Below are 63728 nucleotides of genomic sequence, written 5' to 3' on the forward strand. Positions count from 1 at the left end.
CTTCGATCTATCCTTCGGCGGGAGATGCCACAGATGGGGCTGATGCTGTGGATCTTTCCTCGTAATGCGGTAATTTGCTTGCAATGATGCGTCTTAATTGATGGGACTGCATCCACGCAGCGCAACTGCTGACCCCTTACGATGGTACGTGGCCAGCCCTCGTTCAGCAGCTACGGATGGAGTTAGTTCGGCTTGCACAACACGTGATGACAACCCAGCACTGTCATTATCACCGTCTCATGTGTCTACACCAGACTCCGGGAATATCCAAAACCTGCAACGACGTATATCAGTAGTATATCGAATCATCTGTAAGTTTTGTGTATCATAGTAGCTCTATAGGGGTCATGGCTTTGAAGTGTGGCTGTTACGTCCCCCTAGCACGAGCACGATCACAATCACGTGCTATAGATCAGGTGACGCCTGATCACGTGCGCTTCGGGGCCTGCATGGCCCGAGGCTCCGGCCACGCCTGCGCTTCCAATCAGAGCGCAGTCGTTCTGTTCTTTTGGGCTGGCCTGCGGGCAGCCTGGCGTACGTAGTGTCGTAACAGTGGCTGGTGCACGGTCAGCGTCCAATGTGGCACAAGTTCGCTCCGAGGCGGCGTGCGCCCATGCGGATTGCAGCCACTTCGCTAGGAGTGTGCGACGTCGCAGCTGCCTGGCTGAAATGCACGCCGCGTTGGCATGGCACGACTTGCACAGCTCGTTGATGGGGGGTCGGGTCATATGGAGGAGTCTGCTATGGGGTGGGGTGGATCCGGAGTGTCGCGTGCCCCTTTTTCATATGTATATTCGGCAAGCGCAGAAAGTTGATGCTCGGCGGATTCCAGGGAGGCATCCCGGCGCTAGCAAAGCTTGGAGAAGCTTGTGTCGGGTCAAGCTTTGCTCCCGGCTTGGGCATGATCGCTGCGTCGAGCCAGATATAAAGATGCAAGCCGCTGGCAGGACTCTGTAACACACTCCGTAACACACTCTTTGCGACTCGCATCCGCCATCGTCGCGATGGGCTTCGTCGTCGCTAGGAAGCGGGTGTCTGGCCTTGCTGCGGCCCCATGGTCCCGAGTCGCACGTCGGCTCAGATAAGCGGAGGAGGCAGAGTCTCGCCTTGGGCTCCGCTCCATGAGGGCCCTCAAGCACTGTATATAGCAAGCTCGAACAGTCCAATTCCATCATTGCCCCTGGACCGCGTCACTGCCGTGAATAGGCACATGGCGGCAGTCTCGACGGAATGGACGCGTAACGAGCCCTACCAGCTTCCGTCGGCGATTGGGTCAGTGCACTCGCCCATCCTAGCCCGCTGGAGTCGTCCGTCGGTCTTGCACTTCCCCCCCGGCGGCCGCCTGCGCCATAGATATCTCCTGGCTGCTACATATCTCCACGCGAGACCCAATGTCTGCCACGCTGCTCTCTGGCCTCACCGACGACGAGTGAACGAAAAGGACATCGCCCCGCCCCAGCCGCCCACCCGACCCCGTTGCTCGACTTTGCCGCCCACTCCCGCTTTGTACGGTCTCCGCCTTCTGTCGCCGTACATTCCTGCTGCTCGGATCATGCTTCTAGCAAGCTGCCACGTCTGCTGATCATCATGGTAATTCGGACTCCGCTGCTGCTGTCGCTGCTCGTGACCCTCGCTGCGCTGGTGCATGCCATCCCAACCCTGCGGAGACGAGACGCCGATATTGAGAGCCTCTACGGCATCACGGCCCTGAGGCGCGACCACAGCGGCAAGCGTGGCGACAACAAGCAGAAATACTTCCACGAGTCCACCGTGAGTTTCTCCTCACAGTCGCACCAAGCCGTGCCCGTCTGACCGCCGCAGTTCCACCCCCACTACGATGGCCGCTTCGCCGACAAGGTCCTGTCCTACGACGACCGCCGCGCCAACCTGGTCGTGATGATGAAGACCTATCTTTCCGCTATGCACGAAATCGGCACCGAAACGTGGATAATGCATGGCTCGTTGCTGGGCTGGTGGTGGAACCGCAAGATCATGCCGTGGGACTCGGACGTCGACGTGCAGGTCTCAGAGGCCGGCATGGACTTCCTCGCCGCCTACCACAACATGACCATTCACCACTACCAGCTCCCCGGCGAGGCCAAGGGCAGAGATTACATGCTCGAGATCAATCCGCACTACGTCAATGGCTCGACGGCAGACAAGCTGAACGTGATTGACGCCAGGTGGATTGATACGCATACAGGGTTGTTCATTGATATCACCGCGCTAAGACGCGATAAAGAGGCCGAGGCGAAGGGCATGAAGGGCGTCATGATGTGCAAGGACAAGCACCGGTACGAGGAAGCGCAAATCTTCCCGCTCAGGGATAGCTTTTTCGAAGGCATACCGGTCAAGATTCCGTATGCGTATGCGGAGTTGCTGGAGGAAGAGTATGGGACGAAGGCGTTGACGAGGGTCAACTTTGAAAAACATCACTTTGATGAGGAGAAGATGGAGTGGATACCGCTGAAGTAAGATCTACCCTTCACGAATTTGCGAACTTGAAAGATACTAACGTATATACGCAGAGGTGCCAAAGATGAACCAAAGAAAAGACCACGGCCTTTAAAACCGGGGCTTAGAACCAGACCCGGTGGTGGGAGCGGCAGTAGAAACGCAGCTAGAACTCTGTGAGAGTCTCAGAGATCTCAACAGCGCGCGTGATAACCTTGCTACGAACTACGGGCTCATCGTACTGAGGATCTAGTGCCTCACCACCGGAGCTGCCCCATCCCTTCCGAAGCGGATTCGCATGGCCACTTCGATTCTCGCCTGTCCTATCCTTTCAATCTCCGAATCTACTCATTCCTACGTACCTATTACCTCAAGGCATTGACGTCGGCGCACGTCTCATTACTCCTTGTAGATCAGCCGATTGATCTAATACGCCGTCATTCTTATACCCCTACGACATTACACACCTAAATAATCGTGAACTTTCGACAAAGCGAGGCGCTTACCGGAGTTTGTAGACTTTCCCCCCTTCGTTATGCTTACAGGAATTGGGACGATGCTGTTGATGGAGTCTTAAAATCATGTTGGATAGGGGGGTTCGAGCATGTTCATATTCGATCGGCGTGTATTGTATCATGTTTCAGTGGTGTCCTGACAGGGAGGGGCGCTTCCGGAAAGTCAATAGGACTGAGGTTGCGGAGCAGATAGTTTTAATACCGCGGTCCTGTGGAAACTACAATCAGTGATGTTGGCTCATCTATCTATCAATCGTCAGTGAAAGTTGCTGACATGGCAATTGGCCACTACTCGGGATGGTTCAAATGCTTCCCATTCTCTTGGAAATGTAACATATCTATTCAAACAGAACAAAAAGCAGGATGTTGTGCAGCGAACCAGGCAAGTGCCCATTCTACGAGAAAGTGTCATGACATGAGGTCAAGGTGAGTTTTGCTTGGCCGAGCTATCATGCTGCTGCCTGTCACCCCGCCCAGTAAACCCTCGACTATTCTACACACCAAATCGTGCATCTGGACTCTGCCTCTACTAACTAAACCTCAAAACTTCACAAAGATGGAGCAGTGCCGTCTTTTGTCCCTCGCAGATGAGCTTCTCGTCTCCATTGTTGAAACTCTTGCCAACGATAGGCAGTCACTTGCCAGGCTCGCCTCGACATGTGCGCATCTCAAGGAAATCTCAGAGCCGTACATCTACCGCGACATCAAGCTACAGAACACAGTCGAGGCGGATCACATCGCTAGCAGTATCAAGGCTGACGAGGCGAGGGCTCTTGCGGTCCATTCCTTGGACAGTCGTTTGGGGTCTAGTACTCACTATTCCTCCCGATCACCACCAGCCTCAAACACAGCAACAAACTTCAACTTTTTCATGGGAGATTTCAAGAATTTGCGCAACTGGACTCTCGAATCTCCTTACACTAACTATTCTCGATGGATGGGAAGGCCGGGGTCACGGTGGATTGACAATGATATGGAGCGAATCATTGAAGTCTTTCAGCTTGCAGGCCTTGCTTCACCCTTGATCGAGCAGCCGCAACCACTCCCACTGCTCCAGTCATGTTAGTAAATCTGCTATTTCTAAACAATTTCCTTCTGTTCGTTCCCATAGTTCGCCGTCGTGGGGCATTAGTCTGTGCGTATTTTCATTACCTCGGCCTGGGGTGCTCCAAAGAATTTTCAAAAGTCTAGGCAAGATGTAGAACTTGTCATCATACTTCCGGACCGCCTTCTCGAGACCTTGGCCGGTTTGGGCATTGATAGAGTATACACTGGAGATACACCAAAGCGGCAGTGATTTAATGTACCGAAACTGAGGACCTAATTTTCGCTATGTTCTGGAAACTTCAGGAGGACTGCCTCACGACAAATCATGTTGGGTAATTAGCAAGACGGTCACAATTTATGCTAACACCCTAGCAGTCACTCTGCATCCCCACGGAGACAATTCGCGTTATTACCGTCTAGACCGTTTGGGTGCCATATTTCTTCACCCGTCACTTCGCACCATTCATCTCTCCTGCGTCACTATCGACGAAGGCCTTGAATACCTCCAGCAATACCAGCACACAACTCCACTCACCAGTCTCATCTTTGATGAATGCGAAATCTCCGCCCCTGGCCTGGCGTCAGTTCTCTGCGCTCCGAAAGGTCTCACTGACCTTACGCTGGGCGAAAACATGCACCACAGCGACTATACTGATCTCTTTCAAAGAAGGCGCCTACGCGACAGTCAAGATGGTCTTGTTGGCGCTCTATTGCAACAAGCCCATTCGCTCCGATTTTTTAAGCACCTCAGCGAAACATCAAGCCCCATAAGAGGTCTCAACGTGTTTCCAGCGTTACGCAGATTGGAGTTAACTCGCGTTGATATCCGTCAACTTTTCAAATTCGAACACTTCCTCCCCTCTGACCTTGAATCGCTGATCCTGATCGAGCCGCGGGAACACTGGATTGGACAGCTCGACCACGTGCCTAGTGTACTAGCAGCACACTGGCTGAGGAACCTGAAGACGCTGTCCTTCATAGTAACGCTCCATTATCATCTAGGAGTGCTATCCGATAAGCTCTGGGGAGATGCATTGGCACCAAGAATCCACAAACTGGCCTATGAGCTGCGTACTGGTGGTGTCTGCTTTCGAATCCTTGCTCGCAACGACTACACCGGGGCCATGCCTCCATATCTGGACGGCGAAAAGATTCCGGAGCCTGTCGTGGTCTACGACTCGCAGGACTATTCATTCGAGGCGAGACTTGGGGAGGACATCCCGTTAGAGGAGAGGCGGAACAAGGACGAGCTCACAGAGGATGAGCTGAATGTTCTAAAAAGGCACACGGATCGGCAAGTGTTGTAGTCTGTAGGGGAACTACTTGGGACGACGTAGATATAGAGACGCTAGATACCGACGTCGCTATTGACGATTTGGGGTCTTTGCTTGATTTGGATGAGGAGTCTACGTTGGATGAGTGTTGGCAATAAGTAGATAGAGCGCGAAGACCAGCTTGGCTACGGCCAGTTACTCTAAAATACGACAAATGTCATGTGTATGTTATGCTCAGGGTGTACATTAGAAAGTCGAAATCCAAAGCGCTCATTTACCACGTGATTAGTAGCATCAAGGCCCAAGCGCAACCTCGCATCCTTGGAATCCCTCCTCGTTATCTCGTCGAGCCTGGCTTTGCCCTCGAGTTTCCCCATCATCCCTTTCAGCGTGAAATGGCTTAGCTGAAATGCTTTCAAATGCTGCTCCACAGGACCCCTCACTTCCAGCCGCATGGGCTTAAATCGGTCCGCATTATGCACGTTCTCAGCCGTGGATGCGAGGTCAGACACATTTCTGCAGGCCAAGGCTACCGTACACGAGCAATATTGGTATCACAGAACACTTCCGACATCAAAGAACATGATTTTGGCCGCAAAATTGCTCATTCTTCTCGCTCAAATTAGAGCAGTCCGGAAATATAAGATGGGTGTAATTCCCCTTCTTCGATTGCCAATCTGTTGTCTTTTCTATACTCGCAGCTGAAAATTGATATGCCGCATTAGCGTCCCTAATCACGCTGTCGAAAAGGTCTCGAAGTGTGGTCTCAGAGCTGCATCTTCACCGACAATCGCTCCCTCAAGCCACTCCAAATGCAGCTTACGCACTTTGTCACATTTTCCTATGGCGTTTGCTGGCCCGTTCACACACCGAGGGCTACTCAGCTCAACCCGTCTTCCGCTTACGCCGTCAGATGCGGAGTATTCGGGGCCAAGCTCCAAGAGGTCTCATACACTCGTGATCTGGACGCTGAGACGTTCTCTTCGAAACTCGAAGCCAATCATAACTTCCTCCTCACAATAACCAAGCCTCTATCAACACCATTGGCAGCCACTTCTGCACTTGATGGGATCTCTGGGAAAGCTGGGCTGGTCTAGACACGTTCTTTCCCCGCCTCTTTGACTGTCTTGCTGCACGCCTAGATGGCGAAAGCTGAAAATTTGCTTGAAACTACTCTAATCCCACTACAAGGTGCTTCAGCAGTGCTATATCCGGACTTTCTAATGGATCATGGCTTTTTTGGAGGTTGTGGATTTGCTAGATGTTCAGCTGAAGCACACGGGCCCTGTTGCAGAATCACAAGGCTCTGCGACCTGGTTGACATAAAGGACCGCGAGCGCGAGCTTTGAGCTATAGAAATCCTGAACAGCTTCTCCAGACCTCAGAAATAATATAACATAACATTTGGCAATTCTCTTAAGGCTGATCGGTTAGGACCGCAACCATGGCGAGCTCGAACATCGCTGCTACTGGTGTACCTACCACTCCTGACGCCAACGGTATAGTCTCGCAATGAATAAGGCCAGTAGTCATGCTGAATGAATGATAGGTGCGGTCCCCATCAGACGAGAAATTCGCGATCTCCAGGCGAATTACAAAGACCAATGGAACCTCTACCTTCTGGGCCTCGCCGCCTTCCAAAACGTGTCTGAGACAGACCTGCTTTCGTACTACCAATTGGCCGGTACGCCTTTAGAGTGACATGCTCTTCGAATCTTCACTGCTTATCTTTTAATAGGCATTCATGGCGAGCCATACATTCCTTGGAACGATGTCGCCGGTATACAGAATCCAGGGAACGGCGGATACTGCACTCACAGCTCGATCCTTTTCTTGACCTGGCATCGTCCATATCTCGCTCTGTACGAGGTTTGTAGCATCTATCGAATTCCAGAAAAATGCTTGGGTTGCCTCGAGGGGACCAAGGCTGATCGTCTTCATAGCAATCTCTCTATGCCATCATCCAAGGAATTGCGCAAGAGTTTCCCTCTGCAGTCCAAGCCCGCTATGTCGCCGCTGCAAAGGATTTCAGGATGCCATATTGGGATTGGGCCGCGAAGGTCGGCTCTGGAAGCGCATTTCCGTCTGCGATTAGCTCCCAAACCGCCACAGTCATTGATACCGATGGCGCTACGAAGCAGATCAACAACCCGCTTTTCAGTTTCCAGTTTCCCGCGAGTGCTAGCGAAGGAGATCTAGATCAAAACGTAATGTTGTCTTTCAGTGTTACATACATAACTTTGCTTATTATCATTAGTGGAGCAGCTTCCCAGGCACTCTTCGCTACCCAGATAGTAGCGACTCGACTGCGCAATCTAACAATTCTTCAGTGACCCAAATCATTAACCGGGAGAACCCCTCGCTCCGCAACAACGTTTCTTTGATTCTTCTCTCATACACCCAATTCGACGCCTTTAGCAACAATCAATGGCTTCGGAACGGCCGACCAGGAACCTACGGAAGTCTTGAAGACTTGCACAACGAGATCCACGATAAAGTGGGTGGAGGCGGACATATGGGCTCTTTGGAAGTGTCTGCTTTCGATCCTGTATTTTGGCTACATCATTCGTAAGTTACGCCATATGCCTACGAAACGTATCTATCCCGGAGGCTGTATTCAAGTGCTGATCTTCCCAAGCAATGTCGACCGCCTCTGGGCTATATGGCAAACCCTCAACCCAAATAGTTTTGTGACTCCCAAAGCTAGTGAAGGTAACTTTACCACGCAGCAGGGTGCGCGCGAAGATGCGAACAGCCAACTCAAGCCTTTCTGGAACACGACTGGAACCAAATTCTGGGTGTCTACTCAAGTGAAGGACACGAAGACCTTTGGATACGCTTACCCCGAGACCCAGAGCTGGGCGTTCCCAAGCACTCAAGCGTATCAGTCAGCACTTCGGAGCACGGTGACGCAGGAGTACGGTGGGAACGTCCTGTCGAACTTCTTCGCAAATGCGGGCGCTGCAACAGCGCAAATACAGACCGCGGCTCTTCCAGGAGCCGTGCCGAAGCAATTGGCACAGCATTTCGTTCAGAAGGGCACGCAACCAGCAGATGTCGCTGCTCCAAGTCTTGCAGCCCAGGTTGCCATACATCACCCTGCTAAAACGGACAACAAAACGCTCCAATCAGTCGTTAAAACCGCAGAAGTAGCTCCTTCACCCGCAACAACTCCCTCTGAGAAGAAGGCTGAGCCAGCTGCCACACCTGTTGCTCCTCCCAAGGCCTCCGCCATCGTACCGGAGAAATTTGCACACATCGCCCCAGACAACACATACACAGAGTGGATCACCAATCTCCGAGCCCTCAAACACGGCCTGTCGCAGACTTTCCGCGTCTTCATCTTCCTCGGTGACTTTAACCCTGACCCCAAGACCTGGCCACTGGAGGAGAACCTAGTGGGCCGCTTCACAGTCCTCGGGCGCGCCCCAGATACCGGCTGTGCCAAGTGCAAAACAGATCAGGAAGACGAGCTCGTGGTGACGGGGACCGTGCCACTGACGACGGCACTTCTCCGAGAGGTTGTGGCGGGCCGGCTGCACAGCTTGCAAACCGAGGAGGTGGAGCCGTATCTTGTGCGGCATTTGCACTGGCGCGTGACGCTATTCAATGGGGAGGAAAAGGAGAGGAGCGAGGTGCCTGGGTTGAAGGTGGCAGTTGTGAGCACGGAGGTGAGGATCGCAGAGGATGGGACGCCGGTGTTTGGGAGCGAGTATGCGACGCATCCTGCGATTACGGATGGGAGGCCGGCGGGGCTGCTGCCGGATGATGATGTTTAGGAGTGCTTTCTTTTGTGAGGCGTGGCTATAGGTTGGGCTATAGGTTAAATTGTTCTCTATTGAAGAGGAGTACTTGGTTCACGTTTGATTGTCACACTCAAAGAGCCGTAGCACTATCAAGTAACTCCATGTATGTGTCCATGGTCTTCACGCTGAGTCTATCAGAATCAGGGGCTCTTCATCCTCAGTTTCCATTCCCCTGAAAGCTCATCGCCAGCACCTCAGGCATCCTCTCCTCCAAGTCCAGCAGCGTCTGCCCAAACAATCCATTCGCCCAACTGAACCACTGCCGTGTCCAGTCACTCTCATTCCAACTATTCACGCTCTCATGCACCAGCCCAAACCCAGCCGTACTTCCCAGCACCTGACCCAGCTGCTCCACAATCTCGCCCTCATCTGTACTAGTCAGTATCCGCGCAATCGCCGCCATCGGCCACGCGTAGCCAGGTCCCAGGTGCGGCCCGCCAATCGCAGAGAGCACGGGCCCAGCCATGAAGTACGGGTTCTTCTGCGAGAGGAGCAGAGCGCGCGTGTTCTTGTAGATGGTAGAATCCGCCGTCGTATATCCGAGGAATGGCGCCGATAGGAGCGACGGGATGTTGGCGTCGTCCATGACCGTCTGGCCGCCGTAGCCGTCGATCTCGTAGGCGTAGATGCACCCGGCGGTGGGGTGCTCGATGACGCCGTGGGTCTCGATGGCGTCGCGGAGGTTGCCCGAGAGAGTTTCCATGCGGGTTGCGAGATCGGCGCTAGTGGAGGTGTTGAGTTGGGCCATGATTTTCGACGTTGAGAGGAGGTACGTCGCGAACATCATGTTGGAGGGGATGAAGGGCTGGTAGATTGTAGCGTCGTCTGACGGCCGGAAGGCGCTACGGATGAGGCCGGTGCCGTTGGCGGTTGGGTTGCCGAGGCCGTTGTTCTCGAGGGTTTCGGAGGCGCGGGTTGTATCCCGTGTGAAGGTGTAGGGAGATGTGAGAACGGAGCCGTTGGCGGCGTAGGTGGGCGTCATCATGCCTTCGGCTACATCTAAGACTGCAGAGATGGCGGAGACCCAGGAGTACTTTGAGAAGAATGATAGATCGCCGGTGGAGTTGTAGTAATTTGTGGAGACCTCGAGGAAGGCGGCCAATGAATCGAGCTCATATTTGCACTCGAAGACACTAGTGTTGGAGTAAGGAGGAGTCACGATATCGTTGCTCGCGGCGCCATTTACGGCTGGGGGAATCTTGGATTCAACCGGTGGCTGAAAGGAGTTACAGTAGGGTGAAGTGAGGAGATAGCGAGCTTGGAGGTTAATCACGCCTCTGTAGAGCGAGGCTAGTGAGTCCAGTGAGGAATCTGCCTTCAGGAATGGGAGATACGACTGCATCTGGTTCGCCGAGTCTCGAAGCCACATGGCGTTGATGTCGCCGGTGATGACGAAAGTAAGCTCTTCATCGCTGCCAGCGGCATACCCCTTCCATTTGATGGCGGTGTCGAGGGTGTTGGGATAGGCGTTCTGGAAGAGGCGGTATAAGTCCGGGTCTTTAATGACTGATTCCATGCTCTTGATCTTGTCTTCGATATCCTGTAAGACAAAGGTGCGGCATTCAGCCGCAGGCCGCATGTATGAGAGGTGGTATTTGCCGGAGGAGTAGGGCTCATGAAGCTGCTTGGCATAGTCCGAGTAGTCGGGGCACACTGCGTATACCAAGAGAGGAAGATAGAGAGCGGACAGGAGCATGGTGGATAGCCACATTTTGGACTTGGATCGTAAGAGTAGATTGAAAAGAATGAAGTGAAGAAGTGAACAGGTGAGTGGCAGAACTAGCAGTGAGGGTCAAGTTGAGGTCGGGTCAAGGAATACCGAATGTAGCATGGCACATGCAGCACGGCCAAGTGCCTGGATGTGTTACCTGATATTGCCTACCCCGCTGCTGATCTATCCATGCGCCGGCTCTGTGATTTGCATTGAGGCAATCAACTCGGCCTCTTGTCAGCGGATCGTGATTTGATCACGGCTTCTTTCCGAGTGAATATCAGCAACGCTGTCCCGGCACATCGGCAGACAGACCTCGGACGCCACCGAAGCAAAGCACCTCTACACCTTGCCAAGGCCAGCATTTACTGGCAGCTTACATGTTCGCAACCAAAGGGTTGGCGTCGGCTCTGGGAACGACCCGTGGACGGGAAAGGCGTCGTTAATCAATGCGGGGTTGAGCCGCATCCTTCGCTTCGCTAGTGAATGCGACCACAAGATACAACATCATGAGAAACCGGATGAATCGACAGCTCCTTGTAATTCGTAGTTCAATTGCTGCTGCGCTCTTCTGCCGTCACTAACGACCATGTCATCACCTCCACCGCAGTGCTGTCCTCCTCTTGTCCACCTTACCCCCACTCCACACTTCATACATCGTAGTTCTGCAAACAAACGCTTTGCATAGTATCCCACAGAATGGCCCTGCTTTCCAGAAAAGATACAGCCACGTATCGACATTATGTAGCCCCATGTCAAGGTAATAAATTCCCCGTGTGTATGACTCGCATGCGGCTAAACCAATCGAAAAAATCCGGGCATGCGCTAAATGGACTCCTAACAACGCCGATGCTAAATTTCTGAAGAGGTAGGGAAGGATCCGCCCGGAGACGAGACCATCATTGAGAAAGAAGAACAAAACAAATTCGTACACGACGGGTATACAGTGCGAAAACCAAAACTATCATACAAGGTGTAAAGGCCTACATGCGTGTAGGGTATCATAAAAGAAGCTTTCGAAGTCATTCCTGTGAAGAGGCTTCTAAAAAGTGGTAGGAGCGAATGAATCGTAATGTTCAAAGCACGGCTCCGCCGAGGTATCCAAAATCGGTCATGAGTTGCTCGAGCTGAGTCATGGTAGCATCTGACCTTAAGCTCTGTTCAACTCTAGGGGTTGACGAGTCTGCAAATGCCGTTAGGGGAGTCGAAGCTTTGGTGAGAGTGGCTTCTGATGCAGTCTGATAATCTGGGAGTGAGTATCCTTGAAAGCCATCGGCGAGTGCAAAGCATGTGGCGTGCCGACGAGATGCGCTTTCAGGTCGGGCGATATGAAAGTTGAAGGAAGTTCCAAGCGTAGTAGAGTTCCGGAAAGCGGGATCATGAGCGACACGAGTACCATGGCCTACGGGCGATGAGTGGCCAGACTTGGGACTTTCGTCGTTTAACGAAGCTGTTTCGTATAATGCGTTCAGGTCGCCCATGTATTGGCCAGAGAGTCTCTGTGGTGTCTCAATGTCGCTCGAGCTTGTTGTTATCGAGCTCAATGTAGGAGAGTGAACTCCGTCTCCATCCGATGAGAGCGCCGGAAACTCGATGGACGTGGTGCTCCATAGGGAGAAGTGACTGGTCGGTTCCTCGCAAGCCCCTGCCTCTGCAAAGTCTCGGGAGTCATCGCACCCGTCAACATTTCGGTTGTGGAAAAAGAGGGGTTCTGGAACAAGATAAGACGGCAAATTCGGTAGTTCTTTGCCAACGAGTGGCATGCTTCGTAGGAATGGCTCTGGTTCTTCTCCGCGCCGTGATGGCGGACGCGAATCGTTACTTGGCGGCGTTGCGAGGAAAGTCGTCCACATTGCGCCTGGCGTCTGCATGTTGTTGTCGTCCTCGTTCTTCGCCTCCTGTATCTGATCAGGAATCAGAAGAAGCTCGTCATACACAACGGTATTGCGAAGAGGCGACGGCTCTCTGACTTTGCCAACAGACATCGATCGTCGGCGATACAATACTTCGGCCCCTTCCCTCGATTCTCGCACCTGGCGTGGAGACTTTGAACGCCTGTGCTCTGCTGAAAGCGCCCTTCCTCGTAGCGGAGTCCTCTCACCGGGTACCAGAGAAGAATCCTGTGCCTGCGAACAGGCTCTTTTAGGCGGCGGTGGATTTTCTTCTACTAGATGTGGAAAGCGGAGATCGTCACTGGGACCCACCGGGTGGCTTCTCAATGGAGAGAAATTGGCGGATTGAGCATTTGGTGCTACTGGCAACGTAAAAGGTATTTCGGAGACTCCAGTGGAGAATGGGATAAGCTCGCGCCGCTCATCAAGACCGCTAATGAGAACCGGGGACCCAATCTGAAGCTCATGGGTACCCCGTGCATGCCTGCTGCGACCACGTTGCTCTTCAAAAAGTGTGGATTTCCCAAAGTTGACCCTTTCGAAAGTGGCCTTGATTTTGTCACTGGCTTCCTTGAAATCGAATAGAGTCGTTTTCAAGCTTTCGCTTGGTGAGCCAGCGGCTGATTTGGCAAGCCTACGGAAAGGCGATCGGGAGCGAGCTCGAGAGGGGCTGTCGTAACCAGCAGAGCGCGGATAGTCTCCATCATTACTCGCGAGGTACTTCATGTCCAAGTGTGGGCGCTTTCGGTGCTCTGCGAGGCCGTGGGAAGAGGTAATGATCTTCGGCAGCGGAAGTGGCGCAGGTCTTGGGTTAAGATACTTGTCCTCTGGATTGAGTGTATGAACTCCAGATGATGTGGAACTGGCGGAGTTGCTTCTGCTCCTAGAATCGTAGGGTACCTCGAGCACGTTCAGAGGCTGGCCAGGAAGCAGAGGGCACAAAGTGGTCGAGGGTTGTGACGGGTCATGGCACTCGTTGTGGCCGTCTACCCGGTACTAGGTAAGAGATGATGGGTTGGTGATTGATTCTGATATCAAGCGTGGACGATTGCTTACGTAGTACCAATACGTTCCACCCATTTTAAGAGCACCATTACGCCTCAAGCCAGGGGAGCTAAGATCGCCATCACATATGATATCCTCGAAGCTATAGCATCCAGACCAGAAGTTTTTACCTTTTCGGAGATCCAGCTTCATGGCATACGGTTTGTTGAAGTTGTCCCACGAGCCGAGTAGCTCAATAGTCCTCGCAGCCGGTGCGGACTCGCTGAAAGATTGATCAGTATAGCCTAGCGCAAGAAAGAGAAGCGCCTACAATAGAAAGGTTACAAGCGTAGTGGATGGCATGGTGCGAATCGATGTTGAACTGAAGCAAATGCAGCAAGTGTTGGTATGTGACTATCCAGAAAGAAGACGGCAAATCTTCTAGGCCTGCCGGTACTTGATCTCAGAGTCCTCAGCGAATGGGACAAAAGAGCAAAAGCATTAATATGATACTGGGGCTTTCAGTGAGCGTTGTCTATCAAGCGAGCACTAAGACCACCCACCTGATAATATGAAAAGGTAAATAGAGCGAATCCAAGCGTATATCTGAGAGATTGGCGGGTAGTCGACCTGGATTATAGTCCTCCGTGCAGTGCGTTGGTTGATTCTCAATTGGCAGGTCCCGTCAGGGCGCGGTGGAAGCTTGGAACAGCGAGTGTCGGTGCCGAGAAAGTTGGAAACGCTCCTGAAGCCAGTGCGGCGTAGATGCGGATCGAGGGCCAGTGAGAAGAGCAGCAGTAAGCGCCGTGCGGACAGACAGTGGATGAGGCTTCAGTGGCAGAGAGGAAACAGCTGGGGCACGAAATGGGACAGGGGAACAGAGGGTGTAAAGGTAGATGCGGCAGCAGAAGTCGGCATCGCAGGCAAGGCAGGAAGAAAGCAGCAGACGGCGAGACAGCAAGCAGGATGGAGTCTGGCAGCCTTCCACCAAGCAGAAGGAACTGAGGGGCCTCCGGATGTTGAGGCTGGCGTTGGAGGGCCTGGGCGAGAGGTCAGCTCTTGTTCATCAAACAGTGGCTGTGGAGCTGCAACCGGGAGCCACTCACGGGCGCGCACGCGAGGAAGCTTTCAATGGCGACTTGCTGCATCCCGGCGCGTCCAGAGACATGCTGATGCGCGCTGGAGGCGTGTGGAGAGCGGCTGGTCCTTCATCTCGGCGCTGCGTCCGGCGCCCGCCAACCGCCAGCGATGATGCTTGCGGACATCCTCGAGGACCGCGAGCAGCGCCGGGCAGTCACGCAGCCGTGGGCGTGGGCAGACGCCGACGAAGACGAGACTGAGGCCGTGACGGTTCCAGGGCTGCCGGATTCGCCGCCAGGGGCCATGCGGGCTCTTCCAGTGCCATGGACGCATCCCTGCGCGCTGTGGCGCTGACCCCTGTGTCTAGCCCGAAGCGGAGGAGCTGGTAAGTTTGCAGCCAATTGATGCCCCGGCGAGGGTCCGTGGCGCCGAGCGAGTCCCCTTGGGGCCTGGCGCAGCTTCCTCCGGCAACGTGCTTCCAAGGCTCCCCTCAGACGATCGCCCAGCCTTATTGCCAGGTTGCGGATGGAGGCCCGGCACTTGCTGCTCGCTCTGACGTGTCTGCAGCCGTGCCAACCGCATTTCGCCATGGGTTTCCAGTTCCTGTCCACTTCTGCGCCACGGCACCTATCCTCGGCCGTCCCGATGCTCCATTCGATGCCTGCCGATAAGCGCTGCGCGGGCTGCGCGGGCTACGCGGACTGCCTCCACAGCGGCAAGCCGAGACGCTGTCTGTGACCGGCCCCAACCCACCTGAATCGTTCGCCTTGATGCTGAGCCGCCAGACCCTCTTGTCAATCAATGGCCTTTGGCACGCGCGCATGGCACGGCACAGGAGGCGGCGAGGCTGCATCTACCCCCGGCCGCCCCACGATGGATGATCTGCGGCCCTCTTATCGGGATTATTGGAGGGGTCCCAATCCAGCAAGCGTCGGGACGCGAGCGTCCAACTTTCGACAAACGCAGAGCTTGGAAGAGTCGCTTCCGTGTGACGTTTTAACCTTCACTAGTTCAATTGCGTCCGTGTCAGGGTGCGCACCAAGCTCGAGAACGTGCTGGCAAGTGAATGAGCCACATGTTCGCTGCACAGGCCTTCTTGCTCGAGATTGGTATCACAGCACAAGTACGACCCTCCAAGTCTAAACCTCAGGCGGACAGCAGCACCCCTTGAGTTTTTTGGCTTAAAAGTGCTGCACAGCTGCCATCTATCTCGAGAGCCACGGATGGTCCCGAAGCCTCAAGTCCCACAGCAGCTCCGCCATAGTCACCGCGTGCGCCACTGATCTTCAAATCTCCAGCACTCCAGCCAACCTGCTTCCAGGGGCTTTCTCGGAGTCGCTGCAGGGACAAGAGTCTTTTCACCGACAAATCCTTATTGGAATCTATTGTACCCGTGCTCTTTTGACTTGCTTGCCTCGCATTCCGTTGTATTTGTATTCTTCCGCTATGAGGAGACTTTGCTGTCTGTCTACGAATCCCGAGAGATTATACTCGTATTGAGTTCTGACTCTCATTGCTCGGGAAGCAACATGTATCCAGAATCACAAGTATGCCACGCAAATGTGAGACCTGCCAGGGCAGTGCGAAAAATTTCTGGCGTCTTCCAATTGCAGGTATTCATGCAGAGGTATGCCTGAGACAGACGTAATTGCAAACCCTTCGATATATGATTCTTGATAGTTAGTACTTCTATGCATTCGTTTCGATCATTAAGACGACGCTTGACTTCATGCAATGGGTTGTACAAGTAGCCAGGGGGCTAGTCAACCGATATGTCAACACAGTCCTGATGTAGAACCAGCCCGAAATTCTTCTCGAGCCTGATGAAGTTCGAATGTGGAGCTGATAAATGTGGAGGCCCGAGCTTGGCAGCGCATCATCAACTTTCGACTTCATGCGTGAACTTTTGTCGGAGCCAACTCTACTTTAACAGCCATCATGAAAGCCACCCGGTGTTTCCCCACGAGGCCCTTCCAGTGCGCTCTCCGCGCAGACACCTCGAAAGGCTCGCCACTGCGACGCAGCTCAATTGCTTCAAACCAGCATCTCCGACCCCCCGCTCGGTCCACCAAAATACCTCCGCAACACGTCCGCACTCTACACACATCTCGAGCAATGCTCTCACGCCCAAAGTCGACCGATCGTGGCCCCGCCAGCACCGAAGACACTCAAACCGACTTTGGCAATCTCGACGTGCTTGGGAACACGCCGGCCCCGTCTACTAGCATAGACGCTTGCACCAACGATGGATTTCATCTAAACAACGGGCTCAAGATGCATGGCTGCGGCGCGCTCCTCATAGGAGGGGAGGCGTTTCGGTGGCAGCCATGGGCGCAGCAGAACGGAAAGCTGAAGAACGTAAAGGGCCAGTGGGAGGTGGGGAAGGAGGCCTGGGGAGCGTTAGATCTCGTGTGGCCGAAGCCTGGTACGAACAGCTTGAGGCGGAGATAATGTCGCTATCTGCTTCTTCCTGTCAATGCTCGATGCATAGTACTTGCTGAGACTAACTATTGGTCCACAGATTTGCTTATAATTGGCACGGGCCCCCAAGTAATACCAGTATCACCTGCAACCAGGAAACAGATCAATGACTTGGGCATACGGCTTGAGGTCCAGGATACTAGGAATGCCGCCTCACAATTCAACCTGCTCGCAACAGAGAGAGGGGTTCAACAGGTTGCAGCTGCAATGATACCCATCGGGTGGAGAGAAGCTAAATGATTGGAACATTGCCGCTTGTATATCAAAATGTAAAAACAGTAAGTACCAAGTCAGGCATACCTTTAAAAACAATAAGTGTTCGAACGACGGAGAGCTCTATTGTAGGGACCGACATCGACGATAGTGAGAAGCATAGATACATGTATCATGAACGCCCAGGTCGCAAGCCGCTGTATCCTATAAGATCTAAATAATTATCTTAGAATGCTACACAAACTTCGTAGCTGGCCAACCTCAGAATCTTTACCAAATAATAAGTGTCTATATCATCCCATTCTCCTACTTCTGATTTATCTTCTCTATTCCCCCCGCTAGTCTTTTCGAGTAACCTTTCACGGTCCCTCTGCAATACCGCTGGCCTCCCGATCAGTCGAACGCCTCCCGGTGGAGCAAAAAGCTATTGGAATAGCAGAGACTCCGCTAATCACAGCAAGAACGAGAGACATGATTGCCCAGCCATAGGCGTCTTTTAAGGCCCCCGCCATCAAAGGACCAATGAGACAGCCGAGACCCTGGAACGATACAAAGAGGCCGTATGCCTGTCCATAAACGCTCTTCTTGTCGATAAATTTCGGGTCGTCTCGCTCCTTGGTATTTACCACTCGGCTCACTTCCGCCATGAGGGATGAGAGCGTCAATGCTCCTGCAGTCCCATTTAGAATAAGCAGAATGCAGAGGAGGATCACTTGGCCATCTGAATTATGGTTGACGAAGCGCAGGCAGAGCAAAGATGGACAGCCAACGACAAAGCCTGCGGCGGCCAACACTCGAGTCCCCATGCGATCCGAAAGCGAGCCTATTATCGGGCTGAATAGGACGATAGGTCCTAGATACGGCAGGAAAATGAGGCCCGCCCGAGTGGCGGTCCATCCGAAGGTGGCTTTTACGAAGAGCGGAAGGACCTGTCATGTCAGTAAGAATGATTTTGCGGAGTGTAATCGAGTACTGACACTTTGAAAGGAAGTCATGAGTCCTTGCTGGACGGTGGTTCCCCATAGAGCGGCCAGCAGCCTTGGAGATCGGAGGAGAAGTAAGATGCGCGGTATTCGCCGGCCCTGTTCCAACAAGCCAACTTTGTCGATTTCGGATGCCGACTTCGATGGCTGGGTGTCCATTCCTACGGAAGGAGTTCGTACACACAGCTGAACGACCGGCGTAGGTTGTGCCTCCAGATCTCTCATTGATGTCCGATGAGATGCTTCCCGATGTCCTATGATATTTTCTGTTGTTTCCTTTTCCACCATGGTCACGCGTAGAATCCCATCCACGCCGATGACAGAAAACGCCATCGCAAACACCGCATAGTAGCCTGAATGGTCGAACACGAAACCGCCAAGCGCTGGTGCGCATAAAGAGGCAAGGGGACCGGCCACAGACATACAGCCCATAGCTTGTCCGATACGTCCTTGATCCACACTGTCCGAAAGCAGGGCCATGCCGACGGTCCATACAATTGCTCCCGTCAAGCCCTCGAGCACTCCAGCGATGACGAACAGCGATAGACATCTGGAGAGACATAGAAGGAGTGTCGCCACAAGCAAAGATAGCATTCCGGCGAGGAAAGGGATCTTTCTTGAACAGAACTGATCTGTCAGCCATCCAGCGAACGCTAAACTATGTCAGCCGGAAACAAGTGGAAGGCCATATTCCGCCTGGTGGACAGTCCACTTACGAGACCCGACAATAAGACCAGCTCCATAGCCCCCGAGGACAATGGAAATCCAGTACTGCACTAAAGCCTATCAGAACAAGCCGGCCGGAGACAGCAAGTCACTCACCTTGGTCCATTGATATGCTGACCCGTTCGCTCAAGGCAAATGGCAAGACAGGTGCCGCCTTCAACCATCAATGATTATGCCATACACGAGAAGGATGACGACTTACGATTGCGTAACTAAAATTGCTCTGGAATCTCGTTAGCCTCGCCGACTTTGATCATGGTCGGGTCAACTAACAACGAAGCATGCCGAGCAAACAACCACAACTATGAACCATGTCGAGGACCTTCGTCTAAGTAAAAACGGCAGCGAACAGCACGAAGCCCTGGCCGGGGTTGAACAGTCCATAGTTCGAGATCTGATGCTGAAACTGTGGATAAAACCAGCCACAGGATTCCAGCTGTGCAAAAAAACAATACGAAGATTCCCGCTGACTTTTAAACATTCTTCTCCTGCGCATCCCAGGGGGTGACATCAGTCCGGGCGTAGCAATGATATCCCTATCTCGAGGGCACCCATAGCCGGGTTACGTTCTTCCCGTGCGGCTAACAGAGAGCAATCTGTTTCAGTGTGGTTTGCTACTCAGAAACGAGTCACGGTATTGCGGATGTGTGACTATAGCTTCCGTGCTCGCTCTCCTACCGACCACCATTATTTGGGATATCGGGATTTTTCGCGGGAAGACGCAATTGCCAGGCGTTCTAACCGGCTGATAGAGCCGCAATTGTCGTGTGATCTGGGCGTGACGTAGAGCGCATTAGGCGTATGGTGCAACCTACGGCTATCGCAAGCTTTATGAGATTGTAAATGCCGGCACTGTGTGACGAGATATGTATAAACAGGGAGAAACATCGTAGGAATGACGTTTTTTTCGAGGGAGATTGAGCCTTCGCTGTCGTTGCCGCTTGGCCAGAAATGTGTTGCACCAAGGCTACTTGCACTTTACATACACGTAAAGTTCCTCCGAAATAGAGTGAGGTCCAGTACCCATAGTCTCGATGGGAAAGTGGGCTACTGCACCCGGAAAGATAGGCCCCAACTTTCAACCTCAGAGGCTACCATGCAAAGAGCACTAAGAGAAGAAGACGAGACCTTGAATCAATGGGCTTGGACAAAGATCCAGCCTTTCGGAACCCGCACCATCTTATCTTATCAGCGTAAGCATTTACACTGGCGCTTTTACCACTGTAGTAGTACGGATAGGTACTTGTAGCGGAGCCTGCAGGATCCGTGCACCAGAGTTCAGCAGCTTTCCCTCCAGAATTCAACACCCAAACCCAATAACTCTTGGGAACGTTTTACCGAGTCGTGTGCATGACGACACGCAGTACTTCTTGGGTTGAATTCATGGTGTTTTGGTGGTATTCTCGCTAATCTCGCCGAGATAGGTCTCGACCACCCTGGCTACTACTGCAAGACATTGATTGGACGACTTCATGGCTTGGAAACAATGGAACTCTGCGCGCACGCCGGCTGGAGATAACTTAACACCGTACAGACAGCGGTCGATGATGCGTCAGTTGTGCCTGTTGCTTAGCAGAGCCCGCGATATGGCCAGTTCGGTTGGGGACTGCGGACGCCGGCGCAAGACGCCTACATGCAGACTCAATCCCACAGCCAATCAGAGCATCGACTGGCTACTGCTCCGGCCTAGTCGCAGCAGTTAAATCCGACCTGCATACTGCCCTCCACCAACAGGACCGTGTATAAGAGTAGGTAGCCTTCTTCCTGTTCTATTCCGTTCCCATTCATACCAAGCTCGTTCTTCTTCTCTCTGTCTTCTCCCATTCCAATCATCCTCTGCGAAAATAGAGGCCTACCACAACCTTGCAATTTCGCTCTACACACATCACACTTCCACCATGTCGACACCACTTGCAGGAAAGGTTGCCATCGTCACTGGCGGTTCCAAGGGCATAGGCGCCGCCACCGTTGTCGAGCTTGCCAAGCAAGGCGCCAAAGTCGTTATCAATTTCTCGTCCGACGCCACACCCGCCGAGGAGCTCGTTAAGCAGATTGGGCCCGATAATGCCCTTACCGTCAAAGCTGACGCAGCGAGTGTGGCTGGCATCGAAGAATTGGTAAAGCAAACCGTTGCCAAATTTGGCAGAATCGACATCTTGATTCCGAATGCCGGTGTCCTCCCGATGAAAGACCTGGAGAGCACCACTGAGGCGGACTTCGACAGGACATTCGCAATCAATGTCAAGGGTCCCTACTTCTTGGCCCAGGTGAGTGTTCATCTTATGAGGCTTGGAAGATTATGGATCACGCTTACTAAAACCCATCCCAGAAAGCCGCCCCCCACATGTCGGAAGGCGGTCACATCGTCTTCCTCTCTACAAGTCTTTGCGCAGCGTCAACCGTCGCGCCCAACTACCTTCTTTACAACAGCACCAAGGGCGCGATTGAACAGATGACACGAGTCATGGCGAAAGACCTTGGCCGGAAAGGCATTTCGGTGAACGCGGTTGCCCCCGGACCAACAGCTACAGAGCTGTTTATGAGAGGCAAGCCTGAGCAAGTGATAAAAACCATAGCGGGCCTCAATCCATTCAACAGGATTGGCACGCCAGAGGAGGTTGCTCAGGTTATCGTCATGCTGAGCTCGGGAGCTAGCCAATGGGTCAATGGTCAGGTGCTTCGAGCGAACGGCGGGTTTGCGTAGGCAGACAACGCCTTCGTATCTTGTAATTAGATGGACAAGTGAACGAATATTTCTTGAAACTGGAGTGACACGTTACAAGCTCTCTATAGGGCACCAGCGACGACAATGAAGTGAACATCACATGATGAACTCGAATGAAGCCAAAACTAGTTTCTCTGAGACTTCAACAATGTGGCTAACGCAAGAGAATCCTACCAGTGATTCATTGTCGATTTTTGCCCCAAGTCCGACTCAGACTCCGCAAAATCAATAAAAGCTAGCATCAATGTCAAAGCGTTTTTCGGTTCTGTGAATTCAAATTTAGCATGAGCATACAGTTCGAGTAAAAGGTCGGGGGTCGAATGGTTGTACTGACGATAACGGAGGGTGGGATCAGGTATGAGCATTTCTCCCTTGCTGCCTCCAGTCCATAGCATTCTTGTAATGTAACGCTATGTAAATGAGGCTCAAATCCTAATTACTGGGCGCCTTAACAGCAATCCGTCGTCGCATGAAACCCGACAAGAGGGGAATGGAATGGAATAACTTGGCATTGAGTTGCTCGTTCAACTCACAGCGTACCATATAGTCAGAATTCTCGCCGCCAACCCAATAGCTTCTCGTTATATTCTTACCCCCTATATCTTGACCAGCATATCACCAAATGCGGCATTTCGGCTTTCTTCTCTCGTTGGCAACGTTGAGCTATCTATCAACCTCCACACCAACGCCTCAAGATCTCCAAACATTGGATAGAAACTCCCACGGAAGCCTAGATGTGCTTTGGAGTTTTACGCTCATCGATACGCCGAAAGAGCTGTGTGCGCTCGTCAACTGCCTGGACCATTACATCCCAAAGGCCACAATTGCCATCCTCTACGAGTCGACTGATCCTGCCAACCAAGGTTCATCCTTCCCCTGGACTCTAAGCAGCGCAGAAGCTTAATAGCTATCTAGGCTGCCATCAAAATCTAGATGTTTCGAATGATCTGTTGAGCGGTGACTTGAAATCGAAGCCGTATGTTTTTTGCGACAATGCCGTAGCCATCGCCTTTAACGGGCTCGGAGGCGAGGAGACAATGCCAACGTATGTAGAAGCACGAGCAGCGCCTTGGTGCAATGGCTGGGTCGACAGTCCTCGAATTGATACGACACCGGCTGGGGGAATCATAGAGCGTTCGTATAACCATACATGTGTATGGTAATGGGTTGTCCATTGGGGGAAATAGCCACCAAGTCAATGCATGACGAACAGATAGGGCCATGTGGCTAATTTCTCCGTACCTGGCGACGAAATTTGCGACCGTTGATAGTTGAATACTCAATCTGATCTTTCCGCATACTAGTGCAATGAATTGTGACATGGCCCTACCCCACCTTTCAAGCACGAACCCATCGTAGGTCTATCATAACGAGGAATTGCACTATTATGCGAAGCTCAGCATCGCAGTTCTGTAGAGCGAATTGGAGTGCGTCGGGATGACAGGAGCTTCAGCGTCAGAGGAAAAGAAGGCATCGGGCCGGCATGGGAGTCGTCTAGCCAAATGAGGCTGGCAGCAATTGCGGGTCCACGGCGCAGAGACCAAAATTGTGCGGCGACCGCAAACGACATCACACCACTACATCAACTGGAGATATCATCTTCTCAGGCTCGACCACCCTCGCATTCAAGCGGACCCTGTCTGTACGTGATGATCGATATACCCATACAAAGCCAGCTGCCCGTCTCACCCAGGACAAGCCAGAAATCGCAATGTCTCTCCCGACACGGCCATCCAGCCATCAGCAGCCGCTCAGCCCTGCTCCCCCTCGAATGTAGACCAAGCCAAGCGCCCCCGGAGTCTTCGGGCTCCTCGACCGAATTTCATCGTCGACCTTCGAATAGCAAGCAACAGTTATGATAAGGAGTGTGGACCGGTGGATGTGGGGCGAGTCATTCATTACTCGTCACCGCCCTTCTTCTTCGACTTCTTCGAGGGTTGAGCAGCGCCCGCCTTCTTCTGGTGCACGACGAAGCGGGTGTAGCACTCTTCTGGGTCCCACTCGAAGCCGGCAAGGATGGGGTTCTCGAGTTCGTCGTCCGCCTGGTAGCAAAGTTAGAACGAGTACGTCAAGGTCCTACAGCAAAGCGGCGATGGACGACGGCTACAGTGACGAAAGGAACAGTCTCAGGCTCCTGATTCGTCTCTTGCGGCCGGGGCTGGGGTAGATGGCACTACTTACCTTCTTCTTGAACTGCTTGTGGATGGCATCTAGAGCGTCCTTGATGGTCACGCCCTTGAGGTTCCGCGCAGTCACCTCGAGTCCCAGAGGAAAGTGTAGGTCGATCTTCTTCAGCTTCGGCTCACAAAGTGGCTTCTTCAGCACCTCCTTCTCATCCAGCGAGGCTGGCGAGGTGTTCAGTTTCCTTTGATAGCATCCTCAGTATTGACTCAATCTTCCGACAAGCAAAGCTCGTAGAGGAGTGCGGGCAAGAGCGGCAACAGCAGAGGAGCAGGTGTGTAGGACGAGTGAGAGGGACGAGAATTGGTGCACATAGTGGACGAAGTGTGCAATCTGCAGCAAGCACTCACCAGTTCAGCTTCTGGGTCTCGGGAGCAATCTTGATTTGCTTGCCCTCCTTCTCTGTAAGACACGTCAGCTTCAGCAACGACCATGACGCCGATAGCAGGTAGCCTCACCGAGATCAGCAATGTTGTAGACATCAGCAGCAGTGCTGCTCATCCGACGATGGCCCTTCTTGATGGGGTGCTCTTCGACGGCCGAGTCGACCTTGGTGAGCGGGGTGTGGGTCTCAGCTGACATGATGATGCTGGAGTGAGGGTTTGCAGCTACGAGTGGTGGTGATGCAACGGAGACAGGTAGGCTTGTCAATGAAGACAATGAAGTTGATGAGCTGTGATTGAGTGTGATGGAGCAAGGTGCAGCAGATTCAGGCACAGCAGCGGTTGTGGTAGAAGGAGACAGACTGGACAGGAGATGAGATGAGGGGTCGATGATGGCGTTACAATCACGAGACCTGGTCTGAGGGCACCTGAGCATCCGCAGAGCCCGGCCGAATCGGTCTTGAAGCATGGACGGGGCCCGTGCGTCATTTGGAACAAAGAATGCGGGGGAGGAGCGATCGACCGCTGGCCGCATTAGGGGCCGAGAGTTTGCATGCCCGCGCTGCCACTAAGCCTTGGTTTAGACTGCTGACTTCCCTTGATAAAGTGGCAGTCCACAGAAGCCGGCCAAGTTCTGCTCCACAACTTCAAATACACTGTCTCTAGGCTTCCGTACGGCCGCCTAACACTTCTTGAGGTTCTCTGATACATGAGTAAAATTGCAAAGTGACAGTGCTGGCGGAGTGGCGGAGTGTTGATAACATGCCAGACGGGGTTGAACTGCCACTTTTCGTTCAACGGACCTGCCTCCCAACGACAAGAGAAGGCCAGCTCGAACTTCGTATCTTCGTAAGAACGCTGTTCTAATCGTGCAGTAAAATTATATTTTGTTGCCATGCAGCAAACACTGTCTCATCCCTTCGGAAACGCCTTTTCCCCGCATCCGACCACCGGCACCCGGCTCTATATCTGCCTCTCTTGTCCAAAGGTCGTTCACTGAAGTCTCTACCCTTCCCTGCGTTGGATGCTAACGTATATCAGCAGCCATGGCCGGACGTCCCTTTTATCGCCTGCTCCAACCCTCTTGAAGTCTTCGAAATCTCACTGTCACCAATCCACTATGACAGACTCTTACAGAGGCAAAACAGTCATTGTGACGGGTGCTGCAGGTGGCCTGGGCCGCGCAATTGCGCAGGCCTTCCTGTCAGCCTCTGCAAACGTTGTCCTTGTCGACGTCAACCCAGCCCGACTTGCCGCCTGTTCCTCTGAGCTCAGTACCTCATATCCAGGCCATGTACTCGCCCTCCAAGTCAACATCACCGACGAAAGTGCCGTAGAAGAGATGATCAACACCACCACTAGCAAGTTCTCGACTTTGGATGTGCTAGTGAACAACGCCGGCATCATGGACCACTATGACCCCGTGGGCGGCCTGGAAAAGGCCATGTGGGACAGGGTTATAGCCGTGAATCTTACAGCACCAATGCTCACAAGCAAGTATGCGGTGAAGCAATTCCTTGAACAGGAGCAAGGGGGCGCAATCTTGAACGTGTCAAGCACATCTGCGTTGAAGGGTTTCATTGCAGGTGCGTACTCGACCTTCCCAATCAACGTTGTAATAGCCTCACAAAAGCACAGGCGCAGCATATACAGCAAGTAAGCACGGTATTATAGGTCTCACCAAAAACACTGCAGTTTTTTATGCCAAGAAAAACATCCGATGTATTGCCATACTCCCTGGCCCTATGCAGACAAACGTTGGAGACGCTTGGGCGGATGGGATGAACGAAGAAGGTTACGAGACGATGGACAAAGCAAGGGCCTTTGACCCAGAACTATGCGAGCTGAGCAAGGTGGCCGAAACTGTGCTTCACTTATGCTCACAAGCTGGGAGCGTGTGCAATGGAGCTTGTGTGACCGTTGATAATGCATGGGGCGCGTGGTAGCACTAAAAGAACAATACATTCTTAAACTGTATTAACTGCATAACCTGATTCTACGTACGCCCAGGGTTAATATCACTACGTACACCCCCTATATCGCCGGAGCGAAGTACCTTAATAACACCACTGCAAGTGCAGGTAGTATAGCTCTGCCCGGTCCGCAGTAGACGCTGAGGCTAGCTGTCCTAGGCAAAGGCAGTGCAAAATTTGTCCTGATATGCTTTGCGCTATTTGTCCTATTGCAGAGCGCTCTGTAAATAGCGTAGCACCTATGCACAATACATCTAATAACAACAGACCAGCATGTATACACATATAGGCTTGTGTTAGTGTTAAAGCTACTATTAGGGTGTGTTGCCTAGTACCTGTAGCCATTTAGACCCGGCGGATAAGATAGCATACTTATAGTAACGTACTCCACAAGCGAGCGGTCCAGCACCAGAAAATAAATATTTCATAGCAAAATATCTCAACAACCACAAGATAATAACTTATAAAAACTTAAATATAAGCTATGTTATACATAATCTATGTTATACATAATCTATGTTATATTAAGATTTTAAAGCTATTTATTTAGTAGTTGTAAGGATTATAATAGCATAAGCGTTATATCCCTATGCATAAAGCTCTCAAAACAACTTAAACTATGCACGTTTGAACGTGATACAGTAAACGTTTAGAACAGGAAAAGTGAGATAACGTTACAGAAGCGTTAGAGGACGTTTCACAATGCTATACGTATGTATATATGTGCAACTCCGCTGCCGTCGATGTAAAAAAGAACTCAAGCAATACAATTCTATTTATCTATCCATACAACTCTGTTCTATCTCTCTCTGCATCGACTCTATACCTTTGACAGAAAACTCTAATTTTCTAGCAAAATTACCATTTTCAGATCTATAATTAAAAGGGGGCCACTAATCGCACACCCCCTTTTCACTAATCGCACACCCCCTTCTCACTAATCGCACACCCCCTCCCCCCCTGTCGCTTCACCACGTTCTGATTGGCCCGGAGGGGTGCTCCGAGGCCTCCGATTCGCTCGCCTAAGTCGCTCACTAATTCCAAATGCTCTCTCCAAATGCGGCCTTGATCGCAATCAATTACATCCTCTTCCTCTCCTTCTACAATACACTCACTATGGCCCTCCACCCGCCACGGCTGGCGTACTACGCTACAGCAGAGGTAGCGCATATTGCTCTACAAGCGCACGCATCAGCGCAGGGCTACGGCCTAGCAAAATACCGTAGTAAACCAGACAGAGTGGACATACGAGCATACCTCCAGGACGCATGCCGACAGCTCCGCCGCCAGCACCGCCTATTTCTGTAGTCCCTCGTCCAGCTCCTGTCGCTCGGAATGCCTATCAGTCGACAGCTACACCGGCTGATCTTTCTTGTATTGATCCAGCCCTTCTTAGGCCTACAGCTGCATCTACGGCAGCATCTACGGCAGCGCATACAGCAGCGCATACAGCAGCGCATACAGCAACACCTGCAGCTAAGAAGCGCGGCCGGCCGCCTGGTGCGAAGGATAAGGTACCACGGAAAAAGAGGCAGGAGCTCGGAGGCAAGACAGTGCTCAGCCTCAACCTCAGGTGGAACAAGAGGATGACCGTGCAGACATCCTACGACAGATTGCAGCTCTACAAGCACGTCTAGAAGGGTCTCAGCGTCCAGCAGGTGTCGAGGGGGGCACTGCTGAGTTATCAAGCCGGCCGCCAAGCCGTAGGAACGTTGTGGCGCCTGCAGAGTATAACTATAAGGAGGCTAAGGAGTATATGGATTAGTATATAGAGTAGGTGCAGGTGGTGATGCAGGGGGGCCAGGCTCGATGCAAAGGAGCCGTAATAAGGTGAGGTTTTAACAGGTTTAGCATGCTTGTAGGCACATAGGCACTTCTAGAATAGAACTTCTATTCTATACTTAGACTTAGGCTTGTACATAAGGCTATACAAATCGGTATACATCCTTTCCGATTCGTGTAGCCATATATATAGCCGTACGTAAGGCCGTACGGCCTCGCGTATAGCATCACGTGTAGATAGACGTATAGGTGAATGCCCGGAGGAAGCTCCGCGTTAATCCGAGCCAATTATAAGGTGGTGAAGCGACAGGGGGGGAGGGGGTGTGCGATTAGTGAAAAGAGGGTGTGCGATTAGTAGCCCCCAATTAAAATTCTATAAATTATAAATTTAAGGGGACAGATAATCGTACACCCCCTTTCGAGTAATCATACACCCCCTCCACCCCTGTCGTTTCACCGCCTTCTAATTGGCTCGGAGCAGCGCGGAGCTTCCTCCGGGCATTCACCTTTACGTCTCTATACACGTGATGCTATACGCGAGGCCGTATGTGAGCTCGTACGTGAGACTATACGTGAGGCTATACGAATCGACATGGCTATACAGTCTCTCCGTTTTACGGCGCATCCTTTCCGATTTGTATAGCCTCACGTACGGCCTTACGTACGGCTATATAGCCTTTCCAATTTGTATAGCCTTACGTACAGCCTCACGTACGAGCTGTATATACAGTTGCATAAATCGGGCAGGATGCACTGTAAAATGGAAGGCTGTATAGCTATGCTGATTTGTATAGCCTCGCGTACGAGCTTATGTACGAGCTCATGTACGGCCGTATATACAGCTACACAAATCAGATAGGCTGCATTGGAGGCTACGTGGCCGCATTTGGAGACAGCATTCGGAATTAGTGAGCAAGTGAAGCAAGCCAATCGGAAGCTCTGGAGCAACCCTCCGAGCCAATTAGAAGGCGGTGAAACAACAGGGGTGGAGGGGGTGTATGATTACTCGAAAGGGGGTGTACGATTACTTATTAGGGGGTGTACGATTATCTGTCCCCAAATTTAAATACTTGAATATAAATTTTTATAGTTTTATATCAAGTGGTGGTGGAGTATAAGTGTGCAAAGCTAGCAGTTTTGGCGGTAATTTTTGGGTGGCTCGACCGGGGGGCTGGCTCGACCGGGGGACTAAGACGTTACTATTGCAGCGAAGGACACGGGTGTTGAAAACGATATGCTGATTCGTCTTGTCATCCAAACTGACTATCTCGACGCTCCCGCCAACAGATCAGTCTCTATGTTCTCCCAGAGGGTTGATGCCTTTGCTTCGTATTCAAACAGCTTCTTCGCCCTTTCAGCCGTTGATCTTGAATTAGCAGCGAACATATACGTTGCAATTCCCGGATAGTTAAAGCGTTCCATCATTGTGTTGACCTGTCCAGAAGTCACTCTTTGGGGATCCTCGGTTTTAAGAATCCCATGCTTGTGAAGAATGCTGCCAGCAGCCTTGGCGATGTCTAATTGCGAAGCTTCATGAGTAGCCGCAAAGTAGTAGCCCTTCGTAGTCAGCTTCGGGTCTTATTTGGGATCCAATTTACATTACCTGAAGTCCCCAGTCGGCGTTGCCTCCCCCAGTAAGCGCAGCTTCTACCAATTTCAAGTAGATAATCATGAGGTCCTCGATGTGTACCCAGCTCCTTGTATTTGTTCCGTCCCCGGCATAGAACGTCGCGCCTAGCTTCACGGATTCCTCTAAGAAAACGGGCATGTAAACACTGCGCGTTCGCACCAATCCTCTCCCAGTGCCATATATGTCGGGCGGACAAACAATTGCGGTTTTCAGAATATCTCCATGAGCGACAGCCGCACTTTGTATGATTTTGTCCACGTTGCGGTGCAGGGCACTGTCAGGAAGAGACGTGATCGCGTCTATGTCAGAGACATCAGACCAGACCTTGGGGTTCAATCTACCCATATACGTAGGATCCCGCCAGTCTGATATAATGCCAGTGCCGCTTAGGTGGATCAAGAAAGATTTTGAAGAGCGGCGAAGAAGTCCGGCGATGATTGCCTTGATACTGCCTTCGTGGTCCGAGTCTCCGCTATCTTTTGGAGAAAGTTATTATCCTGTTCAAGCTATGGCATCAATGCAAACCTACGAACAACAACATTGCTTTGAGAGACAGCATTCGCAATTATATCGAAATTGTCATAGCCGCCCCTCACAATCTTGACGCCTGGATATCGTTCCTGGAATCCGTTTGGTACAGTGCGAAGCAACACCGTGAGGTTGTACTCGGGGTGTGTCGTTGCTAAAGTGTCGAGGACGGTGCCTCCAATATAGCCCGTGCCACCCGTACTTGATGGGGAGGGTAAGCTTGGTCGCGATCAACGATTCAAGGAAAACACATACAGGAGTACGTTTGAACCCATCTTTGTCCTGTGTCAGTGGAAAATGTTTGCAAAACATGAAGCGGTGGTATGACAGCTTCCTACTTTAAAGCGGTTGCAAAGAGTTTGATTTATCGCACCTATGCCAGACAAGACCCAAGTGGGTATCGGAATAGGGAGAGCCGAAGCTGACCCTGTATTGCCTTATGTTTATCAGCACACAACGCTGCCTGCAACGAAGTGTCTGCGTTCTGTATCAGCGCTGAGACTTGACAGCAAGAGCTGTTTGGCATTCGGGTCCAGGACCGGCAATGAAGACGCCAATTACATACTGTACAGTACTTCGGCAACAAAAAGGGTAACTGTCGTGTGGATGTTTAGACCTACGACTTGGTCTCATGTTGATGGTATGACGGTAAGGGAATGTTGTATTTGGATGTCGTGAGGAAGCTCCAGCCTATCCCAGAGCCCTTGTATGGTGTGGCTGATGTTGTGGCTGATGATGCCTAGGTACGTATCACGTGGTACCTAACTTCCGGTGGATCCCCGCCAAAATTATTTTCTTCGCGACGGAACTTCGTGCTCCAACCACCAGAGGCGGCCGCAACGACACAAACCTCGCCATGGCAGCTTCCGAGATAGACACGAAGAAACGGAAGCGCAAGCACCGAGGCAGCAAGCACGAAGCCACGGAGAAGTCGACGCTGGATGAAGCAGTCTCCGATTCAACCCCGACCACTACCGCGGCACCACCAAGAGAGAAGCCGCGCAAGAAGGTAAAGAAGCAGGCCACGCCACGATCAGAGCCAGAGCAAGATTTTCAAATTCGCAAAGAGCTGGAAGATAGTGAACTGCTTCGTGCCCTCCCAGGCGACGAATCAAACAACGAAGCTGCGGAGACCAAATCGTCCCAGATACTTCGCAACGCCCCTTTGGAACAAGGCGAGCATGAAACTGCCCCTGCTGTCGACTCTCTAGCTGAAGAGCAAGGTGCCTTGCCTACTCTTGCCGCCGACCCCGAGCACTTTTCAGAGCTTCATCTTAACGACAAAACAATGCAGGCGATCAATGACATGGGCTTCAAGACTATGACGGAGGTATAAAACCCGACGAAACACAATGGATACAAGCTGATCCATAGCAGATACAGAGACGTGGAATACCTCCGTTAATGGCTGGCAAAGATGTTCTGGGCGCGGCGAAAACGGGGTCCGGAAAAACGCTTGCTTTTCTCATTGTGAGCGTTCTTCATGTCGCAAAGTTGCAAATAATGGCTAACATGGCTCCCCTGTTCCAGCCGGCTGTGGAGATGCTAAGCGCTCTGAGATTCAAACCAAGAAATGGCACAGGGGTCATTATCGTTTCGCCGACAAGAGAGCTTGCCCTTCAGATATTTGGCGTTGCCAGAGAAATACTTGCACATCACTCTCAGACGTACGGTATCGTGATTGGAGGAGCCAATAGGCGTGCTGAAGCTGAGAAGCTAGCGAAAGGTGCCAACTCCTCGAAGTGGATAGATGTTAGCATAATCTAACAGCCTATAGGTGTAAATCTTCTCGTTGCTACTCCTGGGGTAATGTCGCGCCAACCATTTTTCTCCATTTCCATACTGACCAAAATTAGCGCCTGCTCGACCATCTACTGAACACCCCTGGATTCGTATACAAAAATCTCAAGTCTCTGGTGTAGGTTTCACTTCCCACTTACTTTTTGCCAGAGTCTCGCTCACAATAGCAGAATTGATGAAGCCGACCGGATCCTGGAAGTAGGCTTTGAGGACGAAATGAGGTAGGCTTTTGATGCTTTCCTGCCTTGGCAACGAAGATTTCTAACTCAAACTAGACAGATCGTAAAGATCTTGCCGAAAAACGATCGTCAGACGATGCTTTTCTCCGCGACGCAGACGACGAAGGTTGAGGATTTGGCAAGGATCTCGCTGAGACCAGGTCCAATATTGATTGATGTAGGATATCAACCAAGGGAGAAGCGGCGTACGATTTGGAGGCTGACCGGAGACAGGTCGATTATCGAAAAGAGCACAGTACTGTCGAGGGCCTTGAGCAAGGCTACGTTATCTGCGACTCCGACATCAGATTCCGCCTGCTTTTCTCGTTCCTCAAGAAGCACCAAAAGAAAAAGGTCATAGTATTCTTCAGCTCTTGCAACAGTGTCAAATTCTACGCAGAGTTGCTGAACTACATTGACCTCCCTGTCTTGGAACTTCACGGCAATATGAAGCAGCAGGCGAGAACTAACCGGTTTTTCGAGTTCTGCAATGCGTCATCAGGTATTCTCATCTGCACTGACGTCGCGGCTCGAGGACTCGATATCCCGGAGGTCCATTGGATTCTTCAGTTTGACCCTCCGGATGACCCACGAGATTATATTCACCGAGTTCGTTCTTTTCGTCCCTTTTGAAAGTTGACTTACTTACATGTCGTAGGTCGGGCGTACTGCGCGGGGTGCCAATGGGAAAGGACGCTCCCTCATGTTCCTGCTCCCCTCCGAGGTGGGTTTCCTGAAGCTGTTGAAGGAAGCAAGGGTGCCGCTCGTCGAGTTTGAGCTTCCAGCAAGCAAAATTCTCAACATTCAGTCGCAGCTTGAGACACTAATCGGAAAGAACTACTATCTCAACAAGGTATGAAAGCTCATGGTAAAAATGAAGATATGTACTGACTGACATGATATACTAGTCTGCTAAAGATGCCTTTCGTTCATACCTGAATGCGTATGCCTCGCACAGCCTCCGGTCTGTGTTCGACGTCAGCAAACTAGATCTTGTCAAGCTTGCGAAATCGTTCGGCTTCCAGACTCCGCCCAGGGTGGATATTACCTTGGGTGCAAGCTTAGGTAGAGATAAGAAAACAGAGAGCAGACGGGCGTATGGGAGTCAACCGAAGCAAGGCAAACGGCCAATGTACCAGAAGTTAGAGAGGTGAGGAAAGAGCTAGTGTACTAGCACCAAACGAGGAAAGACACAGGACCAGGAAACTTACCAGCGGTGTGTCTCGAATGTTGATATCTAAAGACAACGGCGGAGCTGGTTCTTACATCTTGGGCTGCTCTTCAAGTACGCGGAATCAGATTCTGGTACTCATATTACATGTATACATTACACGCAGACCAGTAGATTCTTACCTGCTATTCGCCCCATTTCTATCTTGTGAAATTTCATGAGTGGAGCTACGTAAAAGGAGTGATTTTTATATATACGTAAATAAAGTGAAAGCGGAGATATCCCTATACTACTATTATTTTGCCATTGCTAAATGTGACAATCCTTTCTACTACACGTTGCATCGCTCTATTCAATCAATATACACAACTGCCTCCATAAAACAAAGGTAACTACTGTGGCTTAATTTATCGAGGTTTCATTCGATCTTCCGTAGCGAGCTAACCTTTACCAGCTGCCGTGAATTCATTTAGTTAAAGTTATACATAGAGCCGCTTACTAGGCTGTCTGTTGAGCTAATTAAACTACAGAGTACAGCTTTATGTAAGATGTGTAAAGGTATATGAGGCATGTGGTGAAATGGTAAAGGTTTAAATAGCTGTTGTATTACTGATCAGTATATTAACTGGTTAAGATTATCGAGTTTACGGAGCGAGGCAGCGGTCTTAATATACCTCAGTCGTTCTTTATTAGAACGTAGTCTTTGTTGTAATAAAGAGTTAACGTCTCTTTATTAAGACAAAGCCTCTTTATATACAACAAGTCCTTTATTAGGACAAAGAGTCCTTTATTAGAACAAAAAACAACAAAGGGTTCTTTGTTAGAACAAAGGAACAAAGGATCTATAAATAGATTTGTATCTATGTATATACATAGATAATAGAACAAAGAAATATATCGCTTATTCTTGTTCTAATAAGATGTATATACACTATAAAGATGCTGTATACATAATATTATATAAACCAACAAATATAGCTACAAAAATGCAGCCGCTTATACAGGTGCATAATATTAAGACACGCATATAAGAATAAAGCTCTAGGAAAACGGATAGCCTGCTCCAAGCAATTAGGACCAAGGAATTAGAAGAGATGGGAGCGGGTTATAGTGTCTATAAAATGAGATTTTAATATTTAGTAACAGCTAAAATCTACAGAAAGATTAGAATAGTAATAGGGTCAATAGTAGGTTCTATTCAGACTTGGTTTATAGAGAAGCACTATATGCTAGGCAAGCAGAGCCTAGTAAACATTAGATAAAAACCTTATTCTTATTTATAATATATGCAATATATTCATAAATCTACTATATATGTTTAGGCACTGCTAATAGTCTCGATAAAAACACTGTAAAATAAACTATTGTAATGCGTTAATTAGGCTATACTAGTATACTAGTTCTAGAAGTATATTAATCCTAGGTATTATTAGAAGTGTAGGATAGGTGTATAATGTTTGACTATAATATAAAAAATATTAGAAAATAGTGTAGAAGTGTTGCAGGACGTTTTATAAGCACTATATAATGCTATACTTATATATATAGGTGTGCTTGTCAAAGGTATATAGTCGATGCAGAGAGAGATAGAACAGAGTTGTATGGATAGATAGATAGAATTGTATTGCTTGAGTTCTTCTTTACATCGACGGCAGCGGAGTTGCACATATATACATACGTATAGCATTGTGAAACGTCCTCTAACGCTTCTGTAACGTTATCTCACTTTTCCTGTTCAAAACGTTTACTGTATCACGTTCAAATGTGCATAGTTTTAGTTGTTTTGAGAGCTTTATGCATAGGGATATAACGCTTATGCTATTATAATCCTTACAGTGCTGCTGTTAATATAGAATAGATCTTAAGTTATAAAACTTCTTTCTATCTATTTAAATATTAACTTTATATCTTTAACAATTACTTTACAAAAGCTACCTAGTAACTCGGTTCCTATACCGCTTCTATATTAAGCTTATATCTAAATATCTATAAGTGGTAATATATATAAAAGAATGCCTTATTTACTAGCTTCTACTTTATAGAGGTCGCCTTTATTAGGCATAGCATGTAAGCACGTATATAAGACTAACTCCTCTTTAGAATTATAGAAAGTTGCATAAAGAATACTATACATATATCTAGCTTAACATAGAAAAGTTATTAAATACATATCCTCTTAAAGCTTCATTAATATTTACACTTTAACAGATAATACATACTGCCTTTTATAGTTAGAAGGCCCTATAAAGCCTTTAGAAATGGCGGGTTCTCTCTAATATTTCTGTTAAAGGTATAGATTTAATGAATAGATAGATAGATATAAAAGAGTTATATTGCTTAAGTTCTATTCTATATTAACGGCAGCAGACTTGTGTATTATAACATATAGCACTATAAAGTATATGGGAAACTTCCTCTAATGCTTCTATAACATTATCTAACGTTTCTTTTATATCACACTTAAACGAATATAGTTTCCAGGTATAGTGTTTAATAGTGTTGAGCGTATTATGCATAGCATATAACGCTTATACTATTACGGATCTTACAATTTCCCTTAGTATTTCTCTAACCCATGCTATGCAATGTCCTGCAAGACAGACCATAAAGAATAGACAGCATTGTTATCTACAAACAGGGTGATGTCTTCATTTGCTATAACATACTAGATTTGGGTCTATCTGTGATGTTTATAACAGGATAAAAACTTGGGTGAGTAACGGCTGCAAGTGCCTGTCCCATTTCAATGACACATCATCAACAAGGCAGTCGGCAGGAACACGGGAATCAAAATCGATAAATAGAATTAGAAATGACCACATCCGTGAGTCCGCCCAAGAAGAGCCTTCTTCCTCCCGGGTGATGTACTCTCCATAGGCCAAATATCTGCTGCAGTTGGGTCCACCCATCTATCTTTCTCAGTTTTGGCGCAATCCGGTCGTTGTTCCTTTTACCGGGCTCTATTTTGGACGAGAGGTCCAGCCGATGCCATGAAAACCCTGTCTGGCACGAGGTTCCTCTTCTGACATAGGCGCCTTCCGTTAAGGAAGCAAATGTTCGCAGTTTCCCCTCGCATCTCATAGGTTGAGATAGCCGCCTTTACGCGTGTCATCTCATCGGAGTGGGGCAAGCAGAGCTGTCAGAATTTGTTATGGCCAGAGCAGACTGAAGTTATTGAAAAGCATACCCTAAAATTCAACGTCTGCACAGATTCGCCCATCGCCCATACTTTCCCCCACTGCTGTGAGTGCAGCTAGTGGGTTATGATACTACTTTCACTCTCATTGGCCTCCTCCTCCATTGCGGCGTTCTGGAGGTTGATTTTCAGATTTATTGATCCTGGCGTCGAGAGATGTTGAGATGTTGAGATGTGATCGAAGCCCGAGGCGTATCTCGCACCCTCCGTCATCAGATTCCAATTCAACGTGGAAAAGGCTGCGTCGGGCGTGTATTTTTGTCTGATAGAATGTACAGCATCGTGTTTATTTAAAGCTAGTTTCTAATCATTAATCTGGTTTTGCAACTATTTAGATACATTGCTGGCAATCTATATAGATTTGAATAGTCCGGCCAACCGCAAGTCCCGGTATTATTAGTATAACTGGAGTCTAGAGCCGTAGAAGCGTTCATATTAATTAGTAAGTTAGACAGTCCGTCTAGAACCCTTGCTTGAACGCGTTAGATTTTTTTTTAATAATAGGGCGGTCATGGCCGTAACGTAGTTCACAAGCAAGTGACCACCCCAAGCATGTGGCCACCCCAACTTTTAGTGCGATTTAGACGTTTTAGCACTCCGGCAATCTCAACAACCACAGAATATTATATAAAATTATACAGGTAGTTATACCGTTTATCCGACGGATATTTATTAGCATGCTTCTAAAAAAAGGTTTATCCCTTAACCCGCTGACATAGGCTCAACGTTATTGATAAGGATGCGACCAATAACAGTTCGGCGTGATGAGAAATGCTGTGAATTTCGCCTTCTTCCTTTCCACTTAATGATGTCGATCTATGAAGGGTGCGAGGGCACTGCGTAAAGATAGATGGTGATGGCGAGCAGTGAGGATTGAGGATTGAGCGAGGGATGCGTAGTCAGGATCAAAGGAACCAGGAGAACTAGCCAAAAGTGGTATCAAAATAGTTATGGCAAAACGCGTCTAAAAGTGCAGCGACTATCGAAAAGCGGATAACAGGAAAGCTACGTTAGTTAAAGATAAGTGCTGAATGCATCTAGGCACGAAACTTCTCTTAACTGCCCTTGCACGTCTCTACACAACGCCAGCGGAGCACGTGTTGTTGAGGTGCTTGTCGAAGATGCGGAGATGGTGAAAAAATTGACGTGGAGCCCATGCTTTTATTTGCTGTAATATTCATTCCACCGATAGGATTCAACCTAGGATATGAATTGCGGCGTGAGTTCAACGTCGTTAGTGGAACCCGTGTACACCTAGGTATAGCGGCAAATGCACCTGCTATGTGCCACGGAGGTGATGTAACGGATCCTGTTGGAGCACAGCACCACGACGCAGGATGGACTTGCCAGACCATTGGCTCTTGCTATGCGTTGATCTAGTCGTAACATGCCGAAAATAGATCGTCCATGCATATCTGGGGTGCCAGCTTCTCACGACTAGGCAGCTGTGTAGTCCACCGCGCGGCGCTGAGGCGTACTATCGCTGCCTCCAGGCGTGCCTCTACATGGATGTGTTACCTGTCGGCGTGTTATTTAACCCAGGGGCCGTTGTATTCGCCCCTATTGGAGAGTCGATAATGTCGTGTTCCGGCTCTTGACCAAGCGAAAGAAAGAAGGTGTCCTAAAAGATTGATTCTTGAAGCTAGTAGAGGCCCAATGTCCCCAAACGCCGGCCCCGTTCCCTCCGTAGTCAGAAGTTACCTACACCGCGTACGCAACAAGCAAAATAAGACTGTCGTCTTTGCTAGGGGTTAAGTCTAAATGATCGTTAGTCATATTTTCCTCACGAGTTTTCGGCACAATTACCTATAGCTGACTAGTGTATCCACGCGATGATTACTCGTGCTGAAACTCCGCAGCTGTACCTTCTCGCCATTCTTGATTTCCTTGGCATCGCTGTCACCCCATTCCAGTGGCACGTCTGAGTCTGCATCTGCATAGACAAGCACATTGAATGTGCAATTGCCATCCAGCATTGGCAGAAATGTGACCGAGGCAGTGATTTGGCGGAAGATAGACTGTATCTCAGCTTGAATCTCCTGCTCGGTCTTCTCAGGAACTGGCTCTCCCGCACTAGGGCGTCGTTAGAGTCATCGCACGCAGCCTATTTTAGGGATCTGTAACTCACTCTGGACCGGTGTTCTCTTTGTTCGCTGTCTTTTTGGAAGATTTTGCCTTCGATGGCTTTCCGAATAATTGAACCTTGCAAAGATCAGAATTTGGCATCGAAAAGGGCGTGTGAGCTAACATCGAACTGCCACCGCTCCACGTGTTCTCCAGTCTCCTTACTCGTGATGACAATGACAAGTTTTGAGATTTTTCCACCGTACATCCAATCTTTCAACTGGGACATTATCTTCTTGATGTAGGCTTTGACTTGATCGTCTGCGGTCACTTTTGAGGACTTAGAAGGGTATCCCCTATCGCGACATGTGAGACTTACCCATCATCGTCAAGCCATATTTTTTGACACTGTGCATGGTTTAGTACGTCATCTATCGGCTAAGAAATGGGGACTTACGCAGTGAAGTCTTCCGCAGGATACACGCCGCGCTGGAATCTGGGCAACCGGTCAGCACACGCGCAATCAAATCGCGGACGCTAAGCTCACAAGATAGTGTTGATTGAATACTCAAACTGGATATGGTTAGTATATTGGATGTGGAGGACGGTTGAGCATAATGGCCACATACAAACTCGGACACCACCTTGGAAGACCCTAGAATGCGTCAGTCAATCTACTCCTTCACGATGTAAGGAGTGGGGTACCTTTGAGCGCAAGCTTGTGCACCTTGGAAGACTCTTTCTTTGAGGAAACCTTTGGCTGCGACATGATTGCTGTACGGCTCTTGTTGCGGTGCTTGTGTGTTGGGGAGAAGGAGGCTGATGATGTTCTGGGACCGTGTTGGCGCGGCAACGAGGTCAGAGGCCGCACCTCGCTCGACTCGCCGGCGGGCGTTCTGCGTGGCGGTATGCTTGCTCTCAGATTATTATCGCACTTACTGAAGTCAGGGCCGCAGCTCTGGAGTAAGGTCTTTCACTTTCAACGATGCCAGTGTGCGGGCCTTGGCTTTCTCTCACGTGAACACCGATTATCTAGATAAGATGTCCGTGGATTCCAACCAGACCAGCAAAACTTCGAAGCTCCAGGGTATACACGTCGTCGACACGCTGAGACTCGGCCGCCTCACCACTAATTTACCTGGGCATGCGACCATGCTTCCGCACTGCGACTAGCCTCCTGCAGGCCTGGCAGGCGCCTTCGCTAGCTCTTCGCGCCTCAGTTGGCATCCGGACTTTTACCTCGTCCGCCCCTAGACATGCCCAAGCCCACAAAGTCCAGTCCCCGCTGGAAGCTAGGATTGCAGCCATTCCAATAGACCGATTTCGAAACTTCTGCATTGTCGCCCATGTTGACCACGGCAAGAGCACACTCAGCGACCGCCTCCTGGAGCTCACAGGCACAATTGAAGCCGGGGGGAAGAAGCAGTTTCTGGACAAGCTTGACGTCGAGCGCGAACGCGGCATAACTGTGAAGGCGCAGACATGCACCATGGTCTACAATCACAATGGGCTGGATTATCTGCTGCACCTGGTGGATACGCCTGGCCATGTAGACTTCCGGGCCGAAGTCTCGAGGAGCTATGCTAGTTGTGGAGGAGGTACCATTTGCTACCCTTATAGAGTCTCCTCGAAAGCAAGCTGACCGGACAAAGCTCTATTGCTTGTTGATGCCAGCCAGGGCGTCCAGGCGCAGACCGTTGCAAACTTCTACCTCGCGTTCTCCCAAGGTCTTCGACTGGTACCCGTCATCAACAAAGTCGATCTTCCCAGCGCGGATCCCCAGCGAGCGCTCGAGCAGATGGAAACCACATTTGAGCTTGATCCCAGTCGTGCGGTACTGGTCTCCGCGAAGACTGGACTAAACGTAGAAGCTCTCTTGCCCAACGTTATCGATCAGATCCCAGCGCCAGTGGGTGATCACACGAAGCCCCTGCGCTTGTTACTCGTCGACTCGTGGTACGATGTCTACAAAGGCGTGATTCTTCTAGTTCGTATATTTGACGGGCAGGTAAAGCCCGGAGATCACATTCGCTCCTTTGCAACTGGTCTCAAGTATATAGTAGGAGAAGTCGGGATCATGTACCCTGACCAAACCGCACAGACTGTCCTCCGAGCAGGCCAGGTCGGATATATACATTTCAACCCGGGCATGAAGCGCTCCCAGGAGGCTAAAGTAGGCGACACATACACTACGATAGGCTCGGAGAAGCTCGTCGAGCCTTATCCAGGCTTCGAGGAGCCTAAATCTATGGTGTTTGTTGCTGCGTATCCTGTCGACCAAGACAAGTACGAGCACCTCGAGGAGAGCATAAATCAAATCGTTCTCAACGACCGTAGTGTCACCGTGCAGAAAGAGTCGTCTGACGCTCTCGGTGCCGGCTGGCGTCTCGGCTTCCTTGGAACCTTGCACTGCTCAGTCTTTGAAGATCGGCTTCGCCAGGAACATGGTGCCAGTATTATCATCACACCTCCCTCCGTGCCGTTCAAAGTTGTCTGGCGCGACGGCACCGAAATAGTCATCTCCAACCCCGCCGACTTCCCGGACCAAGATACACATCACCAGCGAGTTTCCGAATTACAAGAGCCTTATGTGTCTGTTACCATCACTCTCCCAGAAGAGTACATAGGCAAAGTGATTGAGCTTTGTGAGGCAAATCGCGGTGAACAGAAGGAACTTACATTTTTCACGGCTACCCAGGTCATCTTGAAGTACGACCTCCCACTCGCTCATCTGGTCGACGACTTCTTCGGTAGATTGAAGGGGGCAACCAAGGGCTACGCGACTCTGGACTACGAAGACGCAGGTTTTCGGCGATCCAACATCGTCAAGCTCCAGCTATTGGTTAACGGCGCTCCTGTCGATGCCGTGGCGCGAGTACTGCACACTACCCAGGTCGATCGTCTCGGTAGACAGTGGGTCGATAAATTCAAGGAACATGTCGATCGTCAAATGTTCGAGGTGGTCATCCAAGCGGCCGTGGGGAGAAGAATTGTGGCTCGAGGGTCGATTAAGCCTTTTAGAAAGGACGTATTAGCGAAGCTTCATGCTAGTGATCTCAGCAGGAGGAGGAAACTACTCGAAAAGCAAAAGGATGGCAGGAAGAAATTGAGAGCGGTGGGAAATGTCGCAATCGACCAACAGGCGTTTCAAAAATTCTTAGCCAAGGGCTGAAATTTTACACTAATAAGCTATATAATCTTTGCCCACCTGGGTGTTACCCTTTACATTGATCTAACAAAGCTCTGCGTGAGATGTAAAAAAATTGTCTTGACCGACCTGGGAACTCGCCAGACCCTCTCTAATCACGGTATGCACATCGACCTTGAAAGGACGTGGCTATATTTGAATGGCTTGTTATACATTCATAACATACTACATGGCTCTGAGTGCATGAGATAGAGGAGCCCTGGAGCACCGGTCAACGTGCTGCCTCTATTGCAGGGGGTTCCTGGATCAAAGAGCACGGGCGTTTCTTTGTTGATGGACCCCTGGGACGCTCTTCGTTCTTCTTTCAACCACCACGCTGAGAGGAAACAAGACAAACCAACTCTGCAAACAATACAAAGGTGCGTCTCTGGACCCCCTTCAGCATCATCTAGGAGTTTGTCTCATCCAAGTAGTCCATATCAAAACCTATCTATGCAGTAGAACACCGACCCACATTCTGGACTATCACTACTTCTGATGGCTGAAGGCATCACCGTCTCATCAAGCGTGCCCCTTCCTAAGGGCTACGGATTTCTTCCCAAGGGATCGGTCTATCGCACCATCCACGGCCAGCGTCTGACACGTGAGGCCGGAGAAACCCTTTTTATCGTGCTCCATCCCAAGACGAAGCTTCGAATCGGCATTCGGATCCCGAGTAGAATCTTGCGTGAAGTACAGCGTCAAGATGCATTGACCAAAGCGGCGCGACTTGCTGCAACCCACAGGCGTGACGAGAATATCGAACGCCAGGCGCGCGACGTGTTGCGGAAGTTGTATCCCAAGATACCCAGCTCTGTCCTGGAGCAGTGCCTGCACCGTGCCTTCAAGAAACGAGCAGGTAGAATCGGAAGATGTGTTAGTCCACCCTAATGTTCCCCCAAAAGCCCCAAGTAACCACCAACAGTTCACTGTCGATATGACGAAGCGCGCCCACCTAGCCCTGGCTGCTCACGTGAGGCACACTTTAACAAACTATGACAAGCTCCTAAATGCCGGTTCCACGAAGGAAAGTGCGAGAAAGGCGATCAACCCAAAAGTGTGCAAGATTTTGGCAGGTTGGAAATGACTTATTGGCTTCGGGTATTAGCAGCAGGCTAAGAAAAAGGTACGTCTGGCCTTCCTTTGACCTGTGTAAGCGATCACGATATGTACGTAGAAGATAGAACGAGACGGGCGCTTATATCTTGTAGTTCATCCTTACGTGAAGCGGTATACCACTAGTTGGCGTAAAACTTAAGCCCAGGCTCTCGTCAAAGTGCCACTGAGGTAGTGCGTAGGCAACCACGTCTATTTCACGGAGCATTACGATGGATGCTCCAGGTAGTTGTGTAGGAGCAAGCACAAGGTCAAGAGAACGACGGCAGACCCCCGGCAGAGGTTTGAATGCGGCGGAAGCAACCTTGGAAGGCACTGACCCATGGCTGGCCCATCGGTATTTGCGTATGTCATTGCAAATGACAGGGCAAAGGGCAGCAACGCTACATGTACACTCTAACTGTGGTCTAAGAAGGAGTAACGGGTTCAACACAAGCTTTCAGTAGAATGAAGGAAATGGACCGAGGGCGAAGTTTCTAGTTAGGTAGGCTGGAGCTACAAAGGTTTAATATTGCTCAATGAGCAATTAGACACGTGATTCTTCATCACGTGATGTGTCATCAATTTCCTGCTCTAGTTGGGTCGAACCAAATAGGTGAGGACAAGATATGCCGTACCTAGAAACCACCTAACAGCGAAACAACGAGCAAGTGGGGCTGGGCGTGAGTTCGTAGCTGAGGTCGGTGACAACTCATAGCGCGAGGGGAGTCCACCCAATAGACGGGGCTCAGCCTGCGGACGCCAGGATCGTCCCGGAAACCTGACCAAGGGAAGTCGGGGCGCTCTAAGCTCGACCGGGGCGGGAGTGGATGACGACGGAGCATCAAAGCATAGAGTATGTAGAGGCTGAGAGAGCGTGTGTGCGCTACAACCTTGGAAATGTGCAAACTGAACCTGGAAGCCTGCGTGCTCTCAACGTAGCATCCCAGTCCGAGCGAGACGTGGTTCTCCCCAGCCACCTCTGCGCACCGATAGGGACGCTTTCGAGGGTATACAAGTCGGCACAGTTAAGCGGAGGGCTGAAGACTTGAGGCCCAAACCAGCGCACTGTTGGCGCCTGCAGCCACCGTACATTCAAAATAGCAGCAGTGCAATATTGTGGAGGCCGAGCGTTTGTTGATGCTGCCCGGGTGACAGCGAGCGCCGCCAATCACGACGCCGCGTCCACCTGCCCATCTCGACCCACGCCTGCCATCTTTCTTTTGCTCAACCTCACCTCCAGCGCTCCTGGCTCCTCTCCCCGGCGCTTTCTCCAACCTCCCACCAGCCACCATCGCGGCCTCACCTGCACCTTCGAGCCGTGCTCCTTGTGGAGCTTGCCCCGACGCACCTGCGCCACGCGCCTTACGACCATCCTGCCCAGGTACCTAGGTAGTGCCGCCGGCCCCCTTCAGCCTTCAGCTCTCACCACACTCCGTGCCACCCACTTCGGCACCCACTTCGGCCCTCCACGACGGTCAAGTCGTCGAGCGCCCGGCTCCATTGTCGACACTGCTGGCCATGCGCTGAGTGCGTCTCGACACGACTTCCTATCGTCGGGACAGGTGCGTCAATTCATTGGCTGGCTCCGAGGCCGTTGCAGCGCCTGCACCACCCGGCAGAGACAGTCCACGCACTGCTCGCCTCGACCCACCAAGCCGCTTTGCGAAGACCTTACGCCCTCGAATCCGACCCACGCACCACCAACCGCTTCCATGAATTCGTGAGCTGCACCTCACCATGGGTATAGGGAAGCCTCCTCTGCCAGCGCCGACAGAAGCTTCCTCCATCGATAACGACACCACCCTCGGAGACGATTTCGCCACAGACGTATCTCGTCGCACGGACAAAACTTCGTACTCAATCCCTGAAGACGGAAGCCCAGTCACCATATCTACATCCAAAAACCAGCCAACTCTGCGAGGTGCTCATCCCTCGCAGACGTCGCTGCTGATCGAGTACTTTGAAGCCGGAAAGGGAGAAGGAAAGGTCCACTCGCGGCCCAGTGTCCGAGTACGTGTGACGCCGTCCTCCCACCGCAAGAGCAGATCCGCAAACGACCACATTCAGATCACCCAGACCTCGCGGAGTTCGCGCAAGCCCTCCTACACCCGACGTATCTCGCTTGGAGCTAAATCTCGCGACGAACCTGTATCTCAAGCGACTGAAGTGTCCTTATCCGAGGATTCCAACCTCTCTGCGCGCCCACCTGTGGAGGTTGAGGTCCTGGAGAACGTCAGCGACTTGTCAAGGTCCGACCTTTCCCACGGCCGATATATCCCGGCAACGTCTGACATCTCCTCCATGCCGCCGGACAGTCTGCTTGAAGGCGAACCTATTATTCGAGCTCCAGAAATACGCTCCAGTCGAAGCACTGAGAGAGAGGAGGTCATAGACAACCAAAACACATTGAGCGCGCCATCCGGGGGACGCGGCCGAAGCCTCAGCAAAGAGCGAATTACGCAAAGAGTTATGGAAAAACTCACCAGTAAACAGGCCGAGACCAAGCTGGTTTCAGGTCGTGAAGGAAGAGCCAGCAAGGAAGAGCTCTCCGACAGTGGCAGATCAGCTCGGCGGCGGAACAGCAAGACACACCACGACGAAGATGTCGTCAGCGCCACCGATTCAATGCTTTCCTCAAACTTGAATCGCCGATCCGGAGATACTCACTCTATGCGCTCGGGGGTTTCTGCGGCGTCTTCGTCCATCAACAACCCTCGCTTGCTCCAAACCGTCGAGGATGCAATAAAACGTCTTATACTTCCGGAGTTGAACGCCTTGAAAGAAGAGAAACGAACCCAGCAAAATCGGAGCAAATTCGACCACAACTCACGGGAGAGTGCGTACGAGAGTATTCCCTCTACGAGCTCTCGTGAAACGTCTAGTAGACGTGTTTCCAAGTCCTCCAGTGCTCCGAATGTCGCCGCTTTGAAACCCAAAGTTGTCTTGAACCAAGACGAAGACCATCCTGGAGTGGTCTTGTCCGGCAACTCCACCAGAAAGGAGGGACGATCAAGGCGCGGGTCGACTTCAAGCCGAAGTCATGACAGACGCGACTCGACTGATTCAATAGGACGTGGGGAGGAAAAAGCGCATAGTCGCAGAACTAAGGATCGTCATCGTTCAAGAGACGCTGCTGCAGCAGGGCTAGTAGGCGTAGCGCTCACGGCGAATGCACTTCGGCATCATGACTCCAGGGAATCAACAGAAGAGAAAAGTGAGAGAAGAAGGCGTCGCAAGAGCAGCCGGAGCCGGTCCACCAGTGTCTCTGAGACGGTTGATGGGAAGCGTCACCTCGAGGCGGAGATTCCACCCATGCCCCTGTTGCAGAGCGAACTACAGGGATCAGAGCTTACCAGAGAATCCATCATCTCAGCTAGTACTGAACGGCCGGTCTCGAGGTCTTCGGTCGATGTCAGTACGCCTGTGCAAGAGGTTGCTCGCGGATCTGGTCGTCAAATTTTTTCGTCTACTCCAAGCACGCCAACCCGCACCCCCGTAGCCCTTCAACGAGGCCTTAACAACTACCACAGCAACCTCTCTCAAGGGGACATTAGCCTCACCAAAGTAAAGAGCGACCGAAGTCTTGCTTCAACTGGCAGGGTTGCTGTCCCTGGTGCCATAAGACTGGGTGCAAGTGGGACGTCGGTCAAGGAGCGTGCTCTGACACAGGAGCCTGTTTCTCAGTATGAATATGCTGAGAAAACCCCACCACGCGAATTTAGCCCGGTGCAGAGCATTGCTAGCTATCAAGACGGCGATGATCGAGAGCTCAGGCATTTGCCATCTACTCATAGTCCCGTATCCCTTTCCTCCACAGGTCGCCGGGCTCATAGGCAAAGATCGACTCTGTCTATCGGCTCCATGGAATCTTCTCCCAGTACTAAGATGGCGCATACTCGAAAGCGCCCTCAAGGCGTGAATCTTGAGAAAAGCCATGACGCCTTGGATGAAGATATGCGGAACAAAACCCAGCAGCCGCAGACGCCTAGAGATGTTGACGACTTCTTTGCTGAAAATCACGAGCAAAATGAGGCCTATAGAAGGGAACTTGAGAACAACAGTCCACAAGGATCACCAGTAATCGATTACAAGCACATGACCAACTACACGGATGACAGCGGAGAAGGCCAATATCTCGATAAAGTCGCACTCGGTCAAGACATTCGTGGAGTAGGAGCTAATCCAGAGTATGTACACACGCCCCTTGCTGTGGAGTCTGCGGTAGCGTCACTTCACGAACCATCCACTCTCAGCGTGCGGTCGTCACAACCCAGTCCCTTGAAAGGCGCTGCGTTGTCTCCGGTGAGCTCTTTCCATCACGAGGGCCCCTCGCAAGAGCAGCAATCCGGTCGTTTCCAAGAGGAATCAGACGCAGCATATCCAGATAACGGGAGTCGAGAACGATGGGGCTCTCTCAAGGACCAGGCTCATACATTGAGCCAGACCCAAAGTCGAGAACGCAGTGCTAGGAACTCACCTCAACACAGCATCTCTCGCTCTATCGACGAGCCTGTGCAGCTGGGCGCAAGCGCGTTCCCGGTCCAGGATGACATGCTCCCCGAATTTGGGTACGGCATGGACGACGAGTCTGTAACAACTAATCCCTCAATTATCAAAGGTCCAATTGGGGGCGGGGATTATCACGATCAACATTGGCACACCGAGCCAACACCTCCAATGTCCTCTGTTGACGTTCGCGGACACGATGATCAAGAGGGGACTGCATCCCGTGGAGCTGTAGCCACCGCAGGGCTTGGTGCAGGCGCTGTTGCCATTGCTGCTGCGGCTGCAGCACGAATCCAACGTGAAAAGGGTGATTCGAGTACTAGGCTCGATCGAGGTTACCAGCCTTCTGTGGAAGATGAATACGACCTGCAAAATGCCTATCAACCGAAAGGTGTAGTAACACCTGGGAGCCCCACGTTATGGAAGGACGAAGGCTACATGTCCGCCAATCAGCCTGGAGCTATCACGCCCGACTATCAGAATAGGTCAAGACATTTCGAAGACGACGTAGAAGAAGACCCGTTCACAACCAGCAACAAACACATTCGCCATTTTAGCGGGAATTCTCATGGAATGTCGTCGCCTCTATATGACGGCGCCACTGGTCGAGGGATCGACAAAATTCAATCCAAAGATGTCGTCGCCCTCATGGATCATCTCACCGTACGTGATGGGCAGCGGAATGCTCGAGATACCGAGATCTTGGTTACTCTTGTGAGGAGTGCCGCGGAAATGCGAAATTCGTTTGAGGAGATGAAGAGATATATAGCCGACCAGGACCGGCTGATCATGGCAAATACAGACAAGAGAGTCGATGTTGCCGAGCAACGAATCCTCCAGGGACCTCGACCACAGCCTCTGGGGTCACCCCGAGTTCCGAGGCAGTCCTCGGAAGGCATGAGTGATATTCAAGCTCAAAAGAAGAACATCCTCAAGCGAGCTCTGAGGGGTCTGAGCATGAAAGGCAACACCGATCTGTCAAAGATAGAGGATATGCTTACTCATCTGCTTAGCGAAGTTGAAGTCCTGAAGGATAACCAAGCATTCCAACTACGCCAACCAATGACGCAATCGAATAGTCTTAATTCGTACGAAAATCTGAGGGCTGGCGGCGACCCTGGTTATGAACCGGAAGGCCAGGCTGGAACATCGTCTTCGCCAAATCATTCTGGATATCTATCCAATCCGTCGTCGAGGAAAATTGATGGCATGCACTCCGGCTACGACGGCCGCCGCGGTTCTGAGCACCGCATTAGCACAGTTCTAGAAGGAGACGAAGACTTAGATGGCCATGAGCCCCATCTGATGAACAGCCAGGATGAAAACGATGAGCGGCTCCTTACACCAACTCAAGAGGTCCGCCGCAAAGTATCTTTGCCACTAGGAACACCACCACAGCCTACACAGCCGCTCCAAGGGCAGCATAGTCAAGAGAATACGCCCAAACGCAAGCACAAGTCGAACAGTTCTTCCATTTTCGGTTTTCCTAAAAACCTTTCGCGCTGGTCGAAGACAACGACATCCACCGTACCGGACAGTGCAGGTCGCAATAGCGGCTCGCGGGATAAGCGCCCTTACTCCGACGCGTCTCGTTCTGGATCGAATTTGAACGTGAACTATTACGACGATAACCAATATGAGTTACGCAATGACGACCGCCTGCGTTCCTCGCATTCGCTTGACGGAGCCCCTGCGGCCCGAGATCTTCGATCCCCATCACCCTTAATTCCCGAAGATGAGCATGGCCAACGTGGCCTAGTACCTGAGCTGGACGACCCAAAGTATCAAGCTCATCGCAATTCTTTGAATCTACAACATCCTCAACCTAGGCCTGGGCCCACGCATCGACACCAATCCCACCTTGAGTCCCAAGCTCAGGTCTTTGAGCCAGTCGCCTCTCCAGATTTCGATCAATGGGGCTCCAATCCATCCTTGGCACGGAATAGACTCAGTGGCGGGAATGCCAGTACTGGCGCAGGCAATTTGTCTCCTATTTCATCGGACGGTGGATACTCCCAACATAGTGCTGCTGAACAGGCAGCGCCTCCTCGACCACCCAAGATCAGAGACGATGGCCCGCTGGTCCCGCAGCAGCAACCCCTAGCAGGGCATGGGCAGACTCGGCAAATGTACAGCAGCCCTGGTGGAATGGGTAGTCAAGGCCAACTTACACCCCTCGCGCCCATACAGGAAGTTAGATACAGCCTAGAAACGGATACCGGGCATCACGTAAGCTGAATACCACGCTGTTTGTGCGCCCCATTACTAAACAATTGCCAGTACTCCCCGACGCCTTCCCCGCGCCCCACAAACGCAACTTTGAATGCCTCCAATGCGATGCAAAATCCCCAGCGTAAGATCACTGGACCTCGTCCGATGGGAAGCAGAAGCCCAAGCGGTCAACCTCAGCAACAAGAAGTCCTCTTTGACAATTCGGGAACTGTGCGCAGAAAGCCTGTTGCGAGGCCTATGGGTACGTAACGACATCCTAGTCCACGAATATCTCTCTACGAACGACTCGAAAGGGAAACCCTTAACTGACACCGCTCTTGTATAACAGATACAGAAAGCCTTGAGAGCTACCGAAGTAGCCTAGATAGCGAAACTTTCTGATAGTGAAACCTATTAAGTCGAGCTTTCTTCTTGCCGCATAAAGCTACAATCATGTCATTTTCATGGAAAGTCCGTCCTGTTTTCTGCTTTTACTTTCTGGGTCTGCCCTGGACTGCTTCTCTTTACCAAAGGAGCGCCTCATCATCGTTGATATCGCATCATGGTTGTTCATAGCATGAATGGCTCTTTATGACCTCCTGATGATCTGCATACCTGGGAAGCTAGTTGAGTTTGGAGTTAAATGATTTTGGATTGGTCCGCGATCGATAGTAGATGAGTGTGAGTGGTGCCTACTTTACGTACGTACCTTTGACGAAGAAATGATTGGTGCAGTAAAATCAAGCGGGCATTGGCATACATTATCCTGTACGTAGTTAATGGAGAAACGAGTGTAAATGGCTGTTTGAATATGCCCTATGGCGAAATAGAATTTTGGCATACTAGTTTTTATCTAATTTAGCTACTTTCTATGCCGCCAGCGTTAAACAAACTATGCCCTCTTTTTACAAGACGTCCCTCCTAATTGAATCTTGTAGTTGGCTGGAGTGGATAGAGTGGAGGCTCTTCCTCCTGAGCTTCAACCCTTCTGTTACATGCAGCCGCACGTGAAGTTATACGTGCAGCCTCTCTGATTTATATTAGCCGTATATAAAGCATATATAAAGCAGTATATATAGCTATATAGTAGCGGGTAAAGAGTGGTATAGTTATAACTTTAGGTACAAATAAAACGTAGTAGATTAAGTTACAGAAGTTATATTTCCAACTTAAAAGTTCATCTTAAGGCAAAATAGTATATATAGCAAAAAAAGTATATATATAGAAAATATTAAAGTTATTAATCTAATGCTCTTAGGTATATAACTTATAGAATATACTAGTTATATACAGACCTCTTCTATAGCATATATAGGCTTAACCCCTTAAGTTAAATATAATTAAAGATTTGCTTTAATTAAAAAAAGGGGTAATAGTATATTTTCTACTCTTTTTACTTTAAATCTAATCTAAACTTAGATAAATAGATAGATAAATAGATAGAACTATATTTAGAACTATATTTAAGTTAGGTGCTAAATATACTATTTTATCTATATAATATTGCCCTCCCGCAACCTATGGTACTAGCTATACAAGAACCGTGGAGGAACCCTCGCGGGCAGGGGCATACAGTGCATACAACAAAGTTATACCACCTGCTGCACGCAGGAGAGGAATATACAAGAGCCTGCATATACGTTAATAAGCAACTAGACATTAACGAGTGGTCGGTTGTACACCACTTACCAGATCTTAACACCATCTCCCTCTGCGCAGGGGGAGAGAGGATCCATATTCATAATATCTACAACCCGAGCCCCAACAGTATTATACAGGAACTACCCCCACTGCTGAACAATACCGAAGCGGAACATATTCTTGTTGGAGACATGAATGTAAAGGTATATGAGGCACGTGGTGAAATGGTAAAGGTTTAAATAGGTGTTGTATTACTGATTAGTATATAGACTTGTTAAGATTAAGTTTAAGGAGCGAGGCAGCGGTCTTAATATACCTCAGTCGTTCTTTATTAGAACGTAGTCTTTGTTGTAATAAAGAGTTAACGTCTCTTTAATAAGACAAAGCCTCTTTATATACAACAAGTCCTTTATTAGGACAAAGAGTTCTTTGTTAGAACAAAGAACAATAAAGGGTTCTTTATTAGAACAAAGGAACAAAGAATCTATAAATAGATTTGTATCTATGTATATACATAGATAATAGAACAAAGAAATATATCGCTTATTCTTGTTCTAATAATAAACCTACACCATCCGCTATAGGGAGGAGTTCAAGTAGTGCAAATTAAGAAGCAAGCGGAAGAGCTCCTCCGCATCACGCGCGAAGCAGGCATGGACCTAGCCACAGAAGAAGGGCTAGAAACATGGGCAAGAGGAACATCGTGGTCTACAATTGACCTCACGTTCACAACAGAGTGGCTAACAGAACGAACAATTTCCTCCACGGTACGAGAGGAATAGAACTACGACTCCGATCACCGGCCTATATACACAGAGTTTGACGTCTCACCACCAAAGGCAGCCGAACCCCCGCAGCGTAGGCTGTGGAAGGATATAGCATGGAAAGAAGTATAAGAAAACCTTGCAGTGCAGCTAGACAAGCTGGAAACTTGGAACAGCCTGCAGGAGACGGAGGATAACCTTAATAACTTTACACACCGCCTATATAAGTGTATATAGGCCATAATAGACAACACTATACCACTTGCAAAGCTGTTAAAACAAGCATTACCTGCGTGGTTAACAGAGTGCACTAAAGAAGTGCGGGAAATAAGGCGGGCCTATAGAACCTAGCGCTTGTTAAGAACAGTAGAAGACTGTATTTTGTACAGAGTATAGTGCAATAGGAAGAAAAGGGCTATACGCAAAGAGAGTATAAAAGCATAGTGTTGCGCAGTAGATAAGATTATATCGGATCTAAAAGGCGTATAGAAGCTAGCCAAATAGGGCAGAACTATTAGAAAGGAACTACGGCCACCGCCTTAATTCCCCTCTTTTTTCATAGCCTAACAACGCAACGCTCTATACAGATAATAAAACTAAGGCCTAAATACTTATAGAACAGTTCTTTCCACCCTCTATAAAGGTAGACCTTTCTAACCTTAAAAAATACTAATACCTAAAGCTGTATAAGTCCTTATAAAATATTATAGTGGAAAATATCCTCTCCGCGCTAATAGGAATAGCCCTGGATAAGGCCCCGGGTATTATAAAGATAACTAACAGAATCCTTAAGAAATGCAAGATATAGCTAGTACTAATACTAGCTAGGTTCTTTACTAGGTGCGTGTGTATAGGGCACTACCTATAGCTGTATAAGAAATTAATTACTATAGTGCTATATAAGCCTTAGAAAGCGTTCTATAATATAGTAAAGTTATATAGGCCAATTATATTACTAGAAATAGTAGATAAGTTGCTTAAATATAATAGCATAAAAACTATTTAAAATAGCAGAGAAGAAAGGTATACTTTTACTAAGCTAAGTAGGTGTAAGGCCTAAATAATCTATATAGACAGTACTAGAGCTTTTTATAGAATAAATATAAACTATATAAAAGGGTAACTTTTACCTTATAGCCTTCCTCCTTAGCCTAGATATTTTAGGGGCATTTAATAGAGTATTTTATAAAAGAATAATATATAACTTCTAGGTCTAATATATACCGGAATAGATAGTCTAATTTATAAAGTTGTTCCTATAGAACTAAACTATAAAACTCTTTATTAGAAAATATATTGCTAAGACTATTCCTGTTAATATAGGTATACTATAAAATTTTTTACTTTTACTAATCCTCTTTTTATTCTTTATAAGCATGCTTCTACTAATACTATAAAAAGATAATATAATAACCTATAGGCTTATAGATAATACTAATATCCTTATATTTAGCAGAAGTATAGAAGAAAACTATAGGGTAATTAAAAGTACGTATATACAGTGTATAAAGTGGGCGAAAAAGTATAGTATAGTATTTACCCTAGATAAGTACTACTTTATACACTTTATAAGGCGCTGTTTAAACGCAGTAAGTATAAAAGCTATAGTAAATATTTAGAGCTTTATAGAGGGTCTAATTATAAAGCTTTATATACTTAGAGTCTACCTAGACTCTAAACTTAAATAGGGCCCGTGTATATATATTATAAAGGAAAAGGTTATAGTATAGATAGGGGCTTTTATATAGCTAATAGTATTAATATAGGGCGTAAGCTTCTAAAAAGCATAGTATATATATTTAGCAGTTATTAGGCCGGTTCTTATATATAGGTGTACTACCTGGTTTCTAATACTAGGTATAAAGGAATAAATTAGTAAAGTAAAAATTAAATAACTTAAAATAGCCTAGAACTACTACCTTTATACTATTATAGAGGTGTATAAACTAATAAATATTAAAATACTTAAGTATAAAACCTTTTACCTTTTTCTAAGGCTTAAGCTAGAAGAACTTATAGTAGTATATATAGACTGTATATATATAGGCCAGGCTAAAAAATATATTAAAACTATATACTATACTATTAGAAATACTATTAGAAAATACTATAAGCCTAGGAAAATACCTAAATATAAGCTTTTAAAATAAAAGTAATATAAAAAGTATATAAAAAAAGGTAGAGAAATAAATAGAAGGCCTATAGAAAGAAATAAAGGGGCTTTTCTATACTAGCTCTTAATATAAAATAGAATAAAAATTAGGTACCTAAATACTATAAGCTTACTAAAGCTAAAAGCTTAATTATTATACTTTTATAAATAGAATATATAGGGCTTAATATATACCTGCACTATATAAAAGTACCTAATTACCCTATACTAGTATACTTTTATAAATATATACTATAAATAATACTATAATAGTAGAGGTAATATATTTTTAAAAGCTAGAATAAGAATATATATATAGCTATATAAAAACTATAAGGGAAATAAGGCTGTTTTATAATAGTTCCTGTACTAAATAGACCTTCTACTCTACCTTTCTATAGCTAAAGAAATAGCAATAGAAAAGCTAGCTATATAGCCTAACTAATTTAAATAGCTATACCCTAAAAATAGAATAAGCCTAAATTATTTATTTCTATTCTTTTTTTTAAAGTATAGCTATATATAATACCTACCCTATATCTATACACCTATATATATATATATATACTACCTAATCCCTAAAAAACCTACCTAAGTTATATAGCTACTAGGCACGCGTATAATAGGGCAACCTTTTCTAATTTCCTATTATTTTTTAATTTAGTGTCTTTTCTTTTAGAAAAAGGGTATATAGGTATAGTAATAGCACGCGTGCTCTAAAGTAAACCTTAGACCTTACTAATATATTTAGATACTATATAACCCTAAAACCTAGGCCCTATAAATACCGGATTAATCCTAGAAAATATATTAAAATAGCTTACTCTATAGTAATACTTATAGAGCTGCTACGTGTTTCCTATAGCTATATAGGAATAAGAAGAAATATAAGGCGTTATATACTATAGAAAATAAGGTTTTTACCTAACTACTATAAAGTAAACGGTTTCCCCTTATAAATAAACCTATATAGCACTGCTGTATAAACCTTAATAGGAGCTAAATTAGACTAATAGAACCTAATAATAATAATAATAATATAGTAATATTAAGTTAAAATTTATAAAAGTAGGTAATAGTAAAGAAAAACTCTTATTTTAGTTATTAATCTAATATTTAGTATTGCTATATTTAAAGATATATATAGTTAATAGTTTATACTATTAAAATTATATCTTTTTATTTTTCTATAGAAAGAATAAGTAAATACTAGTATATATAGCATATATTTATAGAGCTGCTAAGTTTAAACTTCTAGGTATTAATAGTAAGTCTTTTCTATAATAGTAGCCCTTTATTCTAATATAGAGCTTATATACTAATACTTCTTTTACTAGCCTTTATTAACTAGAACTATATTATAGCTAGGTGCTGGCAAGCTCCTAGTAAGTAGCTGGAAATGTGGCTGGTTGATTATACTAAACACAGGAAATGTCTCTAGCAACATCTACATAGGAAAGGGCACTGGTTAGATTCGTAAGGGGCCCAGCAGCGTGTCAGGATGCGGGGAGCAGTCTATTATGCAAGCACGGATCGAGGCGGCGTGTTCAGGCATTCTTTATGTATCAGCATGCCTTAGCCTCAGCTCGCTGGCAAGGCCCGTTTCATGAGGCGGAATTCTTCGAGGAGAAGCTGCCCAGATGGCGTAGCACCCGTTGGGCTAGTTTTGAGATTTCCATCTGTCGATAGGCCGAGCGCCGTTGCATCGCTCGCGGAACGCGCACCCCGTCTTTCGCTTCCATCCAGGCACCATAGCCTGCGAGCCATTTTAAATCCTTAGGGTTTTGTGGGTGGTTTTTCCTCTTCTTCTGCGTTAAAGGACGCTCGCAATAGGTCTTGCTGCCTTTATCATAGAGTTCCCCTTCGACACCAAACAGCAGGCGTCGCGGATCTTTTTTCTGCCTTTCGGCGCCAAGCTGGCAAAGTCGATGTCTGGCACGAGCAATCATCGAGGCTCCCCCATACTGCTAGCATAGACCCATGCGTATGTACATACATACCGCACTGCCAGAATAATGCTCGTCTCGCCAAAGCGTGCGCTCGCAGCCTCGCCCAGCCCCTGTGATTGACCATGGCCGACCTGATCGATATCCTCGAGCGCCTGGGGCTCCAGCATTACTACAACGCGATGCATGAGAACGGCTTCGAGACGCGGGAGAGAGTGCTAGACATTTCAGAAAAGGACCTGCAGCAACTCGCTTTCAAGCTTTGCCACAGACGTGCCTTGCAGCGCGAGATCGCTACCTTTGTACCTTCACACGTCGCTCCCTTTGGAGCCCAAACTCGTCACTGGAAGCGACACCTCGTCCGCCCTGGAGTCTGGCCCCGCGCAGAGATCCACCGCGAGAGCGCGAGAAGGCAAACGTAAATATCGCAGGCCTCCTAGGCCGGACAGCAAGGCACCGAAAAAGCCCAAGACGGCTTGTTAGTTCCTCACTGAGTCTTACTACCTACCCATTAACTTACCTCTACAGACGTTGATTTACAGACTATCTGCGGACAGACTTGGTAGTCAGCTCTCTCTCTTTCGTCAACATTGCCAAGGAAGTTGGAAGACAGTGGCAGAATCTCTCTCCAGACAGCAAACGCAAGTGGGGGGAGAGGCTGCACGTGTAATCTAGGAGTACGAGGCACAGATGGACCATTACAAAGAAGACCAACTCTTACCGCAACTATCAAGCCTATCTAGAAGACTTCAAAGCGCAACAAGTCCGAGCAAACGCCAGAGAAAGGAAGGGGCGGTGGCGTACGGCTCGAGACTTCTAGCCGTTCGGACCATCACCAAGGAAGTCCATTGAGCTTGTCCGGCAGCCCAGTATCTCTGGCGTCGTCAGTGTGACCATATATCAATCATGAGAAGAACTGCCACGATTCCCTTACCATTGCTTTGAGCGAGGTTGCGTCGTTGAGCGGAGAGATGTTGGCCGCGGGGGCCCAACCATACCATGCAAGGAACCTTCCATCAGAAGACATAATGCGGCGAGCCATGTATGCCTTCATCACCGGCACCGGCTCACTCCTACACATGTGGTCCTTCACTCAGGCGGATGAGCTACTAGATCGCCTGTACAGGCCTATGTTGGAACCGGACCCCATGACTATCGCAGATTGTTTCATAATAGTTGCCATGGGCTCTCATTGTGATCTGGACTACTTTCCAGACGAGCTTCGGCAAGTATTAGACGTATCCAGTACGATACAATTGGAGGAGGTAGTTGCCAAAGTCGATTACCTTCGCACGATGCGGCTCCTTTTGTCCATGTGATTCTACTCGCTGCTGGAAAAGCATATGAGCGCAAGATATCTCGTTGGTGAGTCTTCCGGGTTTTGATGTTCATGGACTGGTAACTCCACATCGCGTCTTACTTCTCGCAGAGGACTAATCTGAAATAGCTGGCTGTCCTACACGCTGGGATATATGTTTGAAATTACTCATGATGATGTCACTACAAGTGTTCCGAACGCACGGCTAAGCGCCCTCGCTAACCAGGCTTAGATTTCGAGCGTCTTTTGTGTCGACCCCATTAATGTAGATAAGGCTATCCACATACAGGCCAGCGGGATTGGACTGATCGCAGCTGAAGTGACAAAGATTATGGCCCGCCTCAGTACAATACTCGTGGAAACGTTATGACATTGGCTGAGAAGCTTGGTGTCTAGCGCTCGGAAGTACCTTTGATGTTACAGCTCTCTACCTTGACATCGCGTGGCTCATCCGAGCCGACTCTACACCAGCGGAGAGCAATCCTAATGGTTCACGTACATGCAATTGACACGGCCGGCAGTGCGTCGTTCTTGTGCTCACAAACCCTGTAGATCATATACCTTGGTGCCCTCGTCCTTCTGTACAGGCAGTTGCTTGCTGCAGCTGCTCAGGCGCAGCCATGCACAGACAACCACTGCTGGACCTTGGACCTATCGCTAGACGAAACGCAGAAATATAGAGAAGAATGTGGCATAGCAGCACAGCAGATAGCTCGAATCATGGGCCTTATTAATGTCGATGGTACGTTCACAAAGCGATGTTGGTTAATGATGCAAGTCTGGAACCTAAATATCTCACCTTTGCGCTAACCAGGCCAATTAAATATTGGTCTTTTAGTGCTTGCATCGTGCTTCTTCTCGGCGCCGTGTCAAAAATGTTGGATGGGACCCAAGAGAGCATAGAGGAGGATCTTACCTATGCCAAAGGCTGCCTAGAAACCCTCCAACAATGCCGCGGCTACGAACCAGGTGCGGAAAGATACATCAAAACCCTACTCCCAATCTATGACTCGCTCCGCAGCGTCCATAATCGCACTATTGGTAGTGTAAAAACCAGCATATTTTCCCTGTTACAGCCTGCAGATCCGGCTCTACTGAACCCCCCAATTCCGATATGTAGGGCAAAGGTTGGCGTCTTTTCAGAACAGCTTTCCAGCTTATTGGTGGATCCATTCGGTCGGAAACAGAGACCCGAAGATGAACGCATGAGGAGAATACTGAGCCCAGATGGCTCTTGCACTGTATTCTGGTGGAGGTGAAATGCTTGTGCGTCTTTACTTTTCGTGTTGAGAAAGATCGCAGAAGAGAAAAGGTTGTTGCTGTGTGCCTAAGGAACGCTGGCGTGAAGTAAGTAGCACGCTCATCAAGCACTGTCTTTTGTAGACCTGTCTGCCATTGCTTAAGGCGCTTCGACGAGTTTCCACACAGCGCAACCCAACGTAAAAGGTTTCTATCTCATTCAAATTCCTAGAATTGCAGTCGCAAACTATCTGCAGTGGCAGATTGGTGTACACACGAGACAGCTTGTTCTAGAATCAGAGTGCCACCATTTCCATACCTTGCGTGGCACAGCTCTTAGGACCTACGTCTCTCGCGCCATGAGTCACTTTATATCAACTAATACGACCAATGCTTGGGGATCTAGTTCACTATACACCGGCGCCGGCTTACTGACAGCTGCATGATGAGTGTTGCTGTATCTGTTTGGCCATAAGCACTTGCTCAGTCGACGCATCTACCTAGGTAGGTAGCCAGCCGTTTTCCCGTTAATGCCAACTGGAAACGTTGGGTTCTGGAGACGCAAGAGCAATGTGTAAAAAGGAAAAGGTTAAGAGAGACGTATTGAAAGCCCGTTGAGAGTTGTCACTCAGTTAAAGAAGACGTGGAAAGAAGAGTATATGAGTCGTCAGACGAATGGCATTACTTGTGTAAAATATGGCACTTGAATTGAAACGGCCCGATCGAGTGACTAAATTTGAAATCTAAACCTTACCCGCAGTCTGACCATCGCGTATGCAAAGAGATTAGAGAACGACTTGAATTTGAATCGTATTGACGTTGATATGAGAAGCGTAACGTACAGGTATAATATAACATAACTGTAAATTGAGCTTGCTTAGTGAATGTTTCTAATAGAAGTAGAAATCATAGTGACACTCAAATATCCAACCCATCACAACGAATGGAAGCAGTCGTAGGCCTTTGATGCCTCTGGAGTTCTTGTCCACGGTTGGCAAAACGTGGGACCGTCAATCGTCGGTGGCATCCTCAAGATGTGCTCGCTCAGCTACATACCGCAAGTCTGAACCAGAACGCGGTTGAGGAGGTAGCATAAGTGACTGGCGGGGAGGTTCCCACTGAGCATGCCTATGCTCCTGCGGTAGGTACAGGTGAGGATGGATGCCTTGGCTGTCCCCAAAGTTAGGATCATCGAACGACGATGATGCCACGGGCCTTGTGACCAAGGACTGAATCTTCAGCATAGTACGCTGGGCTTGAAGGAGCGCATTCGGGTATTGGAAGGCAATCATGATGCTGCACTTTGTAGCGTGTGACGCAAACGCCTTTCTTTGCCATTCGCGGGCGGACGGGTTTACTGTGGGGAGGTCATGAGCGGCTGGTATCCATGCTGCAGCCCCTCCAACAAGGCAAATCCAGAGGAATACCCCCGGCATGGTTCTCCAGCAGTTGGTCGTATCGGTCATTTCGAAGGCACTGACAAGAGCATCGAGGACAGTACCCGCAGAGTACGTAGGCGTCAGCTCGCGAGCTACATTTGCGTCTAGTCCCGGACTGTGAGCATGCATCGCCTTGGCGGATTCCGAGATTGTTACACAGTGAACAATCGCGCGACAGTAGATGAGTGAAGCCAAGCGACAAGTCTCATATATCCAGTCTTGTGATGTCTCAAGGTTTTCGTCTCTTGCTGAAGGCCTTAGCAGGAGCCGAGTATAAATTTGGTGTATGCTAGTTTCATAAGAAGCCATGTCACTTCCCTGGAAGGGTGTACTGTTGGAGCTTGTACACATTATCGCCAAGTTCGTAAGGTTGACCATGTCGCACAAAATGCCGTATGTGTGGTCGGAGCATTCAGGACTTCGTGAGTTGGTAAATAAGTGACTGGTGGGACAATAGATAGGTGATTCAGGCAGCGGTATTGCTCGTGATGCGGGCTCAGAGCGAGTTGACATATACTGCAAGTACATGCCGTTTGGCACTCTTGCTCTGAATATCGACAGATTCATAACAATGCTGCAAACATATAAGTTTCTGGGCGAAATTGGTAATAAGGAGCGATAGTGCCGGAGTTTCTTACGCAGTAAGCAAGAGTGCAGTTAGCCCATCGAGGCCAAGTCTGTGTAAGCCACCCCTTTGCTCGACAATTCGTATGGTCCCATCGAGGTGTACATCGAACGCTTCCTCAGCGCCAGCGCCCATTTCGCTCACTAACAGATGGATTATAGTGATGATTGTAGAGTCGTCTGTCTGCGTTGAATGGTTCTGGAGCCTCTCGTTGATCTCTCGAATGACTCTGGTTTTAGTGTATGCTGTGATAGGGCTGTCATCAAGACAGTGGTTTGACACGTCTTGGTATACTGAGACCACGCAGGCGTGGCTCAGGAAAGCGAGATACGAGTTGAAGATGGATTCCATCCAGGATGGCCCAGCTGTACGAATAACAAAGTCTCTACAGGCTTTAAAGAAGTCAGCTAAGCATGATATCGGAGTATAGTCATTCCTTACGGCCCAGGATAGCAGCTATGAGTCTCTGGTGGAGATCTACTGCGGAAGGATTATCGTTGTTGACATACATGTGCACGAACTGAGATCCGTCTCGGCCCCATTCGAAAGCAAATAGCTCCATGGGGTCAATAGACTGTGACGATTGAGGTTTCTTGGCCCAGTCCGAGGATTCGCTCTTGCTGTCATTTGATGGCGTCGATGATTTCCTTCTTGTGCTTGATGGTGTCGATGGTCTCGACTTAGGTGTTTGTTGTGCGTCATGAGAATGGTGCTTGTACATGACGTGAGACCGAATGTTTCTCATTGTAGAATCCGCCTTGAAGTCGTCCGGATGGGTTGCTGTAACGAACTGGAGAGGAGGCCCTGGCGCGACTGGCGGCAGTCGTTTTCTGCCCGACCTCTTCCTGCGCTGATCGGGATCACTACCGGAAGCCATGGTGTTGAAAATATTCAAGTGTTGTTACACTCGAGGAAAGATCCGATAGTGGTGTAATAAAGTGGGCAACCTCTGGGCAGGGTTGAAGGGTGATCAACAGTCTCGTCGCTAACGGTCGGTGGTCTTGTGCGGCTATATACTGTTAGCCGCTTCAGCCTTTCGAGGGGCACAACAGATCAGATTCGACGAGAGCTTACCTAAAAGTATGAATGCAGTCCTTCTAGGTGCGGATTTGAGATGGAAAAAAATTCCTACTCCGAGCAATGACTTGAAAACTAGTAGGAAGACCAGAGCACAGAGAAGAGGAAACGGTCTGGCTTCAATCACGCAAGGTCGACTGGTTATTTATACCCGGAGACAGTAGACACGGAGACAAACGTCAAAGAGGTGCTTCAGGGCCATTACGGAGTGCGCATCTCTACAAATATGTATACTCGCCACATCAGCCACGGAGTGGCGCCACAGTGCTGACAGGTGACTGGGCCGAGTGGAACTAGGTTGCGATGTGCATTTTTGATACAGCTGCTGTGGGGTGAGAGGGGGCAGACTCATGGGGGAGATACCAAAGCCAATGGGTATGCAGCGTGCAATGGAGTAGTTTCGCAACATGGTCGAATTTGCCGGCCAACCACCAAAACAGTGGAGCATCTAAGAATAAAAGTCGCCAACAGACAGCTGGAAACACCCGTGTCCATGGGGAGGGGAGCCTGCGAGCCAAGATCGGCACCTCCCACGCGGTGTTGGTGTGGTCCCAGCGAGGTTGAGGGTGAACGTGCTCGAGGCTGAAGTCAGTTAGCAACACCCTCTCCAAACTCAACATCATGACTCCGAGTCGCAAGCATTCAACAGACGGGATCCATTGGACGGCGGCATGAGCGAGCAATTACTCAAGTTCGGGGCGCGGTCGGACGACGTGAACAAACCCAGCTCGAATGGTGCAAATGCAAAGGCAGCAGCTTCAGTTCCCGTTCGCAAGTGCTCGTTGAGTTTCGCTCAAACGCTCCAGACGACGACGGGAACAGGCACAGGGCATGGGGCCCTTCGCACAGACGGCGTTTGCTGGAGATGGGACTGCATGCCGTGGGGCACTGGTGGCCTTCATTGCCGCGGCCATCCAACCAGCGGCGGCGCTGGCGGGTTTCCGCAAATAGGGCTCCATATGCCAGCTGAGCAGCAGGGCTGCAAGGCTGCTCTGGAGTCCGCGGGCAGGTGGAGGGGAGTGCAAGGGGATTGCACTATGGCTTCAGGATGCCCGGGTGGTGTTGTTGTACCATTGTCCTGATTTCGTTTAGCTGTATCCTCATACGAAGTAAAGCCACCCCTGTCGCACCCACTGGCAAAGCGAAGAGACGGGACAGGAGCAGTCCGGAACCGTCAGCCACAGACTCGACTGGGAGCGAGAGAGCAACGCTGATGCCGAGTGCGCGTGTGCGTCATGTCCCGAGTGTTTTTTAAGCTTCTTCTCTGGCCGACCGAGCGATCAGTCATCCCGCAGGAGACTCACCCGCCATATCGGATTCGGCGCCCACCATATCGAGCTCCCACCATATCGAGCTCCCACTATATCTGGCGCCCACCATATGTGCACGTTTGGGACGTCGGGGGACGCGACGGTGAGTGCGCCTGAATGGCCTCTCTTCTCCGCTCGCTCTGGACCCCAACAGGAGCTTATAGTCCAGTGCAGCACCTGCTGCTGCTCTGGGGCCAGAGACCCGCTATCTGAACCGGCACCAAAGACTGTTTTCAGGATTGTGGGATGCTTGCTGTCTGGCGAGGCTGCGACAGGGTACTGAGGGTGACGTCCAAAGATGCAGGTGGAGAGAACTGCAGGCCCCTGGTGGGACGTCAGGGGATGAAATGTGGCTGGTGAGATTGCACAGCCACGCACGACTCCACCGGGCACCTCCA

At 49.4% G+C, this 63728-nt stretch overlaps 22 protein-coding genes across 22 annotated transcripts; 13 read left to right on the top strand and 9 right to left on the bottom strand.

Annotated features, from left to right (window-relative positions):
- Window positions 1-1587: 1587 nt before the first annotated feature.
- Window positions 1588-2475, top strand: BDZ99DRAFT_471131 (putative mannosylphosphorylation protein; the record flags this gene model as incomplete). The annotated part of the gene is made up of 2 exons (XM_033721707.1): window positions 1588-1770; window positions 1822-2475. The coding sequence occupies 2 exons, from the start codon at window positions 1588-1590 to the stop codon at window positions 2473-2475; spliced, it is 837 nt and encodes a 278-aa protein (XP_033582770.1).
- Window positions 2476-3525: 1050 nt separating this feature from the next.
- On the top strand, window positions 3526-5323 carry BDZ99DRAFT_471132 (uncharacterized protein; the record flags this gene model as incomplete). The annotated part of the gene is made up of 2 exons (XM_033721708.1): window positions 3526-4030; window positions 4392-5323. 2 exons carry the CDS (start codon window positions 3526-3528, stop codon window positions 5321-5323), a joined length of 1437 nt encoding a protein of 478 aa, XP_033582771.1.
- A 1372-nt stretch (window positions 5324-6695) lies between these two features.
- BDZ99DRAFT_457757 (tyrosinase-domain-containing protein) lies at window positions 6696-9233 on the top strand. Its single transcript, XM_033718758.1, has 6 exons — window positions 6696-6789; window positions 6840-6974; window positions 7029-7159; window positions 7234-7497; window positions 7548-7858; window positions 7929-9233. The coding sequence occupies exons 1-6, from the start codon at window positions 6735-6737 to the stop codon at window positions 9067-9069; spliced, it is 2037 nt and encodes a 678-aa protein (XP_033582772.1). The 5' UTR covers window positions 6696-6734; the 3' UTR covers window positions 9070-9233.
- On the bottom strand, window positions 8904-10834 carry BDZ99DRAFT_457758 (uncharacterized protein). The gene has a single exon (XM_033718759.1). It carries the CDS (start codon window positions 10805-10807, stop codon window positions 9254-9256), a length of 1554 nt encoding a protein of 517 aa, XP_033582773.1. The 5' UTR covers window positions 10808-10834; the 3' UTR covers window positions 8904-9253.
- An 881-nt stretch (window positions 10835-11715) lies between these two features.
- Window positions 11716-14181, bottom strand: BDZ99DRAFT_122826 (uncharacterized protein). Its single transcript, XM_033712541.1, has 3 exons — window positions 14015-14181; window positions 13756-13966; window positions 11716-13695 (listed from the first exon to the last, which is right to left on the bottom strand). The coding sequence occupies exons 1-3, from the start codon at window positions 14044-14046 to the stop codon at window positions 11884-11886; spliced, it is 2055 nt and encodes a 684-aa protein (XP_033582774.1). The 5' UTR covers window positions 14047-14181; the 3' UTR covers window positions 11716-11883.
- On the bottom strand, window positions 14182-15023 carry BDZ99DRAFT_122825 (uncharacterized protein). The gene is made up of 3 exons (XM_033712540.1): window positions 14790-15023; window positions 14247-14723; window positions 14182-14195 (listed from the first exon to the last, which is right to left on the bottom strand). Exons 1-2 carry the CDS (start codon window positions 14849-14851, stop codon window positions 14369-14371), a joined length of 417 nt encoding a protein of 138 aa, XP_033582775.1. The 5' UTR covers window positions 14852-15023; the 3' UTR covers window positions 14182-14195; window positions 14247-14368.
- BDZ99DRAFT_514456 (uncharacterized protein) lies at window positions 14932-15434 on the top strand (the record flags this gene model as incomplete). Its single annotated transcript, XM_033724876.1, has 3 exons — window positions 14932-15081; window positions 15131-15281; window positions 15331-15434. 3 exons carry the CDS (start codon window positions 14932-14934, stop codon window positions 15432-15434), a joined length of 405 nt encoding a protein of 134 aa, XP_033582776.1.
- A 1248-nt stretch (window positions 15435-16682) lies between these two features.
- BDZ99DRAFT_457763 (uncharacterized protein) lies at window positions 16683-17415 on the top strand. Its single transcript, XM_033718760.1, has 2 exons — window positions 16683-17215; window positions 17285-17415. The coding sequence occupies exon 1, from the start codon at window positions 16702-16704 to the stop codon at window positions 17212-17214; it is 513 nt and encodes a 170-aa protein (XP_033582777.1). The 5' UTR covers window positions 16683-16701; the 3' UTR covers window position 17215; window positions 17285-17415.
- On the bottom strand, window positions 17383-19550 carry BDZ99DRAFT_541722 (MFS general substrate transporter; the record flags this gene model as incomplete). The annotated part of the gene is made up of 7 exons (XM_033726745.1): window positions 17383-18386; window positions 18435-18650; window positions 18726-19093; window positions 19157-19216; window positions 19263-19320; window positions 19369-19389; window positions 19440-19550. The coding sequence occupies 7 exons, from the start codon at window positions 19548-19550 to the stop codon at window positions 17817-17819; spliced, it is 1404 nt and encodes a 467-aa protein (XP_033582778.1). The 3' UTR covers window positions 17383-17816.
- A 1360-nt stretch (window positions 19551-20910) lies between these two features.
- Window positions 20911-21932, top strand: BDZ99DRAFT_457765 (NAD(P)-binding protein). Its single transcript, XM_033718761.1, has 2 exons — window positions 20911-21433; window positions 21496-21932. The coding sequence occupies exons 1-2, from the start codon at window positions 21065-21067 to the stop codon at window positions 21868-21870; spliced, it is 744 nt and encodes a 247-aa protein (XP_033582779.1). The 5' UTR covers window positions 20911-21064; the 3' UTR covers window positions 21871-21932.
- Window positions 21933-23789: 1857 nt separating this feature from the next.
- Window positions 23790-24654, bottom strand: BDZ99DRAFT_375876 (uncharacterized protein; the record flags this gene model as incomplete). Its single annotated transcript, XM_033715000.1, has 4 exons — window positions 23790-23933; window positions 24073-24256; window positions 24423-24474; window positions 24531-24654. The coding sequence occupies 4 exons, from the start codon at window positions 24652-24654 to the stop codon at window positions 23790-23792; spliced, it is 504 nt and encodes a 167-aa protein (XP_033582780.1).
- Window positions 24655-25270: 616 nt separating this feature from the next.
- BDZ99DRAFT_505494 (3-oxoacyl-reductase) lies at window positions 25271-26401 on the top strand (the record flags this gene model as incomplete). Its single annotated transcript, XM_033724114.1, has 3 exons — window positions 25271-25443; window positions 25500-26041; window positions 26094-26401. Exons 2-3 carry the CDS (start codon window positions 25576-25578, stop codon window positions 26399-26401), a joined length of 774 nt encoding a protein of 257 aa, XP_033582781.1. The 5' UTR covers window positions 25271-25443; window positions 25500-25575.
- A 1086-nt stretch (window positions 26402-27487) lies between these two features.
- Window positions 27488-27807, top strand: BDZ99DRAFT_457769 (uncharacterized protein). Its single transcript, XM_033718762.1, has one exon. The coding sequence runs from the start codon at window positions 27545-27547 to the stop codon at window positions 27734-27736; it is 192 nt and encodes a 63-aa protein (XP_033582782.1). The 5' UTR covers window positions 27488-27544; the 3' UTR covers window positions 27737-27807.
- An 803-nt stretch (window positions 27808-28610) lies between these two features.
- On the bottom strand, window positions 28611-29074 carry BDZ99DRAFT_457770 (uncharacterized protein; the record flags this gene model as incomplete). The annotated part of the gene is given in 3 exon segments (XM_033718763.1): window positions 28611-28737; window positions 28752-28856; window positions 28898-29074. Coding segments are annotated over 2 exon segments (185 nt in total), but the record flags the coding sequence as incomplete, so codon positions are not given.
- Window positions 29075-29244: 170 nt separating this feature from the next.
- BDZ99DRAFT_457771 (NAD(P)-binding protein) lies at window positions 29245-31027 on the bottom strand. Its single transcript, XM_033718764.1, has 6 exons — window positions 30934-31027; window positions 30707-30845; window positions 30624-30643; window positions 30370-30569; window positions 29814-30316; window positions 29245-29767 (listed from the first exon to the last, which is right to left on the bottom strand). The coding sequence occupies exons 3-6, from the start codon at window positions 30641-30643 to the stop codon at window positions 29474-29476; spliced, it is 1017 nt and encodes a 338-aa protein (XP_033582784.1). The 5' UTR covers window positions 30707-30845; window positions 30934-31027; the 3' UTR covers window positions 29245-29473.
- Window positions 31028-31198: 171 nt separating this feature from the next.
- Window positions 31199-33842, top strand: BDZ99DRAFT_457772 (ATP-dependent RNA helicase HAS1). Its single transcript, XM_033718765.1, has 10 exons — window positions 31199-31698; window positions 31746-31838; window positions 31899-32094; window positions 32146-32174; window positions 32225-32286; window positions 32339-32389; window positions 32444-32564; window positions 32621-32995; window positions 33045-33239; window positions 33295-33842. Exons 1-10 carry the CDS (start codon window positions 31225-31227, stop codon window positions 33538-33540), a joined length of 1842 nt encoding a protein of 613 aa, XP_033582785.1. The 5' UTR covers window positions 31199-31224; the 3' UTR covers window positions 33541-33842.
- Window positions 33843-38555: 4713 nt separating this feature from the next.
- On the bottom strand, window positions 38556-39649 carry BDZ99DRAFT_375557 (mitotic spindle checkpoint protein MAD2; the record flags this gene model as incomplete). Its single annotated transcript, XM_033714981.1, has 8 exons — window positions 38556-38826; window positions 38882-38955; window positions 39002-39147; window positions 39197-39225; window positions 39275-39313; window positions 39365-39390; window positions 39447-39472; window positions 39523-39649. Coding segments are annotated over 8 exons (738 nt in total), but the record flags the coding sequence as incomplete, so codon positions are not given.
- Window positions 39650-39896: 247 nt separating this feature from the next.
- Window positions 39897-41989, top strand: BDZ99DRAFT_432597 (translation factor GUF1, mitochondrial; the record flags this gene model as incomplete). Its single annotated transcript, XM_033717345.1, has 2 exons — window positions 39897-40415; window positions 40470-41989. The coding sequence occupies exons 1-2, from the start codon at window positions 39962-39964 to the stop codon at window positions 41987-41989; spliced, it is 1974 nt and encodes a 657-aa protein (XP_033582787.1). The 5' UTR covers window positions 39897-39961.
- A 451-nt stretch (window positions 41990-42440) lies between these two features.
- Window positions 42441-42950, top strand: BDZ99DRAFT_457775 (uncharacterized protein). The gene has a single exon (XM_033718766.1). The coding sequence runs from the start codon at window positions 42503-42505 to the stop codon at window positions 42893-42895; it is 393 nt and encodes a 130-aa protein (XP_033582788.1). The 5' UTR covers window positions 42441-42502; the 3' UTR covers window positions 42896-42950.
- A 1398-nt stretch (window positions 42951-44348) lies between these two features.
- Window positions 44349-50602, top strand: BDZ99DRAFT_565750 (uncharacterized protein). The gene is made up of 3 exons (XM_033727511.1): window positions 44349-49837; window positions 49889-50085; window positions 50168-50602. The coding sequence occupies exons 1-3, from the start codon at window positions 44840-44842 to the stop codon at window positions 50202-50204; spliced, it is 5232 nt and encodes a 1743-aa protein (XP_033582789.1). The 5' UTR covers window positions 44349-44839; the 3' UTR covers window positions 50205-50602.
- A 6495-nt stretch (window positions 50603-57097) lies between these two features.
- On the top strand, window positions 57098-57686 carry BDZ99DRAFT_457780 (uncharacterized protein). Its single transcript, XM_033718767.1, has 2 exons — window positions 57098-57195; window positions 57257-57686. The coding sequence occupies exon 2, from the start codon at window positions 57351-57353 to the stop codon at window positions 57639-57641; it is 291 nt and encodes a 96-aa protein (XP_033582790.1). The 5' UTR covers window positions 57098-57195; window positions 57257-57350; the 3' UTR covers window positions 57642-57686.
- A 2203-nt stretch (window positions 57687-59889) lies between these two features.
- On the bottom strand, window positions 59890-61820 carry BDZ99DRAFT_541746 (uncharacterized protein; the record flags this gene model as incomplete). Its single annotated transcript, XM_033726746.1, has 3 exons — window positions 59890-60892; window positions 61092-61335; window positions 61385-61820. The coding sequence occupies 3 exons, from the start codon at window positions 61818-61820 to the stop codon at window positions 59890-59892; spliced, it is 1683 nt and encodes a 560-aa protein (XP_033582791.1).
- Window positions 61821-63728: the final 1908 nt, after the last annotated feature.

The sequence above is a fragment of the Mytilinidion resinicola genome, assembly GCF_010093595.1.
Source record: "Mytilinidion resinicola strain CBS 304.34 unplaced genomic scaffold BDZ99scaffold_2, whole genome shotgun sequence".
Taxonomy (NCBI): domain Eukaryota; kingdom Fungi; phylum Ascomycota; class Dothideomycetes; order Mytilinidiales; family Mytilinidiaceae; genus Mytilinidion; species Mytilinidion resinicola.

Bases quoted from the DNA above. Each gene is read 5' to 3' on its own strand.
- BDZ99DRAFT_457757 (XM_033718758.1), top strand. From the start codon at position 6,735: ATGGCGAGCTCGAACATCGCTGCTACTGGTGTACCTACCACTCCTGAC. The intron at 7,160-7,233 runs GTTTGTAGCATC...TCGTCTTCATAG, and splicing joins CATATCTCGCTCTGTACGAG to CAATCTCTCTATGCCATCAT. The intron at 7,859-7,928 runs GTAAGTTACGCC...GATCTTCCCAAG, and splicing joins GTATTTTGGCTACATCATTC to CAATGTCGACCGCCTCTGGG.
- BDZ99DRAFT_457758 (XM_033718759.1), bottom strand. From the start codon at position 10,807: ATGTGGCTATCCACCATGCTCCTGTCCGCTCTCTATCTTCCTCTCTTG.
- BDZ99DRAFT_122826 (XM_033712541.1), bottom strand. From the start codon at position 14,046: ATGCCATCCACTACGCTTGTAACCTTTCTATT. The intron at 13,967-14,014 runs GTAGGCGCTTCT...TCAATCTTTCAG, and splicing joins ACGCTTGTAACCTTTCTATT to CGAGTCCGCACCGGCTGCGA. The intron at 13,696-13,755 runs GTAAGCAATCGT...TCTCTTACCTAG, and splicing joins GTGGAACGTATTGGTACTAC to TACCGGGTAGACGGCCACAA.
- BDZ99DRAFT_122825 (XM_033712540.1), bottom strand. From the start codon at position 14,851: ATGTCTCTGGACGCGCCGGGATGCAGCAAGTCGCCATTGAAAGCTTCC. The intron at 14,724-14,789 runs GTGAGTGGCTCC...CCTCTCGCCCAG, and splicing joins GCTTCCTCGCGTGCGCGCCC to GCCCTCCAACGCCAGCCTCA.
- BDZ99DRAFT_457763 (XM_033718760.1), top strand. From the start codon at position 16,702: ATGAAAGCCACCCGGTGTTTCCCCACGAGGCCCTTCCAGTGCGCTCTC.
- BDZ99DRAFT_457765 (XM_033718761.1), top strand. From the start codon at position 21,065: ATGTCGACACCACTTGCAGGAAAGGTTGCCATCGTCACTGGCGGTTCC. The intron at 21,434-21,495 runs GTGAGTGTTCAT...AACCCATCCCAG, and splicing joins GTCCCTACTTCTTGGCCCAG to AAAGCCGCCCCCCACATGTC.
- BDZ99DRAFT_457769 (XM_033718762.1), top strand. From the start codon at position 27,545: ATGGCCCTCCACCCGCCACGGCTGGCGTACTACGCTACAGCAGAGGTA.
- BDZ99DRAFT_457771 (XM_033718764.1), bottom strand. From the start codon at position 30,643: ATGGGTTCAAACGTACTCCT. The intron at 30,570-30,623 runs GTATGTGTTTTC...CTCCCCATCAAG, and splicing joins ATGGGTTCAAACGTACTCCT to TACGGGTGGCACGGGCTATA. The intron at 29,768-29,813 runs GTAATGTAAATT...CTGACTACGAAG, and splicing joins ACGCCGACTGGGGACTTCAG to GGCTACTACTTTGCGGCTAC.
- BDZ99DRAFT_457772 (XM_033718765.1), top strand. From the start codon at position 31,225: ATGGCAGCTTCCGAGATAGACACGAAGAAACGGAAGCGCAAGCACCGA. The intron at 32,095-32,145 runs GTGCCAACTCCT...AACAGCCTATAG, and splicing joins AGCTGAGAAGCTAGCGAAAG to GTGTAAATCTTCTCGTTGCT. The intron at 33,240-33,294 runs GTATGAAAGCTC...ATGATATACTAG, and splicing joins AGAACTACTATCTCAACAAG to TCTGCTAAAGATGCCTTTCG.
- BDZ99DRAFT_457775 (XM_033718766.1), top strand. From the start codon at position 42,503: ATGGCTGAAGGCATCACCGTCTCATCAAGCGTGCCCCTTCCTAAGGGC.
- BDZ99DRAFT_565750 (XM_033727511.1), top strand. From the start codon at position 44,840: ATGGGTATAGGGAAGCCTCCTCTGCCAGCGCCGACAGAAGCTTCCTCC. The intron at 49,838-49,888 runs GTAAGCTGAATA...AACAATTGCCAG, and splicing joins AAACGGATACCGGGCATCAC to TACTCCCCGACGCCTTCCCC. The intron at 50,086-50,167 runs GTAACGACATCC...TCTTGTATAACA, and splicing joins GTTGCGAGGCCTATGGGTAC to GATACAGAAAGCCTTGAGAG.
- BDZ99DRAFT_457780 (XM_033718767.1), top strand. From the start codon at position 57,351: ATGCGGCGAGCCATGTATGCCTTCATCACCGGCACCGGCTCACTCCTA.